We start from the raw sequence: 72,089 nt of genomic DNA on the forward strand, positions 1-72,089 counted from the left end.
CATCGACTTGATAAGCAAAATCATATTTTGTTACAGCTACGGCCGCACTTTTCGTCTGTCTCCTCCCACTAATGCCAGCGTATGATCGCTATGGCACTCACCTATCACAGTTTGCAGCATGCTTCTGGTGGCCGACTACATCGTCATTGCAGGTCGAAAAATTCTGACGAAGAATGTTCCACGGCGTTTTCCGCCTTACCACTTCATGATTAGACATCCTGAGCGGTAAACTTTCCATCACACTATAAAAGTAGGTACCATAAAAATTGGTTGTCAATCACCTTAAGGCCTGAAGGCACGTTTACGTTTCGACGAGACACTGTTTTGGACGATATACTTTAAATATGCATGATGTGTTATGTGTCTCTGGTATTTTCTGCACTTTTTATTTTATTTCTATCCGCAATTTCCTTGAGTAGAGTGCCAGGCTTGCCGTAAAGTGAACCTCTCCAGTTTTCGTTAATGTGCCTCACTAGATCATTCCGTAATTGGAATTCTGCGAAACAATTTGCAGTATTTCTTTGCAGTTTTTTATATATTAAGCTGGATTACAATTTTTTCTGTCGTTAACCTTTCGCTACCTTGAGCGAATCGGCTAAAAAAATTTTCTCTACGAACGTGGTAAACGTTATTCTGTTAAGTGCTGCTAATATTTTACTGCGATGCCTGTTACGTGTACAAATATGGGTTTCTTGTTTCTGTGCTTGCCATTACGCCATTCTTTCGGAGGCTGACGCTGTCAGACCATTATTAATCTCAATTCACCCTCATTGTACGGCGATGAAAAGCGCTTTGAGCTGCCTCAGATGGGTACTTAACAGACCTTTCTGCGGCATTCTGCTATCAGAAGTAAGACTAGAGAGAGAGAGAGAGAGGCTCTTCAATGAAGGGTGGAGATGCTGACCTGGCAACACACGTAATATAGCACTCTAAGCGAATGCCATAAGTGAACTGATACTCACCGAAGCTGCGACAAACATTACGTATACAGAATAAAGCTTCTCGACGAGACCAGTGCCTCGCAAAAAGTTCGCACGTCTACCGGACGCGAGACGACCATGCTTCATTTTACTCCACTGTCCAAGACTGAAATACACATCGTCTTACACTGTAAAACAGCGGAAAACAAACACAGGCAAAGAGTTTCAAAGAGTGTAGGAAGAATCCTAAAATTGTGACGCCCGAATAGCCCAACAAAGAGAAAGGAGACGACAAACACACAGCGCTACATTCAAAGAGCGCTGTGGTGGTTTGATTTTATTGTGAACGGAATTTAAAAAATCACCCATAATATCTAGCGCAATTCTGCTTCCTGAGCTGGATTACTGTCACAGATCCGCAGCGCTTGCAGACGATAAATTATATGTATACGTGATTATTTATGAATTTCTGCTAATTAACATTGACTCTCAGAACCCTCAACAAAATATTGTATCACTCTTCAATGAAGCACACGAAACAAACTGGTTTATTGGGGGAGAACGTGTGCCTGGAAACTCAACACTAAGCAGTCACACAATTTACAAGAAGAGCTAACAGGACGCTATTCAACAGTCAACCGCGTCTCCACGCCGAACACACTTTTCACGCGCCCCGAAAGCCAGGAGCCACGCCGTGATTTCTCATTGCACGGCAGACACCGGCGCTGCCATCTGCGCGTGCACGGGAGACACGCGCTGTATCGCCATGCACGAGGTGTTGCTGCCGTTCGTCGAATGGCGATGCTATGAGTAATGCCTAGGGGTTTAGCGATGAGGCGCTTGGAAGGGTACCTCATGAGAGTGCTCGTAAATGGCACACATGTGGAGAGCTTTCTGCGGCACTACTGTAAATAATGGATTATATCCGCTGACTTTTAAAGTTATATTCACTTGGAGCAATGTCTTATGACGACACCAGTTTCGAGTTATGCGTTCCCAAAGTTTGCTACAGTGTTCGTCGGTTGCTACAGTGTTCGTCGTCGGTGTTCCAGTAATTCCGAGCTTTATTGCATAGTAACGTGCTTTCTTAAAAACGTAAGTGGAACCGCAGTGCATTTTTGCAGCACATTTGTCTTCGGTTATCTGCAAACTGGTGCTAGTTTCGAAATTTGTTGCCAGACGATGTGCATTATAAAATCAGTGACTTCACTTCGTTTATTGCAATATGTGCGCTGAAGCAATTAGTTTCAAAATAAAAGAGTGCGAGTTTGTCAATAAGTGAATTGGTTGTGTTTATCTGCAGCATATGCATATTTCTTCGAGTTTAACCCCTGAGTATGCACATTTGAGCTAAATGCCAGAGGCGATTTTAAACATGCTGATAATGTTATCATAAAACACCCGGTGTAAACGTAGTCCTCGAAATAGCGCATAGGTTAATACACCGTACACAACATAGTAAAAGATGCAATGTCGAAGTATACAGGAATACAATGGGAAACCACCTTTATTTTGGTCATAGCGTCGCCAATGTCCATGCAGATGCACTCTTCAGTCGTTCTTGCGACTGTACAGGCCTCAATAAGTTCGCTGGTCATATTCTTGCCGCCGCTTTTATTTCCCCGAAAGAAACATGCCTTTTATGCTTTTAAAGTAGTTTTACCAGCCAGTTGCGAAAGCGGCGTCAACTTTTCTTGGAAAGCCACCGTCATCCTCTAGCCAAACAGCGTCACTAAGTCTACTTTGTACCAAGGACAATGCGCCGCGTCCGCCACTCGGCATCGCGGGATTGCCGAGATGAGTTTGACGAACAAGGCTTGATGACTGAACACACCACCACTGACCTGGTCTGCCGCGAGCGGTTGAGTTGCCGAGGGAACGTATTTGGCGGCAATGTTCCACGCGCCTTTCAAGACGCAAGACAATGGACAACCGTCGGGTGCGCTGCGGGGGTCAGGTAGGGGAAGAAGATGCGCCTTTCCGGACGTAAGCCCCGAGTTCTGCGAAGACCGTCTGACGTCAGTGGGGACCATGAACCTGTGCGAAAGTGTGTGTGTGTAAGCCTTCCCGCAGAGAGGATGCTCATATATGATGTCTGGTGGAACGTTTCCCTCACCTATGGATCGAGGGAAGGGCGAGTGTTTATAAAGCGCTGTTGTGCGGCTGGTCAGTGTACTTTCTCCCGCAGTCATGCTAGACTGATGAACTGCAACGTCCTTGTGTAGATACTGTAAATAAACCTCGTAAAGGAACCTGTATATAAAACATTTTCCTCATTCTCAATGAGAAGCAGTCCTTCCCTTCAACAGCGTCTTCAGCGAGGATTAGTAGAACGATGGCGTGGGCCTGCTACCACCTAATGCAGGCCAGACTGTAACCTATATATATATATATATATATATATATATATATATATATATATATATATATATATATATATATATATATATATATATATATATATACACATTGGCAGATGCTTCACTTATCCCTGTACTTCGTCCCTTGTGTACTGTTCGTGCAAGTTGCTTACGTAGGTTGATGCGTGAGGCCTGAAAAATCAGCCGTCTTAAAATACTAAAACAGCATTGCACTTGTCTGTGTGCACATGTGGAACAGGCTAGCCGAAATGTTTGTGCGAAATGAAGCAACTATGGTTTATTTGTTCTGTTGGTTATGGAACCTTTTTCTGGCCATGCATGTAAATTACAGTAAAAGTCAAAGGCTCAGACATTTTGCTATGCCGCGTACTGTATTTATGTTCTTTTGCTATAGCTGGGCGCACTAATATTGCTAGTCACAGCACTATTACTGAACAGGCGAACGAAAGGCCGAGTACAGTGCCGAACAACGTACGTGCCGAATACACCTCAACACGCAGGTCTAATAAAATATTCAAACCTTCTAATGCGAGAGGTTATACAACTCAACTTTATGAATAGATATGTGGTCATGAAGCAATAAAACACAAGGTGCAATGTTATCTCAGCATTTGCTGTGCAAATGATATGTGAATGGGTTAACATAAATAAGTGCTTACTGGACCTTATAGTTACGCACATAGAAGAACGAACCCTTCCCTAGAGTGGTGGACCTCAGTGTCTGCCGTCTACTGCGCCTTCTCCTCCGCGAAGAAGGCCACAAGTCCAAAAAGCACGCTGGTTTTAATGAAACAGTGAACGGCAACGTCCGCTGATGTGCGCGCCCGCTCCTGGGCAGCAGATTAGATGACAAATGTGTCATCTGCTAGGTTGGTGGAAGAAATTCCAACTTTCTACCCTGCCCAGCGGATACCGTTAGTCAATTCACAATGTACAACAGCTCAACAGCACGGATGATTTCGATTTCGCATGGCAAACGTAGAGAGCAGTATGGCACCTATCCGCAGCGCCTGTAATGTAAATATCCTTTTCTTGTCATGACCTAAACTGGTCGAGGACGGTGTTTGTCTCTGATGATAACAAAGTAGTCTTTCTTCAATGCGCTTTGCTTTGTTCAAGACAAATTTTCTCAGGTCATTCCGATGCTTTTCCCGCCAATGGTTCTCAAAGGTTTTCAGGTTTTCCCATCCTTGTCATTACTTTTTCAGTAATTAGCTTAAAACGATGTTTTGTAAGGTGAGCGAATTGTTAATCGTCGACCTTCTGGAAACATTTTTGGGCAAAGTGGGGTGGATTCGTTGACATAGTTGTCACCTAAGGGCAGAGGATGTGAATTCAGGACGGCCTTGACTTCTGTTAGCAGCGTGGCGAGCTCAATATGGCTAACTAACCGTCTTTCTGGCATCTTTCTGAAATAGTTATTGACGGAGCGTAAACGTCTCTCGTAGGATCCCTGATAAAAGAAAAGGTCGTAGTTGCTTGAAAGGTAGTGGTACACCTGACCACTACCAATGCATACGTTAGCCGAAGCCTGCGCGTTCTCATTTCTTTGATTAGAGCAACTAAGGTCTCTGAAAAAATATTAGTTCTCCGAGTGGTGCACGTAGATTCATACTTGGATGTGTAAAAGCTATTCCTTAGGCTGATGAGCTTGAATTTAGATAATGTGCAGCCTCGTCTTACTAAATCAGCTTCTCATTACGGCACTCGAGAGTCTAGGGGTGATAAAGGCTTGAATATGGGCGTTTGTGGCTCCAGTTTACCCATGGGTCAGCTACGTACGCAGAACATTTTTGTTCCCCTCGATATCGACCCTCCAAAGGCCGTGCAATAAGATCTTCGCTCGCACAAAAAAACGAGAACCTAAAACTAATGGCTCATGAGGCCACCACAGCTTAAAAAGCGAAAGGCTTAGTCACTTTGTGCTATGCAATGAATGGCATGATGCTCCCTGGAAGAAAAAAAATGAAGCGTTGGGGCCAGTTTTCCAGAAAAGTGGAAGATCTCTGAGTGTTCGTACTGGTCCATAGAGTAATCTTTCCAGTCATTCAATCCTCTTTTGAAATTTGGCGCTAACGTCATCCTTATTGCTTTCCCACTTCCATATCTTCATGACGCATCTATGACTTCATCGAATGTTTCATCATGTGTCTTAAGTGTCTTCTTTTGAGTCCGCTCCAATCATAAGACCGTCCGCGTACATGGAGTCTTGTAGAAATCGAGCTCTCGTTGGTCGCGGTCCTAAAAGGGTCGAAAGTGTTGCTTACCCACAGTTGTCAAGAGAAGGGGGCTTGAAGTAGCACCGAATGGAACTCTGTTCATACTCCAGACTTTTCATTCTGAGAAATTTTAGTTTGTCTGAGGAGTTGCTTTAAATTTTAGACCCCACAAGGAATATCTGTCCTCATCGTGCCGGCCAATTTGGAGGAATGCATTTTCGACATTTGCTGTCATAACAACCTTGTGTCGTTTGAAGCGCAAGAGGAGTCTAGCAACATTTGAGTTTAAGCTCGGACTGAATTGAAGATGCTAGTTTAACGCATTGGCACTACGTTCACGCGAAGAGGCGTCGAAAATGCTGCGAATTTTTCAAGGGGTCCACCTTTCTTCATCCCCACTCGATGAACATACAGCATAGTGGAGGTGGATGACGGAAACATGAAGCCGAAACCGCTTTTGCATGAACCTTCCACTAGATATACGCGGATTGGGGTGTCGTATTTTTTCAAGAGTCGGGATTCCTTGTTGAATTTACACATTAAGCAGCCACGTAGTTTCGTCCCAACACATACGTCGTCTGCCAAGCCTACCAGCTTCTTCCAAGGGTGGAAGAAGCTATTATTTATCACGACGCTATTTCCGCCCTCTCCTCTACATTACCGGTGCCGAAACTTTCTAAGTACCAAAATCATCTCAGTGCTGCTAAAACGGTGTCCTTTCTTACGCAGATTTGGAGCACAATGACGCAGGAGTATTGAATAATGTTGCCTAGGAAAGAAAGTGACCTTTGTAGAATCCAGCCTAGACCTTGTATATTCCAGCCCAGATTGGTGTAAAAAGAAAACATCGGCCGGACTTGGTGAGCATTGACTTCTGGCAAGTCAAACTCAAGTCCTTGTTGTCACAGATCTCGGAACGATGCCGGCACATTTGCAAGACCGACAGAGGTCAGGCTCATTTCCCATGCTTTTTATAACTGCCGCTGGTTGCACGGTGCGCTGGGTAAAAGAAATCGGTGTCTATTTCGTTTTGTGAACGTCCTCTGGTAACCTCAGAAATAAGTCTTGAGCCTGATTTTCTCGGCACTGAAGTTTATCGTCAAGGTACTGCATTGGACAATCTAGTTGTTTCTCGGTGTTTGTCATCTCTTCCGTTGCCTCACCTTTTATTGGGTTGCTAAACCAGCCGTGAAAGATGTGGGTGGCTGCTGAAGCTCGTGAAGCTTTGCCATCAAGTCAGATGGCAGGACTCGCAAACGAATTTCCGTTATCATGAAACAGGAAGTGGCAGGGTTTGTGCTACGGGTTTTAGGCTTTTTACATGCAATGTGTCTAATGCTAATCACTGCATGCTTAGAAAAAGTATTCGTGCTATTAGGCTGGGAAGGCTTAGAGAGGGGATCAATGGCGAATATCTTAGCAGCTTTCGGTTTGCAGATGACATTGTCGTACTCAGCAACACTGAGGACGAATAGCAAAAAAATTACTGCGAACGTTCACTGAGAAGGTGTCTCGATGGGGTTGAAGATTATTATGCAGAAGAAAAAGTACTGCTCCGTAGCCTGGCAAGGGAACAAGAATTCATGATCGCCAGTCAGCCTCTAGAATCTCTACAGGAGTACATTTATCTAAGCCAGTTGCCTCTAGGGGGCTCTGATCATGTAAAGAACATTTACAGAAGAATAAAAATAGGCTGGAGTGTATACGGCAGGTACTAACAAATCCGGATTTTGTGTTTACCATTGCTGCTGAGAAGTGTGAAATACTTCGATTAAATCAGTTCTAGCATACGGAGTAGAAATTTCAAAGTTAACAAATCTCGAGGACGAGTTAAGGACCGCGTGAAGACCGAAAGAACAAAAAGCGTTACGCGCAACGTTAAAACACAGGTAGGGAGCGCAGCAGATCGAAAATCATACAGGGATTGCATATATTCTAGCCTAAGCTAATAAAAAAAGGAAACTGGGCAGGTCATGTTATGGCTAATTGGATAACCGGTGGACTATTAGAGTCACAAATGCGTCGCAAGAGATGGAAAGCGCCGTAAAGGACAGCAGAACATTGATTGGGGTGAACAAATTGGGAGATTTGCAGGCGCAAGGTGGATTCAGCTAGCTCAAGACGGGTAATTAGAGATCGGTGGCAGATGCCTTTGTCCTGCAGTGGACATAACAATATCCTGCTGCTGATGATCCTGATAATCACGAAGACATGAGCCTGCTTTTGGTCCTGCAGTTGTTGAAGCTGTATGATGTCCGAAGACTACGAGACCCACATGAGATCAAGAATACCTTGAAGGTGCTCTTGGACGATGCTACTTTCATATCCGAAACGCTTCTTGAGGATTTCCACTGCGTCCTTGTAACAATCTTCAGTGCCTGAAGTACGCATATGGCTGAAGCGGCTGCTCCATTAACGAGCTTGCTCAGGTAACTAAATTTCTTCGCAGTGCTTACCCCATCATCAGTAGGCCCGGTATTCAATCACTTTGTCCATAACCGCTTCTATTATTTTCGGTTTCCATCGAACCTCTTCAATTGCAGCTGTTGTAGCTAAGCCTTTGCGCTGATCGATGTTTAGTTGATCCTTTGGCTCGAAGTGTGAAGAAAATTGCTCTTTAGAAGTTCGAACCAAAGCTACAATGTAATTGCGACAACGCTGTCGCTATATATGTCATCGACTAAGGCTTCACTTCCGATCAGTTCGTCAGATGTGTGAAGAATACCCTCATCGATTTTCTTGATCAGCAGGTAGATCGCTTCGATTCCGTCGTTTATGGCGCTCGTCTGAGGTGCTGATAGTTCTTGCTGTCGTCGTAGTTTCCTTTGCGCTTCGTTTCAGGGGTCACTAAGTTGAGAGTGCAACCTCTGGCGTCACCGGAGTAGCCGTTCCACGAGTGAGCTGGCAGACGAGAACTCTTAGTCAGTTGGTAAGGTCCGCAGTGCTACAACAAAGGCAAGATCTATACCAATTACGGCATGCAAAAGCAGGCATTCATAGTTGCAGATCTTCTAAATCATCACCCTGGATTACTCACTATAATAAATGAGTCACCGTTCCTAAACACTTTAAAAGAAGTGAACATGTGTTTGCTGTTCCTTCAGGTATGACTCTCAATTCTTTTGTAAAGAAATCTCTTTCTGTATTTCTGTCACGTATTTCATTTACTTTTCATTTTTTTCTGTATGTATCCACTTTGTGTACCATGCTTGCCCTGTGTGCTTGAGTGTTTTGTGCACTGAGAATGGGTCGGGGAAGGGGACTGACACTTAGTCAGGCATTCGTGCCTTTTTGTCAGCCTCTTTGACACAGATTTCCTGTATTTTTTCTGTCAGAATAAACATTCATTAATTCATTCATTTTGCGTGCCAATGATGTTGATGTCTTTAATTTTCCGCGTTTCCGCCCCATGTGGTTAACCTCCGGGCGCACCGACTACTACACTGTCTTGTCCAAGGTACAAACAACATGTTGGAATTGCCCACTGATTTTAATGGAACAGCGAACTGCCGTAGGCGCTTGAGCCGGCCGTGGTTCGGGAGGAGAAGCTGAGGTGAAGAATTTTCGGCTGGCAGGCGAGCAAAAGAAGTTCCAGTGGAGAAAACGAGTATATAATGGGCGTAATTTAGTGAGATTCCATAGTACCGATTTGCGGGAATTTTACTTTTAACTGACGTACAAAGCACTGCACAAGATATATTTAGAAAGTCAGTCCTGGCGCTTTCAAGATTTAGATCGACTACCAATTGGTGCCATTTTGTCATCCTCTCGTTATTTAGCTTACCCGAGTGGACATAGCGGTTCCGTACCATGACCAGCCATGGTAGAAACAGCGGCCCGGTATGCGGAGCAGATACACCGGTATCTGTTCCGCATCTGTGACCTAATGGGTGTGCTTGCAGAATAGGTCCTCGCTAAATGAACGACGCCAATATTTACTGGAATAAAGGCTGAAGAGCTACACAAGACGACGTCCAGGTGACGTCAGTTACATTTTGTATTAGTGTAACGCCACAGCGAATTCTCAGAAAGCTCCACGAAGCCAACGCGTGATCAAAGAAGCACGCGTAAACCCTTCCTAAATTCCGAGTCTCATTGTCCGCACTCGTAAATACGCATCTGATTCTCTTGAGATGCATACAACCGAGTGCGGGTGATGACGTCACGGGCATATACACTGCCGCTAATCGTGCGCACATATATCTGCCACTGTTCCTCATCACAGTACACTCAGCAGTTTATTTTTTTAGTTTTTGTTTTCCAACATAAGCAGCCAACTTGCTATAATTTAAACTTTTCTAACTTGTTTGCAGGCTTGATCTTACTCATATTTATTTATTTATTTGTTTATTTATTTATTTATTTATTTATTTATTTATTTATTTTATTTATTTCAAAGTACCTTACAGGCCCCAAGGGGAGCATTGAGTAAGGGGGGCGTCATTGAACAAATGACAAGAGAAAACATATATGTGAGCGCTAAAAAATGTGAGAGCTAAAAATGTTTGTAATGATCACATGCTTCCAAACAGTGTTAAAAAAACGCTAAATCAATACAAAGAGTTATCGGGAAAGGAATGAAAAGGGCAATTCACTCTAACATAAAAGGCAATGTAACACTTGCGCGAAATAACGTACATAGCGCGAGTACATAAAGCAAGCAAAATTGAAACCACAATAAGAAGAAAGTCACGTATTATATGACATGACATATGTACAGATGAATATATTTGTTATGATGAAGACTGTAGGTTCAGTAGTTGTCTGAATTTATCATTGCTCATTTGAGTGACAGTGCTATTAGGAAGCGAATTCCATAACCGAATCGCTCGTGGTAAAGCCGAGAAGTTAAATGCGTTAGTGTTGCCATAAATGCGAGTGAGGCTTAAATCATTATAAAGTCGTCGTGATGTGCAAGACGCGCGTTCCACTGGCAAGTTTGGTGGCTTGATTTGGTGAACATATCTATGGAGCAAGGACAGGAGTGCTATGTCACGTCGGGTACTCAGTGATTGAAGGGAAAGGTCGAGTTTTATTTGAGTAATGCTTGACTGGTAGCTGTAATTTCGGGAAATAAATCGACTAGCTCGGTTTTGGATGGCTTCTAACATGTGGATTAGGTATTCATGGTAGGGAGACCATATAGGGGACGTGAATTCGAGCATGTCAATGGGCATGTTATCAATGGGCATGTTATCATATTATCATGAATCAATGGGCATGTTATCATATGAGATGTGCATTTAGAATGTTTTAGGCTGAAGCTATTTTTTTGCCGCTGATCGTTCCTTATTTTATGTTTTGTTATGTGGCTAGCACTAGGCTTGAAATTTTCATGGCACTTCGCTTCCGCAGCAGTTTTTACTGTGGTATTTACTTCGTTTTCTCAGCATGCTGATAGTGTTTAGGAGTGTCTAGAAATTTATTACAGAGCTATATCGTATGATGTTGTTTTCCTTTATTTTTTGACGCAATACATTTACTTAATTCGGTCGCTCACGCAACAAAAAGTTAATCTGAAGTCGTAAATATGCACGGAGGTCTCCACTTCGCGCAGATCCATCCCAATAACCTTTCCTTTATGCATGCGCCGACCCGTGTTCACGCACTTCTTTAGTCGCTCGAAATTTTCTCGTTGTATAAATAAGACATTTCCCTAGAATGTATGCGGTTTCAGCCGTAATTCGAGGAACTTCGCTGACTTACAATTACTTCAAAGTAAGCAGATTTAGTTTTTTCGTCTCAGAACTTTAACACGTGTGATATCTGTGCTCCACTTTTGCAAGAAGCAGTGTGATGGAAGCAGGCATCGCAATTTCCCTCCGAGTCGTTTTGCCAGCTCAGCTTATATTGCACATTTGTATTGAAGTAGCTCGCTTGCACGAAACAGGCGTCGCTCAGAGTGACATAAATAATGCTTGCCTTCGCAGAAAGTATGAATCTTAGTGATCTTTCAACCAATAATAAACATCGCTTCACCCTGGGTTCTCCTAGCAATAAATTGGGTTGTCTGCTACTCAAGCGAGTTCTTCATCAGCTGTTGCTGGCACATCGATAATGAAAAAGTACGAAGTGGGTTTTGGAATTAGGGTGAAAGCGCACGCCTTGTAAATTTGTGTATAGCGATCATGCGCAATGTCTTCTTTTTATCAGCGACGCGACGTCTGTTCTCGTGATTATTTATCTCAAGGGTTTGGGTGATATTTCTATTCACAGCTTAAGTCTAGGTAAGGCAGCAGTGTTGGAATGCAAGCTTTTGGTGCATTATGCGGCAGCTAACACAGTCATCTGAATGTGTACTGGCAAGCTGGTGGACAATGGAAGACAGTCGAACTGAATGTCATAAGTCAGATTACAGGCTCCGTCAGTGCTGCATAGAGCATTGCAACCTTGGGCAGTAGAGAAAGCGGAATGTCGCAGCAATCTCTAGAACGATGATCGAGTACTAAAAAAAAAATATGTGGTTTCAAGCACACTCTGGCGCTTTTTGTGCGCCGACACATTTTACAGACCCTGAATATACTCTCATTTTCCGTTCAACCGCTGCAGCGTTTCATGGCTCTAGAGAAAAAGGACAAGGGTTTCACAAAAGATGCATAATCGGTAATGCTAAAACATTGTCTAACGTTCCGAGGCTGCACAGTAAGCGGCGGAGTATGCAGTAGTGAAAAGTTGTGAAATAGGTTTTACCCCGTGATGTTCTTTAAATATAAACCGAGAGCCCGAAAGGCAGACGTTTCCTGCTTTTCGCCCTCGTGTATATGTATCCGACTTGCAGGCAGTGTCAGTGCCGCTCTAGAAAATAGGTAAATTTTAACGCTCAGAATAATGCGCTTGCAAACTGACATTAGGCCTGGGTGACAAACGAAGGAAGAGTGTACGTTTTTAAGAGAAAATATCTCATTGTCGGCATATTTAGGAACTGGTGCAGCTCAGTATAACTGAGGTCAATGGCACGTCACGGGGGCTCGGCGCACCACTCTGCTAGGTTAAAGGCAAAGTTAAATTATATTGTGCTCGCACATAAAACGAAACAAAGTAACAAAGAAGGTATGATTTGTAAAAAAAAAAGGTAGACTCGTACTCACCACAGTTTTCAAAAAAAAATTGGTATGTGGCTTTATCCAGCACAGTAACAAAAAGTATAGCAAGAAGATTATTTTAACTCTGGTCTTTCTGCCCTCAAACAGCTTTGTGATTTTGTGAATCAACCATAAATAATTAGTTTCCCGTTAAAGAAGTGCCTTCTTGGAAGGATTATACATGTGCTCCGAAGGTTGCTGGGCCCCGTTATAATATTACTCAACTACTATTATGCGAGGCAGTGACAAGAACTGATAATCGTTGTTGAACGTTCTTAAGGTCATATTGGGATGCCGACCTTCCACGGGTTCTGCGCCACCTCACTTTTTTTCCATTTAGCTTCGGACGCCACCTAGCAGTGGCCATATACTCTATGATCGCTTAAAAATGTACCAATCTGAAACGTAAATAACGACCAAACAGAACTTATTTCAGAAGCATGAAGCTTAGAGAAATTATTTGTATCCATCGTTGAAATAAGTCTAGTGTGGATAAGCTCACTGCTAGGACTCTCTGTTGTGCCTTTTACGCAACCTTTTATGCCGCTCGCCAAAGGCGACCAAGATGCCTCCTTTTGTCTGATAGCCTCATCTCACAAGCAGCCGCAAACAAACCAATTCGTATCATTCAACCGAAGTGTCATGTGTACCTGGCACACAAATAAAAGCTATCGTTTGCGGAAACAGATGCTCGATTATGCAAAAGAAAGTAGAGTGAATGAAAGCAGTTCTTTTTTCCCTCCTCGCACACATTCCGGTAGAAGAACGTAGTGGCGTTTTTTACCGGAGAGAACGGTTGCCTTATAAATTTATTTCTCTTTCCTCTATTGCTAAAGTATTCTGGAACCTTACATGTCAAAACTCACCTTTTTCTTTTATGTATTGTAATTACCCGGGTACATGTGTCGATTGTCGTTATCAACTTTTGTTTCACTGCAAGTTTGATAGTGTCACAATAAATGGCTTCTTATTAACACAAAGCCGGTGTGCCCCATACTAGATCATTACATGGTGCTTCGGGTCTTGTGCACTGCCCCTAATTATCTATAAATATCGAGATTTGAAATCATCCAAATGCCTTAGCCCACTTTTTTAGCAAAACGTGAACAAGGTGAATGCAGAAGCCAACGTTTCGACAAGTGAACTTGTCTTATTCAAGGCGACGTATGCTTTCCTCGCCACAGTATATATAGGTGGGGTTCTTCTAAAGGGGAGAGAGTGTGAGGCGGGAGGATGCGGAAACGAGGCATAATGTGTGAGCGTGTCGAATTGAGAGTAAAGAACAAGGTGAATGCTTGTGTTGTCCTTGTCCTTTGCTATGACACCAAAGAACAAGGATGCTATCGAGGAGACGGGTGGGAGAGGGATTGTTCTTCTGTGGTTCTTCAGCTGCTTACTGCACGGCCATGTGGGCGCCGTACATTGAAAGCGATCTGCGATGTTTGCAGAGTGCGCGTAATGCCGGTAGCTTCGTATGCACTATGCTTTAGCCGTTTCGTTCACGCGCATGATGCATGAAGGTTAATTCGATCGCTGCTGCTGCCGCCATTGCTCACTCCAGCAACTTCGCAGGGAGTTTCCGCGCTTGCGAGATGTGTTCATGTTTACTTGTGCGCACGTGACGCCATGCTTATTAACTTAGTTAAAACGTGTCGGCTGGCTTGTTGGTTTGAGTGCTTGATAGAACGCGTAGCTCGACTGAACGAGGGCGTAGAAAGAAAGACACACAAAGCTGTTTTTATGTCAGTGTTTCTTTTTACGTGCTTATTAAGACCCGCTTACATATTCTATCATTGATAATTTAGCTAGTAAGTGCATGTACAAGTGTACATGAGCGATAAAACTACTTTCCTTACTTCGCACAGCTATCTACTAATTTGCTGCCGCAACCAGTGCTTCCCCTTTCAGGTAAAACTGCGACTTTTTTGATAGGCACGGTTAGTTCGGTAGGCGAGAGTTTTTGTTTTCGCCTCTATCGGTACGCGGTCGCCATGACCAGGGATCCTACAAACGTCCTCCCGCTCTGCAGCACGTTGGCATTGGCACTGAATCACGTACCGCAGTACAAACACAGCAAATTGAGCTGGAGCTATGTGTCTTCACTTGTGTATACCGCCCATAAATCTAGTCCCAATCTGGACAGCTGTAATAATGATGGTAAAGACAATAATCTAATAGCATTAAGACTTTAGCAAAATGTTTGACAAATTCTGGCTGCGGGAAATGCGCGTGTCATCTGTACATCAAGCGCATTTCGCTGCTCCTCTTTGTTAGCACATTTTGCAGAATGAGTGAATTAGATCACCCTCAGGCACTACCAGTGGGCCAAAATGAAGTTAACGGCATGTGACGTAACACGCTATTTGGGCCACTAGGAATGTTATTCGTCAGCATGAGCGAAAAGAAAAAAATTATTTTTAGCGTTGTAGTGTATGTAGCAATAAAAGCCCAGCGCCCTGTTAGCGCAATTCTTGTAAAATAGTCAATACAAGATTATTGTATGCTAGAACGGGAAAGAGTATATTTCTACTGACAATTTCATTTTAACTGCTTACTCAGAAATGGGCTGAGAAGGGGAATCTGGAGCTATAGATCTTCCTAGTATGTGCTGTGTTTATAATTGCATAATCGTTCCGCCCGCAATGTCGCCTTCCTTTCGACCCTCCTATGAGTCGACATTCCTGCAGACTGCCGTGGGCCATTAATCCTGGCCTGCGCCCCAATATCTTCCCCACCAGGCTTCCAACTCCGGTGGCGCTCGTATTTCTTTCATCTGTCAGGCGGTTCAATATGTTGGCTTCGTGAAAGCTGTGTTGGCTTTCACGAAGTGTTGGCTTCCTGTTGCTCTTGCGTTTTTGCTCAGTGCTCTCTAAGACTGCCTGCTTCGCCTCGGAAGTGCGCTGAAGAAAGGACTTAAGGACCTTTGGCGTTACTTCATGACGCGTGGATTCTCCATAGGTTGCTGGCGGAGTGGTGTGCCTTCAAGAGTGCACATTGGTGCGGAGTAAAGACGCAGACGAAGATAAGGAATCCTGAAAGAAGAGGCTGAAAAAGTAAAGCTGAGAGCAGGGAGTATGACGGGAAGTTTCTTTGCAAAACTTACTTTTGCTCATTTTTGTATAACCTGGTGTGATATCACAATTAAAATATTTATTGTAATGAATTCTTAGGATGCTGTTATTATGGTTGGCCATCGTGCGTTTGTCCTTGACCAAAAGAATAACAGCAATATGTTTCGAGATTTCGATCGAGCGCTGTGTAATATTCTCAGCCAGTACATGCGAGACATACAAAAGATATAGATATTTAACAGTGACGATGGCTGACTGCCACGCTTATGCGAATTCTGATTCACGCCTCTGACGAATAAAAAGCGTAACTTGCATTATGCACGGTGTTTAGTGTGACAAGGAATTCACGTGATTCTGCGCAATTTCGTACAGATATTTTTGCTGTGCCCCATTCTACTGTTGTCACTTGATAGTTCTGCGTATTGTTCATGTACTTTTGCTCAACGCGGTGTGTATCGAAATAGATTCTTCGTAATATACTAGAAGAACATTTGCCCCTAATTCTTGGGCCTCCCTGTTGTACTCTTCAATAATGTTCAGCGTACCACACAATTCTGGACAAAATCTTAAAGAGAAACTTAAGAAACGACTACTGCTCCCGCGTTGGTAACAACGACGGTTCCTTCAAAGTCCACGTGGTAGCTACACGACCGACGACATCTATCCAGAATAGCATGCCAGATGGTGTGGAATCTCAATTCATATCTTAAAATGACAATGGAAACGAATTAGCATCAGTGGGCAAAACAGCATTGTTAGAAGTGCTTCACATTTAGGAGAAGATGCCGTGGTTCCGTAGTGTCTTGAGCGTTGCGGTACAAAGCCTGACGGTGTGGGATTGAATGCTGGCCACGACGGTCGCATTTCTATGGGGGTGAGTACTGTGACTACTAGTTGATTGAAGTTAAACAGTGTGAATAGAACGATGACCTGACGCTATTGAATATTTTTTTCATACGCGATAACAACTACTTATTTTTTAAAAACATTTTTGAATATTTCACCGAAGGGATACAATAAAGCTTTCCTAAGCCTTAAGAACGCTTGGATGTGATTGTTCGCGAATAGTTTCATGCCGTAAAATTTCTCGAAGACACAACACTTAATGGAAACAAATATTTACCCTTTCGGTCCTGACATCTATAAAATAGACACGCACACAAATTATTTTTAAATCGTAACGCAGTTGGTTGAACTGAAGCAGGAACGGGGGCCATTCTCAAAACATAAGGGTCAGCATTGGTTGCAGTTGCTATATCGTTGTCTTTCTAGGAGCACTGTTGAGGAAACATCGAGAGGCTGAAGTTGGTAAGGACGCGAGCAACTGTAACAGCTTCCTTTAACATTTTTTGCCCAATATAGTTACTGTCACCACAGCAACCATATTTTGTCTTTTTTCTAACATACTCAAGTCTTCATTCAATTTGGAAGCTTTGTCTATGGTGTACACAATGCCCTCAGTACGCCTATATCTGTCGGTCCCAAACATAGGAATCGGAGACTCAGTGGTCGTCGGCACCATTCATGTGCTCCATCTGTTGCTCGTAGATTAGGAATGCTGTTGGAAAGCTGTTGTGGTAAACACTCGTGCAATCTTCAAAACACGCCACATAACAAGTGAATGGGGATGGTCAGAAGAGCTGCCACGTAAATGGAGGGTAAATATTAAAGTACCCCGTCTTTACGAAAATACGGCAGACATATAGGCAGGTAGATTTCTTAGCAAGCCTTTAGTAAATTTTATCTAGCGTACCTTGTTTCATCGCGTAATTAGTCTTTATATTGGAAGCAAGTCGGAATCTCTCGTAGGGGTTTGATAACGTTGCATATAGAGTTTGTCAGAGAAGCGCACGGGATAGATTCGATTAGAATAAAGGACAGAACTATATTCCAGTGTCATGGTTTTATAATTTCACGTGACGCCTGGCGTGGTCTCTTCAATAAATTTACAGGACAAAAATTCAGCTCGCACTCATTTCTAGCCAGACACTGAGAAACATGGTTCATGCACACAAAGCAGTAGATCGCGTCGATTCCACTCTGTTAATCGTGAATAAATTCTCCCGCCCGAGCGGTATAGAAAGAGTTCAATGAAAATGCATTTGGAATGAGCCTTTCAGGTGCGCTTAATGCGACCGAAGCAGAAGGACTTGTTGTAATTAACTTGTTGTGATCGTTTAAATCCAAAGGCGAGGCCGGCCGCCACACCTGGTGCTGTATGGCGGGGCGATAAAGGCGACAAAACGCTTGCAGAGTCTGATAATACTGTCTGTCTGCCAAACGTAACTAGAAGGCTCGTGGACCTGCCTGTTCAAGTAGCGAGATTAAGGCCTCAATTGAATTGATGTCAGTAAAGTACGCCGAGATTCTCACTCGACAAGTTCAGCAGGAAAAGAATATTGGTAACTTGAACATGCGTGTTACCAAGCTTGAGGCTACCTGTACCGCCAATGACACTGAACAAATGAAATGCACCTTAAATTACCTTGAATGGCGTAGCAGAAAACTCAATATAGAAGTGCGTGGCATCCCATTAACGGAAAAAGAAGACTCGATGGGCAAACTAAATGATCTAGGCAAAACCATCCACCTGCCAGAGTTAGCAAGGAATGACGTTCGTGTTATTCACAGACTTCCTTCGAAACAAAGTAAAACACCTGGTATCATTATACGATTTGTCCAGCAGTCAGTTCCGTAATTGTGGTTAGAAGGTCGGAAGGAACTTAGAAATAGTTCCTCGAATGCTTATATCAGCGGGCACATGACTAACCAGAACAGTGAGCTGCTTCGCCATGCAAGGGATCGGGCAAAGGACAATGATTATAAGTCTTCGTGAAAACTCATCGGCAAGATACTTAGAGGAAAGCAAGGTGATAGCACCCCTCACAATCGCTGTGCCGCAGACTTTGACAGTCTGTGTTGCCCCTTGACGTGAGCATCGCTTCTGTTTTTTCAGTGCCCTTTCTTTTCAAATTTTCCCTTCTTTTACATCTCAAGTAGGCTTGTCACACCTTAAGAACTTATTCAATGTTCATAATCGGCAATGCCTGAATTGCATTTATTGCAACGTTAGATCTGGAAGAAATGAGTCAGATGAATTCGATAATCACTTTACTTAAGCGCGAGTAGATTTGGTGTTGTCACGTTTTATGAAACTTGCTTTGCCTCCGAAGAGCATGTATATATATTTCAAACACAGAAATCCTATAATCATGCGTAGTGTCAAAAGGGGTGTCGTAGTGACAAAAGTAGTGGTGGTGTAGCAATGCTTGTTTCAAGTTTGATGGATTCCGAAATACTGTCTGAATTTCGCTTTATTGCCCCCTTTTATGAAAGCCTTGTGATCAGATGTGGTACAACAGTATTACTTGTATGCTACCATCCTCCTTCGACCAATGTTCACTTGTTCTTTTCTTCTTTTCTTGATTCATTACAAATAACATTACATTACAAATAAATACATGGGCTCACAGTAATCGCTTAGCATTTAACCCTCACAAACCAAAAGCTGTCGTAATTCGTCCCCACCACAGACAAATCCGACTGCCGCACATTGTGTTTAACAACACCAATATCGAAATCGTAAAAACCTCTAAATCACGAGGTGCATACTTGTCAGAAAGTATGACATGGGATGAACGCGTGAAATATATGGTTATCAAGTTATCAAGGACTATACACATCATTCGCCGCAACTGTTCTATTTTTCTACCCCAGTTAATGTACTTTTGCGTAACTCTTTATTTGCTTCTACGCTAAACTATGCCTTTTTAGTATTGTCCATAACCATAGCTGCAAACATTAGCAAACTGTTAATATTTAAAAAAAAACATATTATGCCCTGTCTATAAAGTTCCGTATCATTCCCATAGTGCAGATCTATTAAACAACATAATATCGTTCCTATTACATCATTGTACAATTACAAACTATTCCGCCTTTATAAAATAGGAATATCAAGAAACAATGATCCATTAATTACGCTAGTCCGATTGCAGAAAAACATCTCCTCCTATACCGTACATGATTTGGAACCCTGGCACGTCACCAAATGCCGAAAACGCTAGTGGAAATAAATGTTAAAATATTCATTGCTGGTGATTCTAAGTCATCTTTTTATGGAAAGAAATAACGACATATCCACAATTTCATCAATGCGATTGCATGTCACGTTTGCATAGTAATGTATACTTTCTTTTCCAGCTCTGTTTTTTGCTTTTTAATTGAAGATGATGCCACTTCTGTATATATGTGTATCGCCTTCATCGCACGCCACTCTATTGCTCTGAATGCTGGGAGGTCAGGACTCCTCAAGATGTTTTAAAGCTTTTTATCTGGCCTCCTCGCAACAATTTTTGTTGCGGACTAAATTTCAGCTCAATTCAATAACGTAGCGATTTCCCTGCTACAATAGGCACTTTTTTGCCGCTCGCATAAGCACCTCCCAGCTCCCTTTTTCTACTATGGCGTTCAAAGCTTCCGCAACATACCTTTTGCCAGCTCAACCTCTTTGCCAAATACGTCTGTCATCGTTGAGTTATGTAGTAACCTACCAGATCATCCTTGCATGTGATCCTACAAAAATTTCATTTATCCGCCGACTGACACACATGCACACAGACTCGCTGGCAGCCTGCCGCCCCTTTCGAGCAAAAAGGGTTCGCAAGAGTGCACTCAACATCATCAAGAACCAAGACAGCCCTGAAACGTATATTGTCTGGACCCTTAGACGCGAATTCTTGGTGGAAAACCAAGGGGCTCACGCCGTCGCCCGAGAAGATGCACGCCAGGCAACCACACCAGGACATCCTCGACTGTCAGCCAAGACGAAACGATACAATACAAAACGAATCAGTCACCACACAGCAAGCTTAAAAGACAAGAAGCAGCCATGATATGCCGAATTCAGCTGGCCAATTGCCTCCATGGCTCTCTACTACAGGCGACGTATCCCGCAGCATATGCAAGAGACTGCCAATTCTCCAATGCACCAAACACCATTTACTACATGGTCTGGCAGTTTATAAACAACCTGCGGACAACGCCTCTCCAACCCCAGCAGAATACCAGTGGGAGGCACAGCTGAGAAGCCAAAGGCTGACGTCTAGCTGCACCTCATGAACCGGTCTAGGCTGTCAGCACAGGGTCACAGATATGTGGAATATTCTGGCCGCCAACCTCTGGGCATTAGCAGCTTGGTGTCCGTAATAAAGCTTATTCCCTCACTCCGTCAGCAAAGTTTTGTTGTGAGAATAACGGCCTTCGTACATGGTTTTCATTTATTTTAGAACGTATTTTTTATAATTTACATAAGGTTTCAGACTGTTAAATTCACAGTTAATCAGAACTAAATGTTTACTTGTGATTTTTTCTTGCTTGGACGAGTGCATTAGAATATCTCTTCCTGTTTTATTGGTCGCTCTTCCTGATTATGCATTGTGTCACACTAACGTACACATTCAACTCCTTTAGGCTACCTTTCTTGTGTTTTCTACAATTAGGGGGTCTCTAAATATGAAAAGCTGAAATGTAAAATACCTCTACGCGACATGCTTTGCACGGCAGCAAGGTTCGCCCTTTATTGAGAAAATAAACGTGATGTCTGAAACCTACATTAAACCACAAAGCATCATGTTCGTGCTTTCAATAACAAATATAGGAAGTGTAATGCTATTTTGTTTGTACAATGGTCACGTGTGCAAATAAGGGAGGTTCAGTCCTTAAAGCCAGAACTAAATTAAAATGTCTGCTTGGTACAACGTAATCACTTCTGGGCTAAAACTTTCCTTGTGTCGCAATTGCGAACCATAATCACCGTAACGAACCTAAAAGCCAGGGAGAGCTAAGTTCTGCCCAAACTCGGGCCAGCCGTTATCTATCGGCAGCTCAATTAGAGCCTTGCGCGGCTAAACAACCCCAGCCAAAGCCAGAAACTGCCAATGGCGAGGTCGAGGACTACGGTCAAAGGGGAACCCAAGAGTGACGGATGGTGCTTGTTCGCGTAAAGCCCGCAGTTGCGCAGTTAATTAGTTCCCATTTAGTCGTTGCGCAGTCGGGCGTATGGCTCTACCGACCACCCTCCGGTTTGCGCTCTCTACTCGTGCAGACAACTTCCACATGGAGGCTATACTGAAGTACGAAATAACACGAACACCTCCACTTAACAAGTATCAAAAGAATGTCCGCGCTATGACACCGTGTAATCACTGTACGATTGCTCAGGCGTCTGACATTCAAAAGGTACCGACAAGCGTGAGCACTGAAATGCATTTTCTGCATTAGAGACGCACGAATGCTACAGGCGTATTTGTACAGAGGCCGTACATTCGCCAGGCTAATTGTATGGTCGTTAGGTTAGGCCACTGGATCGCATTGCTTCTGCGATGGTTAGGTGCCTGGTTAGGGCTAAAAAATGAGTAGTTGCTAGTGACAACACAGAAAGAAAAGGAAAGACGTATTACTATCCCCTCAGACATAACGTCTCATACCTTTTGTGTCGTCACAGGACAAAGAGAAGGCAACAAAATAAATGGTTGTTGTGTGACGCCTTCTTCGTTAGCATCTTTTGATATGTGTTGGGTCGCTTCTTGTTTATTCTCTCAATAATTTTAGACTGTACGATAAAGCATTTAATCTAACACAGGGCGTACGAAATCACAGATGATGTTTTAGGTTTTTTTTCTGTGAAACTCTGAGATTCTAGAAAAGCCATTGAGAGAGGTACAGTGAACGATGGTTGTTTGATGTGAGGGTATCTAGGGTAACTATCTCCTTAACCCGGTTGTTGGGCATAGGTGGGTGGGCCCCAGTTTTGGGGCTTGTGATGCCCTCGTGGTCTTCCTGCACCATTAAGAATTCCGTCTCTAAAATATTAAAGGGATATAACGCTGCAGGGGTTTCCTAGACACGTAACTTCAATACGGACATGAATGACGAACAGGTAGTATACTAAGCCTATCTTGTCCTGCAGTGACACCGTATGCTGAGTAGCAGGTTAGAGATAGGATTTAGGCCGATTTCTGGGCTTTTCTACCGGAACAAATTTTTCTTTTTCTCTGTATCTCTTTTGTGCTGTATGCAAGTAATACTATTCTAACTATATACTCCGAGAGCAAGACTTCATCCTTCATAGAATTCATCCGAATGTATAAACGCACATATTGATATACCCATAACACTAATTTACAGCTTCACCATACGTCTGGCCTTATACTTGACTGCACCCTCCGAGGCCATATATGACTTGGAATAGCATTTTCATATTTTTACTCTTTCATAATCAACAGTACAGATTGCAAGTTTTAGTTCTGCAGGGAAATTATGGCGCACCTTCTATATAAGTGGCGAGATTTGTGGTGCCGTTTGCTGCGGACATACGTGTCTTGCCAGGGGCCCTTTGCGGCGAAGAAAACAAGTTTCTTCGGCATGCTTTGAGCTTGCTTCTGTTTTTATTTGATGAATTTTAGCCCGTGAATAGTAATTGGCTAGTTTTCTAATTTTGTTCCTTTGTTCCTATTGTTCCTATTCCTATATTGTTTTTCAGGATAATCAAAGCGTCCTTTCGCGCCCCGTTAAGTCTGTATAGCGGTCAGCTAGTTTGGAAGTGGCAAAACATTGGTGCTAACTACTCTGTGGCATTTTAAGGATTTAGATTCTGTCCTTATCGACATTTGCTACACGGAACGTGCTGTAAAAGCTCCGATGTTTGCCTTAGAGAAAGTTAAATGGCACGCATGACAAGAAAGGCGGTAAAGCGTGCGGTGTTCCAGAGTTATCTCAAGGTAGACGAAGGACATGTGACAATGGAGAGGAAATCAAGTCAATCGGCAGACACATTCATTCCAATGCTAGGCTAAAAAAATGGAGCATTTCCAGGGTGAGCTTGTGAAACAGGTTGACTGAGCTAAATATCGAGCCTGATGCACGGAAGGCGGTGTAAAAAGAGACTTCAAGTAGTCTAAGAAAAGCAGAGCAGCAAGGAAGCCATCGTGAACGATAATGGTCGCGAAAATGAAACGCAGACTCTAGACGTGACAGGGCGGGTAGCATCAGCAAAGAACGTGGAAGCCGTGCAACGTGAGGAGAGGGTAGCTGTAAAGAGCTGCTCCTACCTTGAGGCGGCCACAAAGGAAACGCCGGAACGGAGGGGTCAATGCCACTTGTCCAGTCCGAATAACACGGAAAAGGATAACAAGTTCAAGCAGGGAGACGCCACGGCATTAGGAGAGAGTGAAAGCGTGAGGGATTATCGCAGGTGACGCAAATGTGGCTAGATCCTCAGAAAAATTGTAGGGATAGTGAGAGGCCACAAAATAGTGGCGGTAAGGATACTTCCATGGCCGGAATTGGGCGCTGTCATGGAGCGAGTAAAAGCAAAGCTCGCCGTAAATGCCCAAGGATGTAACCTTGTCGTGGTAACTTTTGGGCTAAATGACGCCCTAAGGAGAAAAGGGACAGGACTAGCCCATCGCTTGGCGAATGGCGTAGAGAACTGGCGCGAGCTGTCTCTTGAGGCGCAAAGAGTGGTGTACACGGTGCCGGAGATGTCTGTACATGAAAGTAACGTATAAAGCGCCATAGTGGCTGCTAGTAAGGCGATATGGACAAATGAGCCGATGGAAAGGTTTCGAGGTTGTAGAAGTAAGCAGTGAAGTGAAAAGGTGCGGTTGTTTTCTGCGAGACCGGATCCCCTTCAATCACAAGCTTGGACGAGAAGTGGGCTGGTGGCTTAATGGTCTCGCGGTAGCTTTTTTGTACGGAGCACGGGCGCTCAGGAAGCAAGATTAGGTTGCAATGAAGAAGGTCCCCTAGGGGAAGCTCAGAATAGCAACACCGTCAATCAAAGACAAAAGGAGAAAAACAAGAAAGGAAGCTCGCCATGCAATAGGCAACATAAACGTGTTGGAAAAAGAAAAGTGGTTAGAGATTGAGGAGCAGTTAAATAGAGAACAAATAGGGGTATATGTGGTTACACAAATGAACCACACAACCGCCAGTGATCGAGAATTACGTTGTGGAAGAGCCCAAGAGAACTCAACTGGGAAAAAAGGCATGGGGATTCGTAATGCTCATCCATCAAAGAGCCAAAAGGAAAAGAGTACATTCAGAATCTCAAGAGCATGTTCACTTATCGTGTACAATGAGTGGAAAGGAAACTTGGCTGGACGTAACGTGTTTGTGGACTGGAAATGATTGCAGAGAGAAGAATCAATAGTTAGCGAAACGTTTAAATGCTTATAATGAGATTCTCAGGAATGATGCCCAAATTATCTTAGTAGGTGACACTAATGCCCACATGCAGAATCTAGACCGACAAGAACGGGAAGTCAGTGTTAGATCTCTGTGAACAATATAATCTCCTTATCGGGAATACAAGGCCTATGTGTAACAGGCAGACCACGCGGAAAGTGGGAAACTGGCAATCGACCATTGAATAATATCTGATGACAGAAAGAATTCATGATAAGCTGAGAGAACTGGCCATTGGTGTGGAAGGGTATAGCAGCATAGGGAGGTACTCAAAACGCATGCTTTTGAAAATGGGATACGTAGTTTGGAAAGACAGGAAGGTGTGCAAAATGGCCAGCCAAATTGGAACGCTGTAGAAATAACGAATATAGTTACAAGAGAGGAAGAAGATCTTGGCAAGTTGCGAAGCACATAGTGAGAATACAGTGAACTTCTATGTAGAATAACGACAGAAATCCGGAAAGAGAAGAAACATGTGCATAGGAAAGGAAATAAGAAACCGAAAAGCTGGTGGAACAGGGAGATACGATAAGCGATCACCGAAAAACACAAAGCGTCCCGAAAGCACAGGCAGGCCAAGAAGGCGCAGTTGCCACGGGATGAAGTAGCCAAAAAATGGAAAATACACCGGGAGTAAAATATCTATGCTTTAAATATTTCTTCAAGCAAAGATAAAAGGTGAAAGGCAATGTTGCTTGTCAAAAATACGTGACAAAAAGAAGACCACACCTAGAATATTTTGGAACCACTTAATGTTTCTTGGCAGGGAGTCTGTTACAACACAGCAACGTGTCCTAGACAAATAGTTTAAACAAATTTGAAAGGGACACGGTATTAAATTACATCCAAATAATATCAGCCGAATCATTCCAGGGCAATGATGAGGTTGTATTTCAGGAAAAAAGGGCATGAAAGAAAAGCAGATGGAAAAGGACAGGGTGCTGACAAATTTTACCTGGAAGAACTCTGAACAGAAATTTTCTAAGCGCACAGCCACAGGGTTAGACAAGGTTCCCACTAGGCTGATTAAGAAACTAGGGCTAAAAAGTAAGGGATCTCTGTTGAAAACAGTAGAAAAAACTGAAAGATAGATGAATATAAAACTTTTATTCATTAAGTACTATCAGTGCGAATACGGGCGGTTTTCCGTAATTTCACGCCTATGATCGGTTACTGAGAGTCGATTTCATGAAATGTAGCAGTGGCCACGTCGCTTTGTAAGCCTGCGACGCGTGAGAACATGCTCCGAAAATCTTAGTCTCTGAAAATCGACTGCTGTCTAACTGGTTTAACACCCTCCGAAGAACGTCCCGTTCAATCTCTAGAGATTACAAAAACGCATGCTTGATGTTCTCTTCACCATTGAAAGAGTCACAAATTGGTGTATCAGACAATTCAATAAGGAATGAGTGCACTTTCGTAAAAGCCACCCTTAACCAGGGGCGGCATATTAAAGTCGCGTCATGGCGGGAGAAGTTCGGTGGAATCTGCAGCTTCAATGTGGGATCCAGCCGGTGGAGGCGGCAGTTGGAAAAAAAATCGGGTTGTTCCACCGCATTTCAATCTTGGTTCGAGCAAGTAAACGAAACGAAGTAAACAAAAGTGAGGAGAACATTGATATCAACAAGGGACTGAGGCAAAGGTGCCCTTAATCCCCACCCGTGGTTTATGATGTACATGGCGCGGATGGAAAGGGCGCTAGAGGAAATTATTAGAGGGTTTAATCTCTCACACACACCAAGAGGCGGGTACAGAAGTAGAGCAGCAGTTTTCAGGTTTGTTTTATGTGGACAACATTGTGCTGCTAGCTAACAAGCAAAGTGATTTGCAATGTCTGGATTACATCTGATAACAGGAAGGCGAGGCTTTAAATCTCACAATTAGCGTTTAAGAAATCTGGTGTTGCGATATTCAATGAAAGCAGTCAACAAACAGACCGTGGCAGTACAGGGTCAGGAAATACTTCCCGTGAAAGACTATAAATACCTTGGCATATGGATAAACGAAGTCAATAGATTTATCGAAACACAGGAGAAAACAATAACAGCAAAAGGGAAGAGAAATGCGATCCTAATGAAACAGAAAGCTCTGTGGGGATGCAATAGGTACGAGGTGCTTGGGCGAATGTGAAAAAGTGTAATGGTTTCAGAACATAGATTGGGAAATGCGGTTGTTTGCTTGAAATCAGGGGTATAATCTGGACCCTGTGGCAACCAAAGGTTAGTGGGACGCCTCACAATCGGCACTCACGCGATCAGTAGAAATGAAACGTTGCTGGGTGATGTGGGCTGAACAAATTTTCAAGTGACGGAAGCTCACCAGGAAATTGAGTATAAAGAGCGGCTGAGGAATATGGAAGAAAGTAAATGGGCTAAGAAAGTGTTCTGGTATTAGTACAGCAGAAATATTGATTCACAGTGGAGCAAAATAACTAGGACGCTCGCCAACAAGTATATGGTGCGCAACATGGCAACAAAGAACGTCAAGCTGATAATCAGAGAGGCTGCGATCTCATGGGTGGCGGGCGGAGAGAGAGAGAGAGATTCAACTTTTGTGCTGAGCCCTTAGTAACGGTTGGTGCGCGCTGGCATCAGATGGGGTGGAGCCTTCTTCTCAGGTCCCATATGCGTCCAGCAGTTCCTGGCCCCTAGCCGCCAGCGCGAGCTGGGTTGGTAGGCCGGGCTGGGCAACAAGGTCTCCTATCGCTCGGGGGGGTTGGAGCTGGGGAGGGTGGGGGTAGGGATGGTGGGGCGTTCTTAAGCTTAGTGCAGTGGAAAGGAAACCTGCTATGAGTAACTACTTAAGAGGTAAACAAATGAAATCAGCAAAGAAACAATTTGCAACAACTCCTAACGAAGCTCTTTAAATGTCGAAGCGAGATCAGGATACCTTAAAACAAGCACCTATAAAGCGAGATATAAGAAGGAAGAAGCAGCATGTGCTAGCTGCGGTAACGCTAGGGAAACGATGGAGCAGGTTTTATTGGAATGTGAAGATATCCGCCTAGAGTTCGATTTAGACACCACTGGCTTCCTGAAGCCCTTGGGTTCAGCAACACCAGGGGGAAAGTAAACATGTCCGCCATAGAGAGTAGTAGGAGGTGATTGGAAGATTAGTGGAAGAAATGTAAGAAAACGACTAACATCGAAGGCGTAGAAAAACAAAATTCAAAATAGAGGTTCAGTAAGTTTGACTATGGGAATTCTTCGTGGGTTTTTCTTCCTTTCCTTTTCTTCTTTTACAACGTAGGTAAGACATTAGGCAATATAATAAGAAGAGCTTGGTGGCGCAACGCACCACCCCGTTCCAAAGAGGCCGCTCATAGCATGCGTTCGTCCGTTCATACATAGCGTAATTTCAATGAGAAAAAAAAGCGGAGGTCTCTTCCACACTAGACCAGTGGGAGAAGCACCCACCCACAATAAGAAAGCATTCTTGAACACTGTCTAGCACCGACATCAACGCGAACATCTAAGGAGCTGGTGGAATGATACCTAAAAGATATCGAATATGATGGGACAAACTGTGACCCCGGCACTTCGTGCTATTTATGTGGCTCAGATGGAAAGTCACGCGTTGTATGGCGCAATGGCAGTGACGCTCTAGTTGGCACCATGGAACGCCATGTGACAGCACCAACACAGTGCGCTATATATATATATATATATATATATATATATATATATATATATATATATATATATATATATATATATATATATATATATATATATATATATATATTATTTTAGGCAACTTCCTGTATGGTTCATGCCCCTTGCTAAGTACAGGATAGCCAAGTAGACGTACCCTATCGGTAATTTTCTTGTTTTTCTTTGTTTTACAGGCAATCTTTCTTGTTTTTGTCCTTTCGTGCTGGGCGTAGCTAGCTCTATAGAAACATGCTGTTTCAGACGACTGGCCAGTACCGGGCGTAGTTCAATATGACATCGGCTGTTTTCCAGACCCAGGCCACCTGATGCGGCAGGTGATGCATGCAAGAACGGGCGGGAGCTCCAACGCAAACATGCGGTCGTCGTCATGCCGTCTTCATTCTGTCGCCGTTATTTTACGTATCGGGGACGTAAACAATTAGAGAATTCATAATGCTCTCGCTGTCAAATCACGTAAGGATACTTAAGTGGCTGGCAATCTTTTCGATAGGTCACCAACTTGTGACCAAAAGTGTTAACGGGTTAAATCTGTTAAACATGGGCACTATAACAAAAAGGTATTCTAATAATTTTCTATTCCGCTTTCGCTATTATTTCACGGATTGGTCAAACTTTTATCGGCAGCGCCCAGTGCCTGTTCGATAGGCGATGTCACCAAAGTGACAAAACTTGAACTGAGAATGACGTGAACTCATTGCTCTTGCATGATTAGGCGGAACAAAAGACATCGATATTTCCGATTTTACGCCTTTGTTTCAATGAGCGTTCAGTTATTGCTCAATCTTTCATGGCGTCGTGTCTGTGACACGACGCCAGAAAATCGGAAAAGCGGACTCCGTCAAAATGACGAGTGATGTATCCAGTATTAAACTGCAGAATTAAAGAGTCCAAAAAGTCTCCGTCTCTCCTACCGCTCTCGTTGCCGCTTTCAGTGGCTACAGCTTATCAGTTACAAGTGGTCGCCGATGTGCATCTGCGCTAGAGACACTTCCTGCCTGCGCGTTTCATAACTTTCACTTTTAACTCACTATGCATACGATATGAGATACTTTTCTGTATTTTAACAATTTGAATCGCGTTTTCCTCATTGAATCTCAGATCGTCACCGCATGCTCCCTCACCCTCACCCCATGCTCAAGAATATTACAGAAGGCGATCCTGACCTCACGCACACCTCCTCACGTGAGGTAAGGCCATATGACCCTGAGCAAAGCCCTCGTGAGAGCTCGCGCTCGTAGGGGAACCCATGTCTGCTTAGGAGGCCCATCTGCAGCCTTTTCTTTTTTCTACGGACACAATATATCTTACTAGCTCCTCAGTCTACACTTCTCTCATGCCATAGACGAGCAACGTCAACGTCAGGCCTGTGCACGGACTAAACACCACATTACTGCTACCATACTTAGTCGTAGTTTGAAGATCTTGATGACCAACACTTCACTCCGCATGGTGTGAGAAATGTTACCTTGATAGTGCAACAATAACGCTTTGCAATCTCGCCTCCTTTCAACCGGGTCCCACAGAGTGAACTATCATAGGGCAGAGTGAAAAAATAAATTGAGGTTAACAAGTTTCAATGCTGTTACAACAGTTAGTAATCTTGTTGCATCACGCGGATGCTGCTTTAGTGACATTTTTAGATATTTTGTAGCCTCGTCTACAAAGGTCGTACAGGGACAATTCTAATCACTTACACTAGTGTCTCGTTTAGCGCTTTCTCGACACCTCCAGGCAAGGCTTTCCACATAGCACTGGCTGTGGTCGGGCACTCGTCGGGTCATTACTTCATCATGATAATAATTTATTGGACCTTTAAGGACGCTTTACAGAGAATTACATAAGGTGGGGGGAGTTATCATAGACATACACAAGCCAAATATGTTACAACAAGCATGAATTGAAATAGCGCCGTTTAAGTAATACAGCGATATATAATAGAAGTACAGGTGACTTCAAATGCAACAACACTTGGAATGGGAAGAGCAATTTATACAATTTTAATTTCCAAAACGGGAAAGCAGCCGCTCTTTTATGTCATCAGAATTACGTTCCATGGCAATTCATTCCACTCCTGGATTGCTATGGATAAAAATGACCTAATGAAGGCTGCAGTTGATCCATACAGGCGCTGTAAACTGAGTGAATTGAACAGGCGTCATGACGACCGCTGTGGAACGTAATCACGAGAACGTAATTTGTTTCCCTGCTCAGCGCGCACACGTCTTGTACCGCTAAGTGCTCGTACTATAGTCTCTCGAGGGCTTGTCGGTCGCACACTCTTTTTGATGGCACCCTCGGGGAACACGTGGCAAATTTCAAGCGCGAAGCATGTTTTATTGGCACTGGGGTGGACTACAAATACGCTTAGAGGAGTGGCGTAGGAAATTTATAGGAGCTATTACACCGGCTGGAGATGTGCCGAGGCTAGCCTACAGCAAACTTTCGTGCTTCCCCCTCCTTGCCCCTTTCATCTTTTGTTATCTTTTATTGAAGCGTAGACTTAAAGGCCCCCTGGTGATGGTATTACACAAGTCCGCTGCAGTAAGTATTCTGCGCTTATAACTACGTTGTAAGACAATAAAACAGTCGTAATTATGAATTGCGCAATAAAAGCAACAGCCGCAATGAAAGAGAAAATTTGCTTTCTTTGAGGAACAATACTACAGGCATTTTCCTGCTGAATACCTGCAGGAAGGAGAAAATAGCTTTGCGGTATGGCTCACAGCTACTACACAAAAGATATAAGCCTCTTCAATGCTTGTAGATTTTTTAACACTCACGTGATTTTGTCACCGCACCGACATATCGTCAAGCGGGGGGGGGGGGGAGGGGTGCGCAAATTTGATACCACAACGAAGTTAGAAGCATGCGTATATAAATGCGTATGCAAATTCTGCCCTTAGGAAGTTAGGAAATTAGTTGTAAGCTGTACCTAAACAACTTTTGAAACTTGTTTAGGGTTTGGCGATGCGGCGTACGAATGGAATGAATGTATGGGCACGTCGGCACGTGAATGCCTACAACATCAGGAAACTACAAGTCACACCCAAATCGTCAATTATCGAAGGTAAAAGCGTGCCTACAAAATATTCAAAGCTAGGTTCAGGTTGAACAGAACAGCAACCAAACGGTTCGACATTTCTTACACTGCTGCTAGCCTTCAGTGCAAACCAAATTACGACCATGACTATACCATAAATATATACTTATTTCCATCTTTATTTAAAAACAATACAAATCATATTCTGTGTGGAAAAACACCCTTGTTGAGTGACAGAGCCGGGGCCGCCATTCGTTTGTTTGTTTGCCGTGTCTAAACAAATACCGAAGAAACCCCCCTCCCCCCCCAACTGTTGGTGATCTCCCCGTTGCTCTTATGCCCAACCTCTTGGACAGCATCACGGGTATCCGACAAGCAGTATACGTAGACGACCTGACCGTATCGATGTGCGCGGGATCGGCGGGAGAACAAGAAAGCAGCCTGGAGAAAACCATCGATAGTAGCGAGTGTTATCTGGACCATTGCGGTCTCTCGTGCGCACCGGAAAGTCGGCGCTCCTAACGCTCAAAAAGAGGGCGAGAGGACGGCCTCCCCAGGAGACAATGGACCCGACATTGGCCATCCGCGGAATCAACATACCCAACGTAGCTGTACTACGCATCCCGTGCCTCACTTTCCAGAAAGACGGTGCCGGTCTCACCACCGTTAAAAAGCTGCAAGCGACAGTTACCCAAGTAGTGCATCTTAAAGGGAAGCTGAAGAGTCTGTCGAATTCAAAAAGACGCTCATATACGGATGCGGGAACCTTATAAACCATGTAGGTAAAATTCGGTTTTTTTTTCTCAATTAGGAGCGACGTAATCGGCGGTTGAAATTGCGCTGTAGCTCCGCCCCCCGTTGAGTGAGCGAGCGGAGCGGAGGCCGGAAACCATGGTGTTGTGACGTCAACTCTGTTTTTGTGACGTCAACTCTGTCCGCGACCATGCCTGACCGCGCTTGTTCCTGCGTGCGTGCCATCGTAAGCTGCTTCGATCGACCCTGCATTCCTTTGTTGGTGCGTCTGCGAGTATGTAGAGTGGTAGTCAACGTGCGTGGTAGTCAACGTGAGTGGTAATCAACGTGAGTGGTAATCGACGTGAGTGGTAGTCAACGTGAGTGGTAGTCAACGTGAGTGGTAGTCAACAGATGAAGGTCACTACACGTACTGCATGAACCGGGAAGCTTTTCACGCGTTTAAACCGTCTTTGTAGATGGCCGACAGCTTTGGACAGCGCACAATTGCCGACGATCGCATCCCCGCTTACGTCCCACGAGGAGGCATGCAGGAACACAACACTACAGTTCTTTGACCGGAAACGAGCTCAGTAGATCGGCAAAAGATCGCTTTGCAAAAAACATACTCACCAAAGAGCATTTCCAACACGAGGAGATCCCAAGACTTTGCTTTCGTTCGCGTCGAAAGCACTGCTCGCACCAGCATCATTTGCTTCTTCGAGAGGCCGGCTCTTCGCAATCGGCTCGTACATGTAGGGAGTAACGCCTAACTCCTCAGAAAAACGCAGTCTCTCTCAATTTTCCATTACCGTCTCAGAAAAACAGCACCAAACTACCTGCCACCGCGCTTCATGTGTAGCGGCAGCGGTCGGTTGCTAGAGTTGACGTCAGGAGGCGCACCGACCAATCACAGGCGGAAACGAGACGCGCGAGCTGGGCGTGTCCGCTGCTGCACTTTTCGTCGAAATAAAATATATTTGCGCTTTCTTTCGCTCAATTTCGATACAATATTCGAATTCGGGGGGTTCAAAACCATTATGTACAGATGTTCACTCATTTTTTCTGGAAAACTTTTCAGCTTCCCTTTAAGCAGCAGAACGCGATAAAATAGTGCGAGTGGAACTGAAAAAAAAAAATTACCGACGATTACGTTACTTCCTAATGCGAAATTTGAGCGCAGCAAATAAGCTGTTTCACCTTTTCGATAGATTGAGGCAAAGAAATCGAGCAACACATGTATGCGCTATCACAGAATTTTTTTTTTTATTTTTCACACGTATTCCTTTAACAAAGACTCCATTAACAGTTCTTGACAGTCATGAAGGAAGCTTTGTGGTCGGAGAAATAGACTGATATATGTTCGACTTGGTACACCAATGCTTGATTCTCAAAGACGAGATCTATACAAGTGCCTCGCGAGGTTGTCACAGCCGTGGGACGCGTTACGAGCGAGAGGAACGGGATGTTCTCCCGCATAAGTGTTAGGAAATTGCTGTTTGTCTTTATGTCAACATTAAAGTCCCCCACTACTAACATCGGTGTGGATCGATGGACGGTTAATGCGAGTTGCAGGAAGTGCACGACGTCTTTCGTGAGTGCGGTAGCGGACTCACGAAAGCGGTATCAGTCGGTCGCTGCTAGCGCTGGGGGGATGAAAGGGGGGCGGAGCTGGTTATGAGGCCGACGACAACGCGAAACCCAGGAACGGACGCCAAAGAGCCATTTGTGTAGCCAGCCCTCCTCCACAGTCTCTCCTCCTCCCTTCCATCATCCTCCCTCGCCCGGAGAGCCGACAGCGCGCATGCGCGGCGGCGGAGCAGCGGCGCATGCGCGGCGGCGGAGCACGGCGGCGGAGGCGAGCTGGTTACGAGGCCGACGCCGACGACGACGACGCCGACGACGACGCGAAACCCAGGAACGGACGCCAAAGAGCTGCGCTCTAAAATGTAAAGGGACCTTTGAGAAAAGGTACATTTATTCTAATAATAGAAAACGTGAACATACTTTATTTATCTAATAAATAATATATTAATATTATCTATATATAGAAAGTTTAAATTTAGTTCGCACATCACAATAGTTCTCACTGTTCACAGTTTCACCTCTTGGAATGAAATGAACAGCTACCACACCTTCCATGTCCCAGAATAGTGTTAGCATAATCTTAACAGCGAGTGATTGACGTTTAAATTTCTGATGTTCTCGTGATGATGAGTGATTCCAAACATTGCTCGCAGCCTTAGCTACCGGTTCGGGATGATGTACGCAACTTTCATGTAAAATAACAATTTGCTGTAAAAATCCATCTCTCTCGCAACAATAACGGGCGAATCGTTTACGAGAGATGTCCAAACTTTGTGCCTTATGCTGCGCTGACAATTCTTTCGGGACCCACATTGCACACACTTTCCGCAAATTTAGATAATCGTGTAAGATAGAATACGCTGTACAGGACTGATACGTAAAGTATTGGTGATTTCGTCCACTGTGATCCGTCTGCTTTCCATCCCCATACCCTCAACGGTGTGTCCTCATTTGTTGACGTCGATGCCCTGCCCAATGTTTCCTCATCACACAAAAAAAGTTCTTCCCCGTTTCAAACGCTCTATTGATTCATAGATCTCACTTCGCGATAAACAATTGTCACCAGGCTGCCTTGCATTGGACGAATAATTTCCGCAGGTTTAACACCTTCCTCAAAACAAAAAATCGAATCACTTCCCTCATTTCCTTCTTGTTGCAGATCGTCAATGGAGCTGCCATGTTTGACAGTCTGTTACACTCTAACAACTAAAGCAGGAATTAGAGTGACACGTTGCATAGAAGAGTTGCAGACGACGCTAATTTAGTGCTTAGCATTGTTACGAAGCCCTTGTGCAGAAACCCACCCCCATCGGCCCCTCATCACCTATGCAGCATTGATTTGACCAAAAGCCGTAAGAAACGACGACAATGCGCCCCAATTCCCGAGAATGAACCAAGCGGCACCAATATTCACGCTTTTCGACTTATAATCTCTCCTATTGTTCACCTGCTGCATTTTAAATTCTTCCCTGGGTATTATTGCAATAACTTTGCTTGGTAACTAAATTGCAGAATATTCTTGCGAACGTTCAACAATATAATGTACTTAGTCAAACTGACACGCCCGTAGCGTTTGCAGCCTTTCTAACGGGATTCAGAATTAAAAAAACAACATGCATCTTGTTAACACATAGTCAAATATTTTACCTACTTCGCAATGAAGTGAAACATATGACCTCTGTGAGTGCTGATCACTGTGAATTCATCGCGATCCCTTCGACAACGTGCCCTGGGGCCCATTTCGACCACCTTTTTGTAGCCTCCGAGCTAAAGTACGTTACAATATTAGCTTTTGAAGGAACTTTCTTAAATTTGAAATCAATAAATCTTACCAATTGTTCTGTCAGGTCGCAAAATATTATTACCGCTCACAGATTAAAAATATTGAGCAACTAAATTGACCACTCATTCGCTAAATATGTCGCTAAACCGACATAACTAGTTAGAACGCATTACGACCATGGCAACATGATGTTGTGGTAGGTGTAATTGCGGTACTCTACCCTAAAAAAGCTTCGAAACGCGACTGAACAAACAGACCACTACACGTTCACACCAGTGCGCTTCTCATGCAGTTCACTTGGGAGTGCAGCCTTTGTATTACGTTAAAAAGAAAAGAAAATATATGACGGAACACATCTCACGATGATGGTTAATGGTAATTCATTTCGCATTGAGTCAGTACTGCCACTCTCTATCGAGTGATGCATGAGGCGTGTATTGTAGTGGCAGTACTCGTTCGCGCTTCCCCGAAAAACAATAGGAGCCATCAGTTGGCGCCGCCGCGAACATTCTCGAGGTCTCCGATATCTTGGCCCACTCTATAACACCAGCTTTACCTTGCTACGACTCTTGTCTATGTATAACCGGCATTCCCCTGTTTTTGAAACTTGTGATTGCTCAATGGCTTTGTTTCTGGGTAAGCTATGTAGAAAAACCTCAGTCGAGTCAGTCTGTATTCTGACCCTCTGTGGCACCGTGAACTACGGTTTATAACTTAGTATCTTATCTCGTTTTCATGTCCCATGTTTCTGCTTGAATTTCTCCCTACTTGAAAAATTATTTGTATAAGTCCATGTTCTGACTGGTGCTTACCATTTACGTTTAACCAGTGGGCCAGTAAAATGCCTCATGACTGTTCCTGGGCATCTACATAATTTTTTTTTCGACTCTTCTTATTGTTGTTGCTTTTGAAGTCGTATTTGCTATTGGTGGTGTTAATGAGAATTATGTTTCTAAGTGACAAAGAGAAAGGGACGTTCAAGACAGAAAGATGGGGAAGCAGGGCTGAGTAACGTTACGCGTAATCCCAATTTCTCGCTGCGGAAGGGGTTAAACGTGACAGCACAGACAGGGAAGGAATTGGAGGTGGTATGACAATGACGCTAGCTGCAGCACAATCAAGCGTTGATTTGTAACCGGCGCGCGCATCGCTAAAGGCAGATGCATGGTAATTGTTGCAGAAGAGGTCCAGGCTAAATGACAGTAGTTTGAATATAATCATGAGCAGAAAGCGTGAACAGCGTGCAGCGTAAATACATAATGCCTACTGTACTAACACGCCGTGAAAAAAGAAACATATCGAAGATGGAAGAAAGTTTTTCCGAGCTCGGCATTCAGATGCGGGAAGCAAATATTGACTGTGGACGCCTACGGCTTCGACATAGGACATCAAACGGGAACCGCCACATCTGGAACACCGCTCCCTGTTTCCCCACCGTATAGCGCGCTTCTCTACAGAAGTGCAGTCCTGATTCCAACGGACTACTCTCCCTCGCTTTCACCACGTGGGTGATACATTTGCCAATTCAAACACGGTGAGGTAGCGAGTAAGCACGCATGAACAAGGCGCGTTTCGCCAACTTCAAACATCCCCAGCCAACCCAGCTAAGTCAGCCCGCGCATCGAACAATAGGCAACGGTGCTGGCGTGGGACCCGGAAATATAAAGACTCTACGAGAGAGATCGCGCACTGAAATACCGAAGCGGCCAGCCGAAAGCGAATCACATTGGAAATTCGAATGAGCTCCCATTTCGTTGTAGTGTCGCTTGCTTTCCTGCACTCCTATGCTCATTCGAGCAGCGATGAGTGTCGCTATACTGGAATTGTTGTACGTTTTTGTTCGAGCGTTGGCTTCTTCCGGACTCTGACAATGAGGAACGTTATCTTTTTCTATTTTTTTTTTAGCTGTAGACACCTTTCCACTTTTTTGAAGCACCGATACCTTGTACTTTTCTACTGTTCTTGTGCAATTCGGTATTATGTGTTGAGTAACTCTTCCCACTTTAGTTTCCCTTTGCGTCGTTGTTTGCGTGAGCAATGATATTTGTATAACATGGCACGTCGAAAATCGGAAAAGATGCGTCGAGCGTGTTTTTGAGAAAGGATCAGAACTGGCAGGCGTGGAAATTCCGCTTTTCCCATTTTGTATGTTTCGCCTACTCTTTTCACAGGGCTTCTTTACGTTTGAGATGATTTCATGCGAACGTTACATGTTGATATATCACTTTTATCTATTCGCAAGTACTGAATCTCTTCAGTAATAATTTAGGAGGCCACGGTACATTTCGTGGATGTTCAGACATTGAAAAAGAAAAAAAAAGCAGTTGCAAAGAAAATTACGTACAATGTGGGACTTACTGCCATACTACGGGAAACATCTTATAGACGGGGTTCATATCGTGGAACTGTGGCAGCAAGGACTCGATGTCCTCCAAATTATTACGCAGACACTGAGTAGATGACCATTATGTTCATCCTAACATAATATGACTGTTTAACAACTGACTTTTTAGCACACCAAAACTGAAAGCGTAAGGTGCTCAAAGCACCAGCATGCAAAGTTATCACAATCAAATAAATAAAAATCTCTTCAATTATTTTAGATATTTTCCTGTACTCGCCACCCTCGTAATAAAATGCTTCTCTGAGATTAAATACAGACTGCCCTCCGTACATCCTTCCACGCAAAGATGCCGCACGTTAGGCGTAAGGCAAACGGTACGAAGTGAATGAATATGGTAGGGCCAGGTTGCGAATTTACGCTGCGTGAACAGTGATGCTGGGTGGAAGGTTCTGGGCGGTGTCAAAACAACCAGCGTTATCCCTGCTGCAAACCTTGTTTCCTGAGTTGGTAGAGTGTTTGAGATTATTCGTATTTTCCTGCGGATCGTCTTTGAAGCGGCGGCCTGTATGCGTGGCCACTGTGGAAAGAATCGAGTGTACAATGCCATGCATGGTCAAACTGTACGATTGAGAACCTTCTTCAGTAGACGATGGACGTCAGTACATATTATGGACATCTGTACGTCAGTATCAGGTAACGCCGTCAAAGGGACATCGTAGGCGTGAACATCAAGTAAGTTCAGTAAGTTCTGGCTTGTTGGGGGCGTCAGTGGAGGATTTCGGCACGATGAAAATATTGGAGCACTACCCCCTGCTTTCCGTCCGGGAATATCCATAATGGGTCGGCAATGAACAGCGGTGTGGCTGGGACTATGGCGACCGACGAAGCGAAGGTTACGGTGAGCCAGCGGTACAAACGTCATCTAGAGGAACCTGAGAGCTGGGAGACATTCGGCGAGTCAGTAGTGACGATAATTGGCATATGGGTGAGGAGAGGGGAAAAAAGTAGCGCCGCAGCAGGGACGTAGTGGAGGTGCGGCAGTGGGGAGCTACATGGTCAATTTGGTGGCAACGGAACCAGATTGGGTTGTCGACCTGAATTCTCCACTCATTATGGTTGTGGAATCTGGGAGAATACAGGTCGCTGCCATGCACAGCTGTCGGCACCGTTCTGGCGTCAGGACGGGAGACAGCAGATAGCAGGAATACCGAAGTTGGCAAATTGTTGCCGAACGACTGAGGGAGATTGCTGATGCTGATTGGTCACAGGTGTGGTCAAGTGAGCCTGATGCAACGGGGCCGGAACAGCAGTTTCCGGGCTCGAGGCGAATGATATGCGTCACGTTATCACTTAAGGGGGGGGGGGGAGTGAGAATGTCGACGAAGGATGACGTCGCAGCGGTGTTAAGGAGACGGGAGAACTGTAATATGACGCGCTGCTTTTGGCCAGCCTGAAGCGGCGGAATTCCTTGACAATGACGTCGATGGGGGAAAGATTGTAGCAAATCAACAAATATAACGCATCCTTCGATATCGCTTCGAGGGGGTGGCCTAATTTTTCAACCTCGGTTATTTTCTTGTCGACTTTCCGACAAAGAGCGAGCACGTCTTGTAAATGGGAGACGTACGATTTAGTGGAAAACTGCACTCTGATATCAAGCTGTTGCAGCCAGTTGGCGACTGGTCGAGTTTCTCAGTCGCGACGTCGCGGAGCTTCTTCTTGAAGGCATTCGAGTTAGACAGCTCGTCCTCGTGTGTGTGGAACCTGACAAGCGGTGTTCCGCGCGAGTAAAATATTGCATTTGCTAGCATTATGGTAGGGTACCAGCGGTATTTCTGGCCAACACGCTCCTACATTTTGATCCAGTCCTCGATGTCAACATTATCATGGTCGCAGAATAAGCCACGATCGTGGGGATTCGCGACCGTTACATACGGTGTTGCAGACGAGGTGTCGTCACCGGGAGCCATGGTGTAAAGCAAGACGGTGCGGCCGCTGAGGAGCTCCGCGGCGAGGACGCGGAGCACCAATCTTCACCAAAATGCTATGCCAACGAGGGATTAAACTCTGAAGACTATTTACAATGTATAAGTATTGTGGGAACGGCGCGGTCCCTCAGTCCATGCCAGCAGTTCCAAGCCTTGGCTGACCGCGCCCAACAGCGCCCAGCCGAGCCTCGAACCACTGCTCTCGCTCCATATTACGGGCACCAATGCGGGAATGGGGCCGCGGCTTCAGAGCCACTGGCCAGCTGAGGCTCTCAGAAACGATACAGAGTGGCGAGACATCCAAAGAATAATCTTCACTGTCCGGAGCACAGACCAGCTGAGACCCAGCTTCTCATCGCCACTCCCGCCTCGCTGCGCATAGTCCCGGCAAATGAGCCCCACTCCGGTGACGATGATGGCACCACTGCTGCACTAACGTGCGGCCGGCGTCCCCATATTGTGAAGACAACTGCAGCGCTGACCAGTTGTTGAGGTTGTTGCCTCAAAACGTGATTCGTACCCACTAGGCAGATTGACGACACTAGATGGATTGATACGTACACCCGTAAGCAGAAGTATACGGACCACAGGTTCGCCGAAAAAGAAAGAATTTCTTCGTAATTAACCCGCATAAACGGAAACTGAATGCTGCACTTGAGAATTCGTAATGCCGGTTTTGTAATCGAGTTTTCACTTTCAAGTTCCATTCAGAGACAGAGGAGAAAATGAGTTTTATCGTGCAATCCCTGGTCCGTACAGGTTTGCTCATGGGCGGGCACCCAGCAATATACCAAAAGGGGTAAAGGCGAGCATTTAGAACGAGTCATTTGGCAATTAACTGGCAACACAAATTTTTAGAGTACCTATACATAATGTAAATAAATAATAATACTATAATGAAGAACTAAAAAAATATAATGATAAAAGCCCCCGGTCGGTACCCCAGCAGCCTAATTTTCCGTATGCTTTAATAAAACTCTGCAGAGCACCATCGAACTATCGCTCGCGCCTATTTGACAGACACCAACACAGGAAATGTTTGGTGTTGTAAGTGCTAAACCCAGTTATTAGTTGCAAACAAGAGGGAAATTCTGCAGAGGCAGGAGAAGTGGCGGCAAGAACGACAGAAATGGTCAATTGTTTCTCGTTCATTACAAAAAGAGCAGAGGTAAGTTGTGGATAAACCACATATATGAAGGCAAAAGCTTACGCGGGGAACTCTACAGCGGGAATTCGCTAACGGCACCTCACATTGTCGTCAAAGGCATTTGCTCGTGTTCAACCGAAATTGTAGATTTCGAAAATCATCTGCGGCAAGTACGGACGGTTCATCAGAAGTGCACAATAAAAAGCGTATGAATCTGCCTCCTGTTACAAAACAGAAATGAAGAACAACATTTAAGGCTGGATCCTTTAGCGGTAACAGTGCGAGCGAGTCAGCTGATTCATTCACCCGCCGCGGTCACTTAGTGATATGGTGATGGACTGCTAAGGACGATGTCGCGGGTTCGAATCGCGGCCCCGGCAGCCACATTTGGATGGGGTCGAAACGCAAAAACAGCCGTACACTTACATTTAGGTGCACGTCAGGGATTCCCAAGTGGTCCAAATGTCCGAAGTCCCCCACCATGGTGTGCCTCATAATGAGAAAGTGGTTTTGGCAACAGTGGTTTTAGAACAACATATTTTTTAGCTCACTTATTTAAAAAGGTTTCAGTATGTCCATGGATCCAGACAAAGTGGACACCAGACAAAATGTATGAGACAAGAGTCGAAGATAGGCTCAACAGGTGTGACTGGTTATTAAAAGTTAAACGTGTACAGACGAAAAGCGCGCCTGTAACCCCTATTACTTAGGATTTTTGTGGACCCAATTTTCTGATGGCCAGGTTATAGCCAACAACTCACTAAGTAATATTAAGGTGTACTAGGCGAGATGGAGAGTGAAAGACCAGTTAAGCTGGCTTGAAAGGATACCAAAATAAAAAAAAATTAAATCATGGGGTTTTACTTGCCAAAACCACTTTCTGATTATGAGGCACACCGTAGTGGGGGACTCCGGAAATTTCGACTACCTGGGGTTCTTTAACGTGCACCTAAATCTAGGTACACGGATGTTTTCGCATTTCGCCCCCATCGAAATGCGGCCGCCGTGGCCGGGATTCAATCCCGCGACCTCGTGCTCAGCAGCCTAACACCATAGCCACTGAGCAACCACGGCGGGTGAGGATACCAAAACCGGGCTTCTCAATATTTTGGGCTGCGCCCGTGTAAGGTGTTGTTGTTGTTGCTGTTGTTGTAAGTGGCCGTGGCACATACCCACCGTGGAGGATTGGCCATTCAGCCGACACCTCAAGTCCCCGTATCAGTTCGTCACTTTGTTGCAAAAAAGACGCAATATGGATGTAACACTGTTGTTCCTAAACAATGCTGAATTTTAAATTTTTATCGTTACCAACTATGACATTCTCACTCTTGATGAGAGTAAGAACAATTTTTGTAACGTTATCTGAACAGTTTAGGAGGCAATGGCGATGAACCTTCATCCAGAAATTTGATATCAACCAAGAAGTACATCACAGTTCCAAAGCGGCAATAACGAGAAGATTCTATATTTTTAATCGAGGAGGGCGAGGATCACCTTCTTCAGTGCGAATGGAATGTGAAAAGTAGGTGCCAGTATCGAATACTCAAATACAGATGTACACACGCACTTACGGCAGAAATATTGATTGCTGCATATTTGTACAGCACGCCTTGTACCAACTATAGTCGAAATAAATCACTTACTATTAGGGACAATGAATTTTTTTAAACACAAGATTACTAATTGTCATTAAAAACTGCACGAGTATCCTGTGAACATTTTAGAGGCTAATTGCAAACAGTCTTTACTAGACTGAACGTCTTCAGTATGGATCAGATCTGGACAAAAACGTTAAATAAACGGCCGCTGAAAATGATAACGTGTGGTAAAAAATAAAATAAAGAGCAGCTACTGAAGCACTTCTTTGGCATAAACACACGTGAGCCGGGTGGAAGGACCACACCTATGGTCGCAACATAAAAGCTAAATACACTACATGATAAAAGTGTCGAATAAATTAAATGACAGATTACAAGCAAACCTCAGAGGTTGTCAGTTAGGCTTGCACTACAATGCCGAAAACAAAACTTGCGCTATCCATTATGTTTCTGCTTTCTTTGAAATCATTTAGTCTGTCTTTCACTTCTGATGATTTCCGTTACTTTGTTGAGCAGAAGCAGAACAGTAACTTTCCAATCAATTGTTGCTGAAATATTTGACTGGTTTCAATTTTCCGGAAACACCGAATGGTTTCTTTTCTAAGAAGAGTACGAATAGAGAGGGCATATTATTTGGCTTGTATGTGAAACTGCAGATTTGTGTCTGCCTCTAATTTTACTGCCTTATTGGACAGCGCGGTTCTCAGTGTTTACTCTTTATGCTGATTTTGCCATGAATATTTACTCAAGATGGCATGGCCCATATAACGAGCAATATTGCTGCACTGGGTCAGATCCTCCACCTAATGTGTGTTGCTTCCTTAACAGGAAGCTAATCGTTTTACTCGGCAAAGATTGCGCCGGTTTCAAATAAGAAAACAAAATTTAGGAAAAAGGGTTTGAAATGATGAAAAATATAGTGACTGCACAAAACAAATTTTCTACGCACCGGGTTTGCTTAGTCACTGTGATATTGCTATGGACTAGGTCGCGGGATTGAATTCCGGCCACGGCGGCCGCACTTCGATGGGGGCAAAATGCGGAAAAACCCCTGTGCTTAGATTTAGGCACACGTTGAAGAACTACAGATGACCCAAATTACCAGAGTCTCCCATTACGGCGTGCCTCAGAATCAGACCGTGGTTTTAGCGAGTAAAATTTCATAATTAAAATAAAAATGTCAAACAAACCTTTCTTTGCGCTCTGAATCATTCTTAATATTCATGACATAACAAAATTATTGAAAATTAAAGTGGCTCGTTTAAAACTCTAACTCAGCCATAAAAATCGTTTTTCGAATTACGTAAGTTACATTAAATGTATTATACATCTATCTGATATTCGTATACCTAAGGAAACAGGGCGAAGTCGGGAGATGGAAATGCAGGACGATGAGCAAAACGAGAACAACGTGAAAGCTGAAGCCAACGTTTCGACAAGAGTCTTCTTCGCCTTGAAGAACACAATCCACTTGTCAAAACGTTGGCTTCAGCTTTCACGTTGTTCTCGCTTTACTCATTCATATGCCTCTAATTGGTGTGTAAACGCACGCTCCAACTTTTGCATCGGCCTGTAAGCAATGTAACAAATTTAAGTAAGCTGTAAATATATGTATCAAAATGTTTGCTTTAGCTGCTCTATAGCGGATGAAATTAAGAAAACAGATTTGTCTTTGTTTTATTGTTGCAGAGATATGAATTTTTGGACTTCCTGCTGTTATTTTTTTCTGAACAAGTGTCAAATCTTGGTAAAGAACTAAGAAGTCATGCCTTACGCAAACATCCGCTACCTTTAATCGCTAGCACATAACTTTCTCTCTACAAGAATGCAACATATTTCCTACGAACCAATTCAGCGGTTGTTTAACAAATGCATTTTGGCGGTATACATGTATTTCAATAAGTAAATAAGAGCTGGCTTAAAGCATACACGCATGTTCAAGGCAGTGTGATGGCCTACCCGTGTTCGTGGTCACCGCTTATGAAACGGCAACTAAAATAGCAGGTGACAAATTTGTCTACTTTTTATTTGGTTAATTATAACCATTCGCAATTTAGCTGTAACTATTGCAGTTTAATTCATGATATTTTCACACTTGCGGTCTAGCTCAGCTTGATCGACTATATTTATCCTGAATTTTTCAGCCGTGTTCTCTATTTTCAGGCACAAGTAAAAACATCGTACATGACTAGCGATTGGTCGTTACGACACATCATATTGAAGTGCACCAGAAGAATTTACCATTTTGCATTTTGGGTTTTGAAGTGAGTAGCAACATTTAAACAAAAGGCAATGAGTGGAGAAGAACCAATGACAACGTCCGCAAAGAACCATGACAACGTCTGCAAAAGTAGCGAGAGCAGCTAGGGCACGGCGCTTGCCATATTAGGGCTGTGCCATTCGCAATGGCAAAAGAGCTCAAGGATTCGTCACAATGCCGTAATTACGGTTTTCCTGCAGATACTCTGCAGGGCGTAGGTTTTTGTTAGTGCTAACAATGTTGTTGGATGCGCGGCATGCGCGTTACCAGCAGATGCTGTATTATCGTCAAGAAACTAACGAGCGCAGTTGTTTCAATAAAGGAAACGCAAGAAATACAGATAACGTTCACTGCTTTCGGACAAATATAGCTCCCGACATGTCTAAAATGTTTAAAATATATATGAACAAACTAACAAGCATCGGAAGGCAACTTCCGTGCTCGTCTGCGACGAAGAGAATTCAATAAAATGCCTGAGTGAATTTTCATAATCAACAAAAACGCCTCAAAGAAGAATACGTAACGGGAAAGTCTTGCCGCAAACGACAGAATGCGATAGAAGGGTGAATCTAGGAAACAAATTCAGCAGCACGGAAAGAATAAAAGCATCCTAGACCTCCGGTTGGAAGCATCATCTGATGCCTGTTACTGCAAGGCCCCAGGTGACAGGGCGGAAGCAGGCGACATCCCGCTATGTCCTCAGCTCGGTGAAGCAAGGCCCATTAGCTGCCCTTCACATTGCCTCAGTGTGACGTTTCTGTAGCTGCTTTTTTCCTTTCTGATTTTGCAGGTCCTATTTCGCTGTTTTTGGTCTCCATGAGTGCGACAATTAAAAGTGAGAAGCGAAGATTTCGTTTAGATGCAGGCACTTACGAGTGCGCCATAAGATTACGAGTATGCTACGCGCAACATAATGAAGAACAGCAGGCGCCAGCTTATTTCTGGTAGTTACGTGTTTTTGTACATGAAATCATTTAGGTCACTGGCACACTTTGAAAAGAAGAAGGAATGGCGTGCCTCCGAAGTATATTGGAGATTAGTGTGAGCAAGTTATTGTTTGCACCCGCAGTCGTACAAGACTTGTCGTTATTTATCCCTTTGATGGCGCAAATTAGCGTGCCAATCGACTGAAATGCTAGCTGGCAAATAAAACGGTCAATATCAGCAGTAGTTGCGAGATATTCAAATGTGCCACGCATTGTGAAGGTTCATTTCACATCCACCAGGCGCCGCGGTGAGCACAAGGGTTGCCTTGCGATTCTTCGGTTACGCATATCCCGCTCGGAGGCCAATTATGTTGTAAGTAAGTATATCCTTTTATTTCCCATAAACAACATACATTTGAACAGGGATATGTCTTGAGGAAAAGAGTTGCGCCAGCAGTTTGACTAAGTCCTAAAACCCATTTTGTAGCAACAGGAGGGAGTACAACAGTGCATGAGGGAATGGTAAGAATAAAACAGAATAACATGAATAAAATAGCGCAAAAGAAACAAACAAACAAATATATAAACCAAAGCAAGTTACTTAGCTTACTTAATATTAAGAAATCAGCAATATGGAGAGAAAAAGCCAAGAACGACAATCAGATCAGTCATGTGTCCTAACAACAGTTGATGCAGCAAAAGTAATATTGTGATCTACATGTACAAAGTATTAGGCATAAAACCAGCGCTAGCAGCAATTATGATTATACAGACTGGTTAATGAAGACTGTAAAACATTGATATCATCAGCGTTCAGTGCGCTGAGCAGGACAGGCAACGCATAAGCAAGCATTTGCTGTCCGGAATTAGTGCGCGGGTGCGTTACGTACCAGATTTCTGGAGATCGTGTTTGATAATGGTGTATGTTCTGTTTAAGATTGTCTATGGAGAGGATATAACAATTATTCGATATACACTCCCTAACGTATGCACGGACTAGCCTGCAAGTGTGTAAACTATGCACTTTGTATATTTTCAGTTCTTGGAAAAGAGGTTCACATGGGGAGTCTCATGGTACATCACAGATCACACGGAGAATTTGTTTCTCAATAATGCATAATCAACCTATATTTGTGAAAAATGTAGTAGCCCAGACAAAGCAGCAATAATTCAGATGACTGATGAAAAGAGAGTTATATATAAAGATTTTTACATTGCGTGGAAGGTACCTAAGGGAGAAAACCAGTGCCACTATCTGTGAAAGTTTAGTGACATGTGATAATATGTGGCTATTGCATTAGACATCTGGATAAGAAATTATCTCTAAGCTGCTTACTGAGTTTAGTAGTTCAATTTTCTCCGAATAAGGTGTGATGTCAGCAGGTAGCGTGGCATTTTTGTTCTTAGCTTGGAATATTATGGCTTTAGTTATTGTAGTGTTAATTATGAGACCACTTTTAGAGGACCGCACATATAGTTTATCTAGTACTGCATTAGCAGTCCTCAACAAGTCTGAGGTATAACGAGAGGAAAACAATAGGGCAGTGTCATCAGCATAGATGACGCATGTGGTGTCATTTTCAGTATTCACAATATCATTAACATAGATATGGAAAAAGAGAGGGTCAAGTAGGCTACCTTGCGGCACTTCTATACTGGTGTTTCTTAACTAAAAGGAGGTGTTATTGACGTGGGTGGATTGAACTCTAGAGTTTAGATATCATCTAATTGAATCAAGGGCAACGCCAAGAACTCTATAGGTAAACAGTTTATTGAGTATCAGATCATATTAATGCAGTCGAATGCTTTCGTAAAATCTACTAACACTGCAATTGTGAGCAAGCGCTCTTCAATGTTTTTGAGAATAAATTCTTTTTGATCCAACAGGGCAAACTATGTTGACGGGTGTTTACGGAAGGCGTATTTTGACAGTCAAGAGGTTTGCATTTTTCAGAAATGTAGAAAGACGTTTAAGTATACAATTTTCCAGGCCTTTTGTGAAGACTGGCAAAATGAATATGGGCCTGGAATCGGTCATGAGAGTCCTGTTACCAGCTTGAATAACGGGATTACTTTAGCGACTTGCATTTTATGCGGGAAGACTCCGGCATCGAGACATAAGTTGTATCTGTTTACCAGCAATGGGGCAACAATGTCTAGGGCATACTTATTTGGCTTTTTGTGCAGATTATCTATGTCCAGGCTACGGCTGCTGCTCAGCTCAGAAAAAGGGCATGTTAACTCTGATTCATTGGTTGGGTGCAGGAAAATTGTCTCTGAAACACTTGCTCTTATGAAATCGCAATCACTCATGCATACGGGAGTATTATTATAACTGACTAGAAAATCATTGGATGCATCAGGTAGTGACTCACCGGTTATTTAAACACCATTATTGACTATATGCACATGTGGCAGGAAATAGATGCATGATTGCGCAGAACATTCAGCTGTTTCCATATCCTCTGGCTGTCACATTCACAAGAGTTGAACAAGTCAATACGATAAAGGTTTTCCGCGCTGCGCAGCTCATTCGTGAGACGATTGTGAAAACGTTTAAATTCGTTCGAGTCGTTTGGATCTCGTGACTTGATTAACTTATCATAAATGCAATTTTGTCTTTATTTGATGGATAAGCTTGTTTGTGACCCATGGCTTGCGTATCCTGGAATGTTGCTTTTATTTCCTTATAGTAAAGGGAAAATGTCTGTGATAGCATGAGGAAAATAGCCCGAGAAATCTTTCATATGCGACATCCGGAATTAGCGTGGCATAAACATTCGTCGAGTCCATGCTTACTAATTCGGCAGGGAAATTTTCTAACGCATTCTGCGTAAACGCTTGCATCAATGTATCAGTAGCAGTTGGTCGTTGACATGTGTGATTCAGATTCAAAAAAATATTCGAATATAGCCATTAAGGCCACAGAAAAACAGCCCCGATTTAATCTTACACAAAGCAATGTTTGTAATGAATAGGTCGATACACATAGATGTATTATGAGTAGTTCTGGGAGGTGATGATATGATATTGAAGTAATCATGTGCGTGTATACCTGCCTCAAAACTTCGCTTCATGGGATTGTCGAGCATCATATTGATTTAGAAATCACCACCCTACACGAGTTTAAATTGCAGTTCACCCACATAAAGGCGAAGCTTTTCGAGGAACTGGAAGAAATTGTCTAAATTACCGGTTGGTGGGTGGTAGACACCTGACTAGACAGTTTGAGCACTAAAGCCTCGTAGGACTTCATAGTCATTTAGTAGTACAACAAAACTCATTGATGCACTTTGCATCAATGTTATCACGGACAAGCACATTGACACCACCGCCTCGCCACGTTTCTCTGCTTTGTTAATGCATTGGGCAGTTGCCATATGACTGAGTGCTGGTGATACCACGTTTCAGACAGCATAATCACATCAAAATGAAAGGTCACGCCGCTGAAAAAAAGGCCGAGCATGTCAAGTTTGTTTCGCAATGACTGGCAGTTCAGACGGAAGCATTGAGTGGATTTCTAGTGGTCTGATCCAACAACATGCCAAAAGTCAATCGGGGATAAGGAGTCAACAGACGCCATGTCAAAACGGGAAAACGTGGGGACAGCACTTCAGTATCACACTTTCTGCTTTTCGAGATCAGTTGCGTACTTGACTACATGTACATGGGCATGTTCTGCTGTCGGGACCAATATTCTTCCATAGCGATGCTAAGCAAACTTGAAATTGTTTACCAGTACCCATTCCTCTGCAACTTTGGGCAACGATCTATAATTCCCGGTTAGGTTTTCGGATATGTATGCATGTACCCTTGATATATCTTTCCTTTTTTGAGCCTTTTGTCTCTTGTCGACTGTCGCGTGAAGCGAACAAGCATGGCTGATGGCTTATCTTTCTGTGAAGGAAGACGGTGAATAGCTGAGACGGTTTGCTCGTTAAGAGGATCAAGTTCCAGTTTGTGAGCGAATACGTTTATTCTTGTCATGAGGCATTCATTCTCATGTTTAGCCAGCCCATAAATTTCAATATTCACTTTTCGACTGGGGTATTGAAGGTCATTTACAGCAACACACACTCTGCTGAGTTTAGTGTCTGTTCTAACTTCAAGTTTTGAAACTCTGTTTTTAATTGCTTAATTTCGCCTGTGTGCTCAGCGACGGTGGCGAGCACCGTGTCATACGTGGAGGACATGTGCTTTATTGAAGCCTCCATATTGACACGTGTGCATGTTTATCTTTCTTGACAGACTACGTTTCACGGCTTAACAAATGTGATCACGCAGCGCAGGACGCGCCAGCATGTATAGGAAGTTTCTGGAATGTTATCAATGGTTCCATCCGCTGTCTGTCACCGAACCTTGTGTAATCTGATTGCATGCATGCGCCACGCGAATAGTGTAGAACTTTGTGGAAGATACGCGGGTCCCAGCAATTAGTCTGGAACATTTGACCACTGATGTATAAAAGTCGATGCGCTTTACCTGTTGATCGGATTCTCGACGATCGCCGTCTGTATTCGCCGCTATCGTTGCGCTATAAGTGTCGCCTGTTGTTCTGGGCACAGGTTCGCCCAAGAAAAGTTAGTTTTGTCTTTTGCAGTATTGCTATTGTGTTCTTCAACGTCACCACCACGTGACAATATCATTTACAGTGTTCTTTAGCGGAAGCAGCCGATTTAACTTCCTAGTATTTGTTGAGCAGAAGCACCGGGATAGTGCTATCATCGGTTTCCCTAGAATTGGGCACAGTTGTCTTGGTTTTGCGGCACTCGGTACATTTCCAAGACTGCTTATAGTCGTCCCCTTTAGATTTAAACCCAGAATCTGAGACGCCAGAACAGGAACCTAGGATATACTGCCGCAAGCACTCACTGCATATTAACGATTGACAGAGAGCTTCTACAGCCTTTTCACACTTTGCACAATCGGTACCATTGAGATCACTCATGGCAGATTACCTCCACCGGTACGTGAACGCCAACTAAAGCAACGTAGTGCTTATTCCACAGGAAACAAAACAGGAACCAAGACAGCACACAAAAATTATCATGAATTACAACAAAGCATTAGTTAAAAAGCAACAAGAGTGGCACCAGCTGCGGCGAGAGACATTACTACTGATACGTCGATGAGTGAGAGGTGGCGATAACCAACATGCAAAATTCCAGAAATAAGTGTTGGAGGGCGTCTGCGTTCCACCACCGTTACTGCCAATTGAAGAGGGGCTCCGCAGTGGTTTCTTCTTTTATTGCTGTCGGTGGCGCCCTGGTAGCTGTTGAACCATGACCCAACCCATGGCAGCCGTCATGATTGCATGCAGCCGTGATTAGACGGTCAGGTCTTTTCGCATGCAGAGATGAAGTCCAATGTTTCCTTGCGCATCAGGATAACACCAGGTCAAGTGTGCGCAACTGCAACATTCCAGGAAGAAGTGTTGGAAGGCGTCTATGTTCCACCGCCGCTGCTGCCAATTGGTGGAACGGACATCTCAGTTTCATCACATATCATTCCTTTTCAGAATCGCGAATAGCTTAAAGCTGCAGACCTGATTCGGACTTTTTTGTTTCCGTAGTTTTGCCAACTTTACAGACTGCGGACTCTATGCGAGAACTTTTTACTGCAACGTCACATGTTCTGACAGTCACCATTTCATGTGTGCCTTACTGGAATATCACCTATCGAGCCACGGTAAAAATATACCTGATGTAAAGGAAAATAAAAAAGTGTTTATAGGCGGCGTACTTACACCGAGGGTAAGCACCCAGCCGTCTACTTTTCACAGTATGTATATTAAAATATTTTAAGTATACTATTCTAAACTCCAGCACAGATGTAATCATAAGTGCTTCAAGATTAGTGTGATAGGCCTTATTTATCAATACTTATAGAGTGTTCTTGATTTCTGGAACTATCTTTGTGTGCAGAATCTTCCGCACAGTGCCTGAAGCGCAGGCGAACGCTTCTAGAAGCGTTCACGCGTTTGTGACTGTGAAAGCGCTTCTAAGTCAACTCAGGCGCTACTTTTCACAAGGGAATACGGCTAAAGCTGAAAATTAGACAAGCTTTACAAGGCTAGCGCTTCTGGACTATCGTGCATGAGTAACCTGGTTTAAATGCTGACATTGGACAGGCCTGCTCCCTTTGTAAATTATTGACGGCTTGTGTTAAACACTCACTCAGCCTACAGGGCAAAAACCCGACCACCCAACCAAGCCAGGCGAAAGCACGCGAAATTATGTAAAAAAAAGTGTCCCTTTAAATTTGGGGTGGGAGGGGAAAAAGATGTTGTCGAACCATCGAAACTTTGCAGTTGTGAAAAGAGCTCGGGACGTTTCCAAATCAAGCGCGAAAGGAACATAAAAAAGCTAGAAAACCATTGATAACGACAGTTCTTAAGAAAATATTCACCATAAAGGCTAAATTTGCCACCACTTGGTCAAATCGCGAGATCCCTGTAGACTTAATCAGTTCAAACAATTCCGATAAAACATAAATGGCTGTTTGCACATATTCGCAACAACACCCAAAAAATCTGGCATGAGCTTAATAATCTTACCCACTGAACAGCTTCAAATCAAGCAGTACAGTTGCCAAACTGCCCATAGCACTGTTCCTACAGTACTGTTGCTACAGTCACTGCATCAAACGCTCATTTCATAGCTAGTGGTGCTTTCCACTTGACACCAAACAGACGATACATTCGCCCTGAAGAGACATAGTGAATGAACTCTACTTTTCTATCTACAAACACCTAGATTGAGGCAGAAACATTATTAACAAGCCTTAAGTATCAAACCAATGTTGAAAAAAAAACTGCAATATCTGTCGCAACTCCAAAAATTTAGGTCGTGACAACAGAAAATTCATTTGTACTATAGAAGTTCCTGGCGTTTCTGTAGATGCCACATACATTTCTGATATTATGACAGAAATTATGATGCCACAAGAGAAACATTCTGTCGCGATAGCCAAGTACTGAGAATTCGCAACAGAAATGTTCTGTCACGAGAACAAGAGTTATCAAGTCGCAAGAACAGCTTTCTATCGTGACAGCTATTCTGACGTTGCGACAGAAATTCTGACATGGGAATAAAAATCTTTTATCGCGACAACAAGACCTTATGAAGTAGCAACAACAATTTCTATCGCGACAGCGATTCTACCCTTACAACAGGAACGCTCTGTCGGGACTACACACTTTCTGCCGTGACGTTAGAAATGTGCCACTTCCTGTCACAACAACATAAATTCGGACGCCACGACAGAAACTCTTCCGTCACGACGCTTTAATATTGTATGTCAGGTTCACATCGGTGGTGTGCAATGCACTTTTCTCTTGCACGGTATTGAGTCGTGCTTCTCTGAAGCCGGCAATGCTGATAGTACCGATACCTGTATTAAAGTCGACGTGGTCAATTGTCATAATTGCGCTGTGACGACGTGGCACCAGCAACGCCCTACCGACCTCCTCAAAATCGGCCGCTGATCAAAATCATACCAACAGCGGGAATGTCTGCGCATCAATTTAGTTTTATTTGGTAAGATGTGGCACACCGATCTAAGGAATCACACGAGCCATTACGCTGACAGATTAGTTAATTTCCCAGAAATATTGCATAAGCTTTTACGAAGCGAAAAAGAAGTTTTGGGTTCCTAAACAAAGTCGTGGAAAAAGCTGTCTTTCTTGAGTGTCAGTATTGTGGTACAATGCTCCCGTAAGAAAGCAGTATGCTGTCTAAATGAACACTCATCCACAAATGTTTACGTAGCCAATTTTTCACTGAACACACGAATTATATGGCGTACAAAAGTGTGCAGAGCGGGAGACAGCTGTCTAAATTAGTAGCACGAGAAACATAAATGCTAAGTCGCCTAATGAACAACAATTCACAAAATACTTCTTAGTTACTTTATAGCACATTTTGAAATTTACGAATCGTAGCCGGAAAGCTTGCGAGGCATATCCACTTAAGAGGACTTCCACGGATCGCATAGTTTTCGAGGTATGCTCCGTGCAGCTTTCTGTAAATATGCACTAAATTTGTTTATATTTCATTGCGATAGCAACTATATGGATACTCCAGGCGGATTTATGCCGTTGCCGTCGCCATGATAATCCGTATGAGTGACAGCGTTTGAGGGTGAGCCGGCGAACGCGATTGAATCTTGCGTGCGCGAGCGAGGAACGCGCCCGGGTGCGTGCCCTTTCCTGAAGCGCGCGAGGCAGTGGGGTGAGAAGAGGGAGGAGAGGCATTCTCCGGCTGCTACTACGGTGCTTCGATGTCCTCCTTGCCACCGCAGCTTCTACTACGGCGTTGGAAACGGGAATCGCGTACGTCGTAGTAGACGCCTTTGGCGGACGCCGTAGGGACGCGTTGCCGGCGCTCGCGCGCGCGTGGGCCCTATCTTCAAAACGATCTGCAATGTTTGCAGAGTGCGCATGGTGACGGTAGCTACGTATACAGCGTGCTTTCGGCGCTTCGTACTCGTTGAAGCGACATACGCACGAAGTTCAATTGGCTTGCAGCTGCTGCCGCGATTCCTAACTCCAGCGTTTTCACAGACAGTTTCCGCTGTCATAGAGCGATGTGTGTTCATGTTTGCCTGTGCGCGCCTGACACTGTGTTGGTTAAATTAGTTAAAACTCGTTGATGGGCTAGTTGGTTTGAATGCATGATAGAATGTGTAAGCGCGACTCAACACGGATGTAGAAAAGCAGACACACAAAGACAGCGCTGTCTCCGTGTGTCTGTTTATTCCACGACCTCGTTTAGTCACGCTTACACATTATATTATCGTTGATTTAGTAAGTAAACGAATGCTTACAATTTTATACGGCCGATGAAACTACTATCCCTACTTATAGCTATCTACTAATTTGCTAACGCAATGGATGCTTCGCCTTCCCGGTAGAACTGCGGGTTTTTTGTGTACTCCGATGTATAAAAATTTGGTTGTTATTATAAATACGTTGAAAACAAAGTGGAGTGTGTCGCGATTGCCTCGCTAATCGGGAACCCGCTATTGGCAATGCGTCGGTTACGCGCGGTCGCATTTAACCGCCGCCTAGGCAGACACACCTCCGCTCACGCAGCGCTTTGTTCCCCTATATACTACTGCTGGCGTCATCCGTGAACAGACGAAGCGCGCTACTCTGGTGACATCTCGTAGCCGTTGTCGCTGCAGATACTGTCTTGCGCGGCGCTATGCTTTTCCTCATGCTTTCGCCATACCCTTCTCCTCCGGTTTCCGCCTCATGGTTCCGTTGCACCCTCCTCCTGCACTTTCCTCCTCACGCTCTCGTCTCTATCGTCATCATTCTTACCGCGCTGCGCTCGCATTCGCTCTTTCATCCTTTGCTGTGTTTGTTCGCTCGGTTACGCTGAGGACGCTGACGCCAACGCAGACGCTTCCCGCGGGAACGGGCACCTAAGAGCGGCACTCTTTAATCTTGCCACATCGTTTTACTTTTATAAAATAAGTCGTTTTTGGCGGGAGGTGAACAAAATTTTAATTGGAGTTATTACACCATTGGCGTATTTCTTTTGCGGAAGATATGAGAAGCATTGTACGTCCTTCCTCCTCCTTGGGTGCCAATGTGCCAAGAAAATGATGTAGCTTGAGTTTACTGCGATTAGCATTTTTAGGTACTGCGCGCACTTTTCGGGTGCTTTGTATGTCTCTAACGGTTTTCTCACCAACTTGAGTCACGAGTACTCTGTGCGCGAATGGGTCGAGCATCGGCCTGCTGTGCAAACTAAACAAGGTTCGTAACCGATCGTCGCACTAAGATCGCTCGCATAGTATGTGGCACTGTGTACCAACGTTCCACTCTTAAACGAACTTCATTGACGCCGACATGGGTCACTGGGTAAACGGCAACGGATACGTGGCACTGGTCATGTCACGCTTTTCAATGACCCTCTGTGTGCCTCTCAACCTGTACTGCCCTTTGGCGAAGTTTTTCGATAACAACATGGGAGACCGGGCATGTCCCAGTAGGCGTGTGCCACTGTTTAATGAGCCTCTTCGACGAAAATGGGACACTGGCTGTTAGCCAGTAGGTGTAAATTTGCCGCTATTCGATTGACGTCTTCGACGCCGAGTTGGTTAACTAGGAAGAGAGAGCGCAGCGTAGGTGCCACCCTACGATTACAAAAAAAAAAAGATCCTTAAACGTCTTCTGATTATCGGCGGAATCGAACCAGGACCACGCGAGGTTCTTACGACGGCACCACTAGATGGCGCAGCACCTAGAATAGGAAGCACGAATGTGCAGCCTACTGAATGCATGTTCTGGCGTTAGCAACATAGAGTGCCATTACAAATGCGCATTTGTCGGCTAACTAAGGCTTTATACAAGTGGCATGTAGCGTCTTTTCTTAATATCTGGAAAGAAGCAGACGTGACGCTCATTATAAATCAACGCAGATGGCCTCGACGTTTCGACTCAGAAGCGGATAACGGGTGAAAATGCGTGGTTTATTTTCAGGCAATCAAAAGTCTTAATACAAAAGCCCCAAAAAATCTGCTGTGATGGAAATCGAGCTGTGATTCTGCAAGGTTGCGCAAGGCAGTTGCATGTGTGTGCCTGCGTTGACGTGAGTACAATGGGTGCCGGGCTGTGTGTGCACGCCCGCTTGCGTGCGTACGCGTATTTCAATTTGGTGAGTCGGGGTCTCCACATAATGCACCAGCGAAGTGAAAGTACTCGCATGGTGAGTTTGTCATACGCAGGCGTAGCGAACGCACTAGAGCAAGTTTCGCCTCAGTGGAAACTTCTATTTTTCAGTACGTATTCACGTCAAACCCAGAAATGTTCTCATCAACACCATCTTAATAATAATAATAATAATAATAATAATAATAATAATAATAATAATAATAATAATAATAATAATAATAATAATAATAATAATAATAATAATAATAATAATAATAATAATAATAATAATAATAATCAGCCTGGATAAGCCCACTGCAGGGTAAAAGCCTGTCCTATACTTCTCCAGCTACCCCGGTCATGTGCTAGTTTTGGCCATGTTGTCCCTGCAAACTTCTTAATCTCATCCGGCAACCCAGCTTTCTCCCGCCCCCTGCTACGCTGCCCTTCTCTTGGAGTTCAGTCAGTAACCCTTAATGACCATCGGTTATCTTACCTCCTCATTAAATGTCCTGCCCATGCCCATATCCTTTTGATGATTTCAACTAAGATGTCATTAACTCGCGTTTGTTCCCTCACCCAATCTGCTTGTTTCTTATCCCTTAACGTTACACCCATCATTCTTCTTTCCATAGCTCTTTGCGTAGTCCTCAATTTAAGTACAACCTTTTTCTTAAGCCTCCACGTTTCTGCCCCATACGTGAATACCTTTCTCTTGAAGGATAATGGCAACCTGGCAACCTGCTGTTCATGATCTGAAAATGTCTGCCAAACGCACCCCAGCCGATTCTCATTCTTCTGATTATTTCAGTCTCATGATGCGGATCCGCGGTGTCTACCTGCCCTAAGTAGACGTATTCTCTTAACACTTCCAGCGTGTCGCTACCTATCGTAAACTGCTGTTCTCTTCCGAGGCTGTTAAACATTAGTTTTCTGCAGATTCATTTTTAGACCCACCCTTCTGCTTTGCCTATGCCGGTGAGTGAGCGTGCACTGTAATTTGTCCCCTGAGTAACTAATATCATCAGCGAATCGCAAGTAACTAAGGTATTCTCCATTAACTCTTAACCCCAATTCTCCCCAATCCAGGTCTCCGAATACCGCCTGTACAAACTGTGAATAGCATTGGAGAGATCGTATCTCCATGCCTGAAGGCCTTCTTTATTGGGATTTTGTTGCTTTCTTTATGCAGGATTATGGTGGCTGTGGAGCGGCTATATATACTTCAGCATTTTTACATAGGGCTCGTGTACACCCTCATACCGTAATGCCTACATGATTGCAGAGGTTTCGACAGAATCGAACGCTTTCTCGTAATAAATGAAAGCTTTATATAAGGGTTCGTTATATTCCGCACATTTCTCTACCACCTGACTGATAGTGTGTATATGGTCTATTGTTGAGTAGCCTTTATGGAATCCTGCCTGGTCCTCAAGGTGACAGAAGTCTAAGGTGTCCCTGATTCTATTTGCGGTAACCGTAGTAAATACTTTGTAGGCAACGGACAACGCATCGGACAATACACAACAGATTGGAAAATGGATCAGACAATGGACAGATCAGTCTATACTTTTTTTGTCTTTGGCGTCTCCTTTCTTATGACTTAAGATAATGTTGGCATTCTTCCAAGATTCGGGTGCACTCGAGGTTATGAGGCATTGTGTATACAGGGTGGCCAGTACTTCTAGAACAATCTGCCCACCATCCTTCAGCAAATCTGCTGTTACCTGATCCTTCCCAGCTGCCTTTTCCCTTTGCATAGCTCCCAAGGCTTTCTTTACTTTTTCGGGCCTTACTCGTGGAATGTCAAATTTCTCTAGAGTATTCGCTCTTTCATTATCGTTGTATTTATACTGGTACTGTATAAATACCTATAGAACTTCTCAGCCACTTCAACTATCTCATCCAGATTAGTAATGATATCGCCGGCTTTGTCTCTTAACGCATCCATGATTCTTGCCTACTCCTAGTTAATGCTTCACTGCTTTTAGGCTTCCTCCGTTCCTAAGAGCATGTTGAATTCTATTCATGTTATACTTCCTTATATCCGCTGTCTTACGCTTGTTGGTTAACTTAGAAAGTTCTGCCAGTGCTATTCTAGCTGTAGGGTTCGAGGCTTTCATACATTGGCATTTGTTATTCAGATCATTCGTCTCCAGCGATAGCTTACTGGTATCCTGTCTAGCGAAGTTACCACCGACTTCCATTGCACACTCCTTAGTGATGACCATAAAGCTGCCTTTCATTGCTTCAACACTAAGGTCCTCTTCCTGAGTTAAAGCCGAATATCTGTTCTATAGCTTGATTCGGAATTGAGGTATTTTCGCTCTTACCACTATTTCATTGATCGGTACCATTTTCTTCCGCTCCCCCTAGAGTCTAGCCTAATTCGCGGTATTATCATGCTATTGTCACTGCAGCGCACCTTGTCGAGCACATCCACATATTCTATGATGCCAGGGCTATTGATGTATTCATGTTTAGAAATGTTTTAGTAACCTGCAAATCAACCAGTTCCTATGTAACTTTTGTAATAAAGAAAAAGTATTGAGTTCTGGCCACTTTAGAAAAGAAAATTTTACACTTACGGTCTCGGTAAACTTATAAAGATTGGCGAAGATCAAGAACCTAAAATAAATACTGCAGTGGAAGGTATACGAATTCAGAACTCAGTAGCAAGAACAGATATCGCTCTTTTGTAAGCTAAAGAAATGCTAAAGGCGAGTACCTGCCGCGAAAAATGTGTGACGGCTATGAGGGCTTGGGGAAAGCACTACGCACAATTAAGTAGTGCATTAGGAACATGCTTCTGTAGGATACATTAACGTTATACATGCCAAACCTCCAAGTTGGTGAGGCTTAGATAATTCGGACACCGCTTTCCTTATTGCTGTGTTAGATACCTGAGTTTCTGGAACTCTTGCTATTTCGAAGCAGGTCTTAAGAGTTTAAGCACTGTGGAACCGCTTGCTACGTGAAAAATGGCCCTGTCTCTTCAAGACACGTCGAGTGCTAGTGCGTGTTAAACTCCGAATTCGGGTTGACGCGTTCTTTAGTGTTGCGATTTCGCACGTCCCGCAGGCGTCGTCGCGTCAGGCTCGGCTGTTCTTCACAACGCGAAGAATTCAGATCACGTTCCTAGTCCCGCAACACCATTCACTCTCTCCCACGCTGCTCGCCGACGCCTTTTTCCCGATTCCCTAAACGACCAAGTTTCGCAGCGAATCGCGCAATGTAGCCAGAGCGAAGCCGCCCGCGAACTGTGATGTGCGAATTCATTTCGTCGCCTTTTCTTTTTTTCTCACTCGCGAGGAGCTCCGTAGCCCGGGAGAAACCTGGCAATCGTCCTACGCACCGTCTTTCGGGCTCAGATGCGAGGAATGAATTAGTAGCGCGCACCAGCGATTCGTGGTGTCGTCGTGGTTGGATGTTGTAATCCTGTTTGCGACGAGGCCGAACACGATGACGACTCGCTACTCGATATTTCTCTCGCGGAGACGTTCTGGCACGCATCCCTAAAGGGAGATTCACAGTGTTCGCAATATATTTTATGCGGTATGCAGAAATCTTTACTTCGCGCTCCGTTTTGTGTCACCAACTTTCGATTATACTTGGAAAAGCTCGAGTACGTAAATATCTTCACGCGTATTAGAGACGGGCTTTTTTGAAGAAAGGGCAGTTTTCCAAAGACCTTCGTTTGTAATGACAGTTCCGTCATGCGTGCTAACGGTTCTTCATGTGATCTAAACCTTCATCTTTTTTTGTCTTTTCAGGTTGGTGTGGTGCAATCGAGCGTTTTGCGCAGTCTTTCGTCCAAGTATGCCCGAGAACGCGTACCTAACAATTCAGTGCTCTGGTTCTGAAGAGTGGTGGCACCGGAAAAGCAGCACAGTTATTCGAGGCGACATCGAGATATCAAACGTTTTACTGAATGACGAAAATTAAAGTTGGTTAAACGCGCCTCTCCGCTTTTTATTTACTTGCTTCGAATATATATTACCTAAATATACACGAGCATTGGGGAAAATAAGCAATAAGAGTGTGACAGTTTGTCGGGAATTTGCATTTTCAACAGCGTTGTATACAACTATGCAGTTTTGTTTCATGTTGTCTACAGAAGTTATTCATTTATCCGTCCGTCCGTCCGCCCGTCTGTCCGTCCGTCCGTCCATCCATCCATCCATCCATCCGTCCGTCCGTCCGTCCGTCCGTCCGTCCGTCCATCCAGCCAGCCAGCCAGCCAGCCAGCCAGTTAACCAGCAAGCAAGCAAGGAAGGAAGCAAGCAAGCAAAAGCAAGCAAGCAGCTGTCTTCCGAGGAACTGTAATTCTAAGACAGGCACTTGTTGCAAAGAAAGCACTCTTCTGTACCGAGTTCCGCACCTCGGCTTTGGGAAAATGTTGAGGGACGTAGGATAAAAGAAAAGGGACGCAGCGGAAATAATTTGTAAAAATCACTGCCAGTTTCTTGAAGGATGCTCTGTTCATATTTCAACCACGTCTTCAAGCCCTACTAAAAGCTACATCAATTTTTATTCAAGAATCAACTTCGAGATGAAGGCTTTCCCGAACTTCCTCTTCTTATTTCCGTCATGCTAGGTGCCTTTCGCATCCCATATGCTGGAATGTGTATAGCTTCCACTTCGGAGCTCGCGAAAGCAGCGTACTGAAAATACGAAGCAGGTAAAAAGGACAAATAAAATTTTATAGCTAGTATGGTTTCTAAGGGCCCGTAATTGCAGCAGGAGTCCAGTGACTCTCAATCTTTAGCCTGTAATGAAGTTCTTTCGACTACTTTCTGTTCCCTTCAACTTCCTGGCATGACCTTCTTGTGCACTTATCTCCCCGTTTCCGATTGCCCCCTTCCTGTTTCTTTTCTTTAGCCACATCTTGTACGTGCACTCCGGTAATAGCTTTTCAACGTTTCCTTCACATAACGCGTTGGTCCGAAAGCTGAGAATTGCTGGGTGAAGCTGTAAAAGCAAGAAAAAGGTAGCTAAAGCAATCGATGAAAAAAAGCGCGCCCGCAACCCGCGCTCTGATAGGAAGGAGCTTTAATTACCCATTAACCCGTCAGTGGCCCGGAATGGCCTAGCGAATGCGATCGGTGCGCGCTGGACGGGAAAAGTACGGCCACGTAATTACACCGTGGAACGGGTAGCTGGAGAAAGCGTCAGGAGCGTAGTATCAGTGCCGCAATGTACAGAGCGATGAAGAGGTCGATGATAGAGGAGCAGGCAGACGAGCTCAGTAGTTTAAGGCTGTTGAGATATCTTTTGCCAAGTAGAAAGGCGTCAGTTTTGGTACTTACGTATTATATAAATTCAAGAAATAGCTACTGTTGAGATGAACATTGGTCAAATATTCGATGTCAGTGCCGCAAAGGCCGGAGCGATGAAGAGGTTCATGATAGAGTAGCGGGAAGACGAGCTCAGTAGTTTAGGGCTATCGAGATATGGTTTTCCATTTAGAAAGGCGTCAGTTTTCATACTTACGTATCATATAAACTCACGAAACAGCTACTGATGAGATGAACATTGGTCAAACGTTCCATATCAGTGCCACAATGGCTGGAATGATGAAGAGGTTGATAATTGAGGAGCGGGAAGGCGAGCTCAGTAATTTAGGGCTCTTGAGATATGGTTTTGCATGTAGAAAGGGGCCAGTTTTGGTAATTACTTGTTATATAAACCCAGGAAATAACTTCTTTTGAGATGAACATTGGTGAAACATTCGATGCCTGAGGCTTGGGCCAGTATTTCAATTACGGGACTCGTGTGCGTCAGTATGACAACTGCCTTTTCTTGCCAGAGTATATAGCTCACTTACCTCTACCTCCAATGAGGAAGAACAATACGGGAGGGCTTAGTGTATAGTCGGGGTTGTCTACATGTTAAAAAATTCAGTTTTGGGCTCTGATATACTCAATGAAAGGAGAGAGCTCGGATGCTGTGCTTTACGTTCTTCAAGCAACTTCAATAATTGATCTCTCTGCTAAACTGTTTATGCTTCGGAGAGAAACTGGGATTGTATGTGGGTCATTTTTGGTGTTCTCATTTTGAGATAATTGGTGCGTTCATTGAGGCCATGAAAGCCACCGAAAGGGAGGGTGAAAGTGAATTTGACAGTGTGCGGTTCTTACAGCAATAGCTGTTATGCCCTCAAGCCAAATAGGTTTTGATGTCCGTCAGTGTCCCTCACTGAAATCTCAGAAGCTTTCACCCCGAAAATTGTAATAATGAATAAAAGCCCGGGGCACCATGATGATTCGAATTCTACACCCACAGATTTCCACTTGAGGATTCTATATGCGAACCTCATTTGTTGCTGCAGCGAATGATACTATACCTGTGGCTGAACTCTTAAGTAATGAACATAGTGATTTGGGGATGTCAGATTCTGAAGGTTATCCATAAAAGGACGCCAAGTTGAATGAATATAAGCGTAGTCCGTTGAAAGAGGCAAGATTTCGGGAATGAAACTGAAAAAAAAAATGGTAGAGGCTCTGATTTCTTCGGACACCATGAAGCGCTACCTGTACAAAAAATAAAGACAAGCCAAAATGCTCCGTGAAGATTAGAGCTCTGCGCCTGGCAGTAGAAAGGAGTAGGCGATCTGATTACGGCAGGTACCAATTTGTTAAGTAACTGAGGGCAATATAGAGAACAAGGGGCTCGATTTTATTGTTCATCACGACATAAAGCCTACAGACAATGAAGCAAAGGAAATCGTGTGGTAAATTAACCGTGATTTCAATTAGAATAAAGAAAATAGTGAAGAAAAGGGAAACAAAAGTGCATGAAGGGGGTAACTTGTCGCCGGTGGGAGTCGAATCCACATCCTTCACATAATGGGGAGGTTTCGGCTTAGTTAGTTAACACTCCTAGGACTGGATCTAGTAAACCTTTTTCCCGAGTTGTTGGATGAATTGATAGCGGCCGTCGTAGCACAATTGGTAGTGCAACGCACCCGTAATTCGGAGGTTGTGGGTTAGCCTCTCACCAGCAGTGAGTTATGTATTTGTCCACTTTCATTCCCCGTTTATTCGGTACTTTCTACGTTCCAATTTGCACCACAGTTAATTTTTCCGATGCTTTCCTTGGCTTAATTGTCTTCAGTGGTGTATCTATCTGTTTATTGCCCAAATCTGTGACACGAGAAACTGGCTACACTCAAAGTGCCCAGATAGCGGCGAGCACAGTCGGTGATTGTGAGAAATTTGATCCGCCGTTCAAAAGTGTCAGCTTTTGTGCATGAATCTTCACAGTTTCAAGACTAAACGCTTGTGGCTGCTTGTCTTCCAGAAAGTCTTACAAATTAGCGTCCCGCATATAATCAGATGACGCAAGCTTCGGCGACCGCCGACAACGCATAGAGCACTTGATAACATTCCAGTAAGTTTCAATCATGCAGGCGCGTCTGGCATTGAGCGATAACCTTAAGTTTTTGGCGGGTGAAATGAAGTCTCAGAGAAAAAGATGAGTACCAGTGTCAATAGTGCAGCAAGGCTCGTTGGCCGGAAAAAAACTGACTTCTGAGGCGGCCTACAACCTTGCAATCATGGCTGAGTCTGCTGCAAGACATCAAGTAGTTGCGGACAGCCAGCGACAGGAAGGTCCAGAAATAAGAGCCAATATGGACATGCAGCGTATGAAAAAGCATAAAAAAGGGCAACATGAAAAGGCTTCATGTGATAATTTGGAATGGTGGTGTTTTCGGCGCTTGGGGCAAACATGCTGCGTACCATTCCAAGGCTAAAACCGCAGTACGCTTCATCTATTCCATGAAAGCACACTTAACCAAAGCATGCCGGAAGACGAAAAATGGGCAAGTGAACAATCAGTTGAAAATTTCTCAAGTGGAAACTGAGCATAATGATTGTCTGAGTGATACCCAAGTGAACAAGGGTTACCTCAAGTCTATGGTTGCAAGCATTGGCGGAAAAATAGTGCCCATGTAAGTGGATTCAAGAGTAGCTATATCGATTGTAAGCCAAAGTGCGTTCAGGAAACTGATGGTGGCCACGATAATTAAGCTTGAAAAAGCAGATGCTCAGCTCGTAACGTACGCGAAGGAAGTACTGGACCTCGTTGTAAAAGAAATAGCTTTAGTCAAGCTCCTTGAGCTTGACTAAAGAGCTTGACAGCTGCCGCTACTCGTAAACAGCGACGGTAGCACGCCTTGAGACAATGAATGGTTCAAGGCTTTTAACGTCAATGTAACCGGGCTTTGCAGCATCAGCAGTGGAGGGGGGGGGGGGCAGTAAAGCTACTTTCGGTATCGGCAATAAAGCGTCGTCACTACACTGGTATCCAAAGGAAAATTCAATAACTTTTGCATACGTGGCTATATCTTTTCGACTTAGATAACAATAAAGTCAAGCGATGCAATTATGTGCAGAAATAAAATGTGCTTTTGGCTATTTTACTTTTTCGGTTTCTTAGATATTTATTTGGTTGTTTCATTTGTTGCGCGAACGGGGTGGCGCTTTCGCTCTTATCGATTCGGCTGCCATTCTCTTCGTCTGCTCCTGCGGCTTTCTATGCATGTGCACGTTTTTTCATATGTGCTGCAGTTAAGTTCTTGCTTTCTGTGCCTGGGTACGTTCCCGCAATGTCGGAAGAATTGAGTTGCAGGGCTGTGTGATGTGGCAACTCGCGGAGCAACACAAGGGCGAAATTTTTTCGTTTCCCAGCAGAAGAGAGGCGAGCACACGTTTTCTGCAGTCGTTATGAAGAAACGAGCGCTGTGCTTATAAAAGCAGCTAGAGGACGCCACGGAACATCTTTCGTGGTTGTTTTCAAGTGGATATATTTTTTTTGTTCGGCTCAGCTCATTTTTGTTTGGTGTTGCAGGAAACTGAAGCTACTTCTTGACAGTTGCACATGGGTGGATTGGTGCTAGCTGATGCGCAAATCTAAATTTCACTTCGTTATATGTTAGCGCTTGCTCTTCATTTTGTTCGCAAGTAGAAAACTTGCAATTTATATCTGGCGAAGGTATTTGAATGCTTCCTCCACAAACTGGTTACGATGAAGAACCTTCCAGTGACCGGCTTCTTGCTCTGATCTTGCCACCTTTGAAGTTCCACGAATACGGCAGAAGTCGCAAAAAAAAATCTATTACGCAGCAATCACCGTTGGCGTTCTGAATTACAAGAAGTTCGAGTTTCCCATGTGGCGATATAGGTCCACTTCACATCCTAACCTGTGCCTAGAAAGACAGAATTTTTTCGTCGCTTCTTCGTACTCCCAACTTTGGTTTCACTTTTATGCGTTCTGTATTCAGAAACACGCGGTATTTTGCCATTTTTTAGATATCAGGTAACGCGAAATTACGCCTAATCGAGAGTCCTGGTGGGCCTGACATCGCTGCACATTTACCACGGCTACCGCCTCTGCTCAGGCCGTTTCACAGAAAGGGTCCTTGCAGATCCAGCCAAAATAACACTGTTGTTGTCGGCGATGCCGACTGTTGGAGTGGAATAGCGATGTCTTACCGATGAAGCTAAGGAAACAAGTTAATAGCGGTTGCAAATCTGTCAATCCATAGTTCATTATTTCCGTGCAGAAACCACTTGACAGGGCAGGAAACAAGTCTCATAAGCACGGCGCGTGCTGTCTTTTCCACGTCGTCTGATACGGCACCGGGTCACCCTGTTACGTCACGCAGCGAAATTTGCTCCTCGTGCGCAAGGAAAACACGTGCTTGCCAATTTCTCGTTCTCGCTTGCTCCTCCGAGGTGCGCGATGTTCCCGATTAGAGGCTGAACCAAAAAGCCGCACAATTTTCGGTGACAATGAAGAAAGTGACGTACGTAAAAAGTTGCGCCGCACTAGATGCTACATTGTGCGGTGCGGCGAAGGCAGCTTTCGCCGCGCGCTGCCGTTTTCTCCCTAAGCTTGGTTTGCCGCTTTGCAGCAGAAATGCTTTGGGAGCAAGAACTGCAATGTTGAGTCACCCAGAACGTATAAATTATTCGAATTTAGTTTTCCTCTTATGAGTATTTTTCAGAAAAATGAAGCCAACGCAAATAAAACGCTGAATTACCTAACCCTTAACAAGGTGAATAAAAAACGTTCGTCGATGAACAAAAATAGCTCTAAAAAATGATGCCTAGTATCCTCAGACAGGTATTCAGAAACCAGCAATCCTTAACATCTTACGTGAATAGCATTACAACTTGAACCATGCATATAAAATTTTGGAGGCATATTTCTGCGCAAAATCCTGCAACAAAATATAATCAGAACGGACCTGCATGGATTAAAAATACAATTTTAGGAAAACAGTCATGTTTTTTTGTCGTCTGCACTAGAACTTTGATAATAAACGCGCTTTTCATATCGTGTTTCCATAAATGGGAACTGATGCCATCTCACAAGCATTTGTGGTCAATGGAATTCGTTTTAGAGTGGAACATTACCCTCGAGCATAGACAGGATGCTGCGCTTGTCTTCTGTGCCTGTGTGTGGTGTTCCTTACCATGGCGTGCAACTGGTCGAAAACTTACCTACTAGCCCAACAAGATGTTCTCATGATGTATTTGTCATTGCAGGTTATACACCACGGGAGCGATGCTAAAAACGGAAAATATACCCACCTGAAACTATAGGCGTCATCAACAGACTGAGGAACGATACAGAAAGGTGTCGCAAATCAGTGAAGTTAAAGAGCTGTCGAAAGATTACCATGAAGAAAGCGCTAGAGAAGTTGATGTATCATGTAAGCCCCGAGTTCTACGAACTCTTGCAGTACCAGTGACGTTCTATCAGCGAAAGAGGAAGGAAAGGACCCAGAGAAATGTTTTCCGGGGCACGCTGGTGTGGTCATGCAGTTGTGCGTAGTGTCCACTCTATTGAAGGATAAGATAAGCGGCAGTCCACTATAAGACATATTTTGCGCTAGCAAGTGCCGAATAGACCTGCTGGAGTAGTTCTACTATAAGTGGAACACACATAAATGGCAAAAAACTGGGGCAGAGAAAGCCCACTGCGAGCTCAAGAAACTTGAGAATTATAAAACATCTTCTTTCTGATATTTTATTTTTTTTGTAATTCCAATAGTTCTTAGGGCGGTCTCCTGATTAGTCTGTCTCCACATGATATGGCGCCATATTTTAATATAATAATAATATTTGGGGTTTTACGTGCCAAAACCACTTTCTGATTATGAGGCACGACGTAGTGGAGGACTCCGGAAATTTTGACCACCTGGGGTTCTTTAACGTGCACCTAAATCTAAGCACACGGGTGTTTTCGCATTTCGCCCCCATCGAAATGCGGCCGCCGTGGCCGGGATTCGATCCCGCGACCTCGTGCTCAGCAGCCCAACACCATAGCCACTGAGCAACCACGGCGGGTGCCATATTTCAATAGTAACGTAAACATCATGCAGTGTATTTTTTGCGCCTTCCTCTTTAAAGTTTATTTCACAGCTATCATACACAGATCTTGGCACTTTGGAATCTTATTTAGCTTACTTCAGTAAAGTTGTGCAGGTACCAATGTTGCTTGAGACTCTTGACTTCAGTGTTTTCATTTTTATGGCAAAAGTGGGACGCCGGGTGCTCCTTTCGGCAATGTCACGAATAATCCTAGTAAGAAAAGAAAGCATTCTGTGCGAGAAAAGATTGTCCTAGAAAAGGTGCAATGCTTTCGCCTCATTATGTCGACTACCAAATTGTCATGACAGATGACCTGCAGCCAATGATAAAACTCGTTACATACGTCTAACACCTGTGGTTCAAACAAGTCGCATGAAACTCACCATATCAGGTCTGGTAAAGAAGGTGCGTAATGTACATTCAGCGTATCAGAGGAAAGTCTTGAAAGCCGTTCAAATTAGAATTGTTCTGAAGAGGCTGCCCTGTTACACTGAATGCAGCCAACTTCCGTTGCTTTAATGAAATATTTTTCCATGGCCCGAACCAACGTGGTCAATAATACCGTTATGCATTACTCGGCCCTTATCCAGCCGCTACTAATGATGAAACGCCGATTGACACATACTTCTCCTGCATTTACGGTTTCGTAGCAAAAAAAGAAACGCTATTTGTTGTTGTTGTCTTGGAACTGTGTCACTTATGCCTACATGACGATAGAACAATAGAACAAAAATGGACATTACAAATTTGAAGAAACATCTTTAATATGCCTGCGGCGAAATTCGTATTGAGACCTCGTTCGCAATTTTGCAAATCTCAATTAGGCTCTAGTGGTCTTAGATGTTGTATTCTGATGCAAAACCACATATGAAAAAAAATATAGACATTTTCAATATATTTTACTGGATATTTATCGACAAATTAGCACAAACAGAGCTGTGAAGAAAATAGATTACGCATAGCATGTTGTCTGGACTAGCAAGTATACCGGTTCTATGGAATAAAAAAGGAAGCTTTTGTTACTGGTATGCGAAAAATGTGCATCTGTTTCTCTTGATGATATTTTTATTATTCACAAATAAGTGTTGCTGCAGAAAATGCTTTGGTAACGTTTTGTTGCACACAGCAAACAAACATGGCCTCTGTAGGATTTTCCAGGCGATGAGAAATAGTAGCAAGCTGTCGTACGTATGTATAATCGTAGTAAAGAATGCCCGCATTTGTACAGACTGAAGGAGATAATCAACTCTACATTATTATGCTCTGTATTGAGTGCCTTGCTGTTCTATAGGTAGCTAATAAAAGCCCGTGAATAAGCCGCTATTTTCTTGCTACTTATCTTTTGCCTAAACAAAATGCCACGTGCCATGGCGTGCTGGCTCGCCTATCTTGCACAGAAAAATATCAGTTGTCACACAGATGCGTTGTGCATATGTTGTGAGTAAGAAAGGAAATTATATGTCGAAGGATGGTGAAAACAAGCTCTGAAACAGCAAATAAATCTGAGAAAATCAATGCAAGCGGTGTTGGTTTCCGTTGGTGCCTGCACATAAAGTCGTGTGCTCGTCGACCACATAGCAGACGACAAGCGGAATGGTGTTTTCCCCTCGCGCATCATCAGAACCATTGCCATGGAAGCATGCGTGATTTTTTCTTTGTTTTCTTCCTAACTGAGTTTGGCCTACCAAGCAACTGGGGAGAATTGGGCACTCATGACGGAATTCTCCGTTTAACTGGGGGGTATACCAGCTGACATAGCCGTGGTAACAGCGAAAGTGCCGTAGCCGTTATCAAACAATTTGGAGGACGCTTAAGCTTCGCCTTTAAGAGCGGAACGGGACAGCATTAAGAAATTCCTGACTGCTCGTCACCCTGCCCGGCCACTGCAGCTGTGTAAGCGTAATGTTTACAGTTTACAGCGAAACGCTATACACGGAGATGAGCGGTCGTGCCTTCTGGTAGAAACGTGGCCTATTACATGGGCCGCGGAGGCGAGCGCCATCTAGATAAGTTTTTTTTAAGGAACCGAGCACTTTATGAATGGCAGAAACCCTTGAAAAAAGGGTTTATTTTTCAGTTCCCGCGGAACAGAATTACGTTTTCTGGTATATACAAATTACCATCTGACGTGAGTGGGCATAGTCGAGCGGCAGAAATGCAGTCTTCTGAAACCCTGTTCATTCCGTTGATCCAGATTGTGTTGCATGCAGTACGCGGCTTTAAACAAAAATTATGGGGTTTTATGCGCCAAAACCACTTTCTGATTATGAGGCACGGCGTAGTGGAGGACTCCGGAAATTTTGACTACCTGGGGTTCTTGAACGTGCACTTAATCTAAGTACACGGGTGTTTTCGCATTTTGCCCCCATCGAAATGCGGCCGCCGTGACCGGGATTTGATGCCGCGACCTCGTGCTCAGCAGCCCAACACCATAGCCATGCAGTACACGGCTTGTCGTCTGTCATCTGTCCAGGAGCAGGCGCAGGAGGAGATATACTGTCACTGGCAATGGCCGTCACGTGGAAACAAGCAGACCCTCATCTGACGTCGTCAGGGTGCCCATGGAAGCAGAAAAGTTGTGCAATCTTGCCTCAGCCATCGGATGCGCCGGCGACACATACTTAGCAATGTCCCACTTCGTCGTTAGCACGTGAGCTCCCCTTGGTGCGTATGTATATTTATATTTATTTTACTTGCCAATGTTCCAAAAGTGGAACATATGAAATGTGATTTTTTTTATTTCCTTCCACATCTATCGCAGCTTTTTCTCTTTGTTGGCGCATATTCACTGATACTTGTAGCAAACATAGCAATTTCATTTTTTATTATCAACCTATTTAGAAGCTTTGGATAAATGCTCACAATCAGGCATATTTTGCGTTCCTTCTGCGCCATACGTTTATTGAATTATTTCGCAGGAAAAATGTAATGTTGCAATGAGCAAAGCACAACTAATATATCGGCATAGAGTTAGGTATTACTGGGCAAAAAAATTTAAAAAATAATAAAGATACTCTAGTTTAAAGGTTTAGGGTTTTATGCGAATGTTCCATTTTTGGAACATTGGCATTTTACGGTGTCACAAGCAGCGTAGACTTGCGCATGCATTTCGCCGTGTTTTTCTTCTTTTTCGGCATGTTGATGGCGCCCTCTAGGTGTCGTTTGGCACGGAATTGTACTCTGTCTTTCCTTGGCATTATATTGACATTGGGCTATTGCGTGGCACGTAGAAGGAGCAGCATCCAGCTGCAGCGCATAACCGCATCAATCCTTGGGAATGTAAGTAGGAAACGACTCCGCGGCTTGTTTGATATTGTAATGCCATACTTCTCAACGCAATAACTCTCGTTGTAGGTCATGGCACAACGCTTCCTCACACTGGAAGCTGCAATTGACCTTTTCTTCAGCCTTTCCGATGACGAACACAAAGGTGCGTCTATATGCCAATCGCCGCCTGATGAAGATGGCAATATTACTGACTAGGAGCACGTGACCAAAAATGACTTTCTGAAGCTGTTCCCAATGATGTTTGCGGGCATGTTGAAGGTACACAGTGCTGCAATGAAGACGTTGATTCGCCTACTGCATGCTGCGGGTCCAGAGCCACAACGAAAGAAGCCAGCGTGGAGGCAGGACTGCTGGAAAAGGGCGCAAGTGTTCAAACAAGGCTGCAAAAACAAAAACCCCAAAGCGCTCCCTTAGCGCAGTATGGGGTCACTGTGCTACGTTCGAGAAAACACTTCCCAAAGAGAACCTTCCATTGTTGCTAGAGGCATTTCCTCAGCTAGTGGACATGAGCCAATTTATACTGTTCAGTAAAATTATTTCTCCAGAATATCTTGGTTCACTGGCTGAACTGACTGCAAAGTACGCAATCCAAAAGGGGGAGGAGGTTGACGTCACAGGATTGCACATATGTCAGCTTTCGGTCTCCTACATTTGTGCGGATATCATTCCATTCCATCTGAGGACTCGTATTGGAGCACCGCAGAAGACCTTCATGTGCCTTTAGTCGCGATAGTGATGGCCCGCAATAGGTTC

This window comes from Dermacentor albipictus, chromosome 9, assembly GCF_038994185.2.
Source record: "Dermacentor albipictus isolate Rhodes 1998 colony chromosome 9, USDA_Dalb.pri_finalv2, whole genome shotgun sequence".
Classification (NCBI taxonomy): domain Eukaryota; kingdom Metazoa; phylum Arthropoda; class Arachnida; order Ixodida; family Ixodidae; genus Dermacentor; species Dermacentor albipictus.